We start from the raw sequence: 67,721 nt of genomic DNA on the forward strand, positions 1-67,721 counted from the left end.
ATGTGCATTTGTGAGTTTGTTTACATACAAGTGGTCCAGGGAGACTGCCATTGACAGATAAATTTATCTGGACCAGTAGCTCAAAAGGATAAATACCAAATGGTCTAGGGAACTTTCTATTTGGCCAAATTGAGAGCCCTGCACTCAAGTGTTAAAAACCGGCAAAACACAAAAAGAGAATTGTTTTATTATTAATGATTTTCCCAGGCATAACCTGGAAGAGGAATATTTTTTCTGATTATATGTATTGTAAAACTTCTTCTAATATAGGGAGGAGAAAAAGATTCATTCAGTGCAAGGAAGAGGGTGTCTCCCAGACTCCTGGGTCTCTCAGGAACTGTGTGCCCACTGGCTAAGCATCCCTAAATGGGCAGTTCTGCCCTGGGGGGCCCTCGCCCCCTCCCCCAGAAGAGGGCTTCACTCTAGGGCAGTGAGCAGCAGGGGTGGGACCCAGATCTTTCACATCCTTTCTTTTCCAATCTCCCTTAAGGAAGATCCCAGGTACCTGTGGGAGTTTCTCTGAAACATCACATCGCACTTTCCTGTGGCCCTGCCTCCGTTTCCCTATAAAACAGAGTTAATTAAATCCAAATGCTTTGATATGAAGAGAGAGCTCCTCTGAGAATCTCCATGTGTGGTACACTGGGCCCAGTCTCCAGGATGCCCTGGTGCTCACGGGGCATAGCTATTTCCCAAAGTCTATGCCCATGGTCTCTTTGTCCATCAAATAAAAGAGGTGGGCTAGAAAGCAGGGCATCTGGCAACACCTCTACCTTGGAAGTACCATCCAGTCCTAGAAGTCGGTGGCTGTCATTTCCAGTGAGGGGATGGCATTCCTGGCCCCGGGCTGTGGTGCTTGGTTTCATATAAAAAGCTTTAACAGGCATTTGAGTATCAGACAGGTCTTGGCAAGTTGGAGTGACACACAGGTGTGAAAATAAAGACCAGGTTGGATTGGACAGGATGTTCTGGGGAAAAGGAGCTAGTGAAAGTTTTCCCAAAGGTCCTGGGCCCTGAAGCTGGCCTGCAACCCCTGTGTGATGTCCCTCACTGAGCCGAATGTTCAGAGGATAAGGACATTCCAAGTTCAGTAGTCCCCTATTTTTAAAAAGGGGACTATATGCCCAGGAAAGAGTTTTAGCCTTTCAAAAACACAAAGAATATGTCTCCTAAGGGAAATGGGAATACTTACTAGCTTAAATAATAAACCTGGGGTGGTTGGAGAGCTTAGAAGACCTGCTGGGCTGATCTTGGCATCAAAACACTTGGCTTCAATTCCCACCTGTTGACTGTGTGTCTGTGAACACATTTTTCCTGGGTCTCAAACTCCTAATCTATAAAATAAGGGAGGCTGGGCCAGATCATCTGGAAGGCTCCTTGTGGTTCTCACTTTCCAGGACAGAAATATGCTGTATCTGTGTAGTCCTATTTGGTAACACTTAGCCAGTCACAGTGGCTAGTGTGACTAAGGAACTGAACTTTTTTATTTTGCTTAATTAAAAATCAAATAGCCATATGTGGTTCATGGCTAGCATACTGGACAGAACAGGTCTAGGATTCTAGAACAAAAGATTTGATCTGTTCAGTCTGTTTGTCAAGATGAACTCATTCTAGAAAAGTTTTATACACAGATAGAAATAAAGAAAGATTGCTGGTTTGCACAGTTCTGAGAAAATCCAATTAGCCAGAAGCCCTTCTCCCTTGGCATTTTAGCTCACTGAAATTTTACCAGCTACCAGCCAGGAGCCACAGCTTGTCGAGCTATCTGTTTATATCACTGCTGTCAGCCTGCCGACCTTGTCTGCCAGGCATGCATGTGGGGTCCTGTGTAACAGGTCCTCCAGGCAGCTTCAGAATCTGATCCACTTTTCATCATTTCTTGGCAATGCCAGAGGGCAGATACTTAATAGAAACATCATCGCAGCTCATTAAGGAAGAACTATGTGCTCGGAGGGTGAGGTTCAGAAAGGTGTTCAAGGTTCCTGTTTCCATCTTCCTCCTCTTTACCTGCCATGGTCAATCCATTGCCAAGTCGAATCCTTCACCATATTCCCCAGATAGATCCTGTATTTTTCCATGCCCCCTGATGTTGTCTTAGCTGAGACCTGGGAGCTTCTTCCAAAGCTTTCTCTCTTCTCAGCCATCCTGTCTATGGTCTGAGGTGAAATGTTCTAAAATACCGCTCCAGTCATGTCATCCTTGGGCTCAAATCCTGCAACAGCCCTCCATACACACACCCTGCCTTCAGGACAGAGAGCAGGCTCTTTATGGGGTACTCAAGACCCCCACAGTCTGATGCCTTCCTGTCCTTTGAGATTTATTCCCACCAGCCTCTCACAAGCAATGAGGCAGGTTCCTTGAGGCCTGCCACCCATGACCCCTGCTCTCCTGCAGACCCACCTGCCTGTCCCATGCTCCATAGATGCCCATTTTAACCTTCAAGACCTGTCTCAAATGCCACCAACTGCAAGAAGCCTTTGCAGTTTCCCTCAAGCTAAGATTTTTCCCGATCTGTGTTAGCATATATGCTTTCTGGGTAGGATTTGACAGTGTCACAGAATGGTTAAAATAACACTACTGTGCAGCTAGACTCAGCTTCAAATCTTTATCCTTTCATGTAACTTTGGACAACCGACTTAACCACTCACTCTGTGCCTCAGTTTCCCACATCTAAGGTGACTACCTTACAAGGTGGTCATGAAAACTGTGTAAGTTAATTTACATAACATGCTCGACACAAAACTCGGTGCATTTTAAGTGCTAAATAAGTGGCAGCAATTGCCATTGTTATTATTACTATGTTACTTTTATATGGTCCTTATTGAGGAAGGAGTGGGGCCTCACTGGTCTTAGCCCTCCCTCTAATTAGCAATGTCTGGTTGGTGATGATCACTTGCATTTTTTGGTATCCTTTGCACTCAGCTACAGTTTGTGGACAGTGAGGACTCTGAATATGAATTTGTTGAGTGACTCTAGAGCCTGAAGCATTGATTTGAGCATTGGGTCCACCATTTATTAGCTGTGTGACTTTGGGCAATTTTCTTAACCTCTCTGGACCTTGGTTTCCTCATTTGCAAAGTGGATAAAACAATGGCATCTTTTTCGTAGATCGTTGCAAGGTGTCAGGGTACTATCACCTGAGTTAACCAACTTCTAATTGTAAATCTTGCACGTAATAGGTGAGCAGTGAAGATTTTCTGAATGAATGAAAGGTCCCATTGTACCAGCCGTAATGAGATTTAGGAGTGAGTTTATTACAGTCTAATTCTCAATTACAGTAGTTTGGCCTTGGTTTCTGGCATAATTAGCTCCCTTCTCTCTTTATTCTTTTATTACTTGGCTCTGGACCCAGTGCCTGGTTTTACCTGGTTTTTTGGCTTCTGGGCCTTTTTACTGAACACCTCTCAAGCATCCATGGAAGCAGAAGAGGCATAAAAATAAACACAGGATTTGGCCACATCCTTCCTGAGCCCAAGTGAGTAGAATTGGCTTACAGCATAAGTGACAGGGACAGATGTGTTTGTGGAGCCATTGAATGAGGTTTTATTTGCCAGTTACCTCAGAACACATGCTCTCCAAGGCAGCACAGCCAGCCAGAAACATCAGCAAAGAGAAGTTTGCCCATGGAACAGGCAGAGGCATTTTGAAGCAACACTAGAAGGCAACAAGTTGCCCCTGTAGTGTCAGAACTTGTTGTGGATGGGCCACCTCCTCAGGATCTTCCTCGCTGACCCAGGGCTGGCCCTGCTATTTTGGTGGCCAACAAACTGCAGTCATGCTCAGCCCAAGGAGGCCGCCCAGCTCTGATCCCTCCAGGATCCACCAGTGCTGAGGGACTTCAGTAGCGCCCTTGCGGACAGGGCAAACAAGGAATGCAGACGGTGTGGGGCACACAGACGGTGGGTGGCACACAGGAGGAGGGAGCACAAGGGGGACAGGACGAAGTGGTGCAGGGGTTCTCAGGCAGCCTGCAGGAGAAATCCCGGTGGGGCAGGATTAGTAGAAGAAGCCACCTCGGCCAAGGTCCTGCCAATCCCACCCCTTGGACACCTCTCAAACCCTTGGCCCTGCTTCTTCTCTAGCAGCCTCCTGGTCCCAAGCTCTGCCAACTTTGCATGTATTACCTCGGGGCCTTCTAACTGCTCTCCTCAGACCTGCTCGGGCCCCTCAATATCCCCTGAGTGCCCAGAGTGATCTTCTGCAGACACAAATCTAACCATGTCTCTCCCCTGCTGAAAATCTTCAGTGGCTCTCAATTTTCTGCGGACAAGAACGGCTTCCTTGATAAGACCTGCACCCGCCTCTTGCCCCAGCTTCGCCTCCTAGCCCCATTACTCTCTGACCCCCAGATACTCTGACCTTCTTCCAGCTTCTCCACAGGCCATGCTGCTCCAACCACAGGGCTGGTGCCATATTTCCTACTTCTAGAAGAATCTTCTCCCTCCTAATCAATTTCTTCTCTTCCTTAAGAGCTCAACTCAGTTGTCACATCCTCCTGAAGCCTCTCCTGATTTCTCTGTGGCATCTCCCTACGGTACCCTGTGCCTCTTTCCGTGGTGATTCATAATTATTCTACGACAGTCAGCCCCCCCTGCTAGGCGGTGACATCAGCAGCCGTGTATGTGTGCCCACCCGGCATAGCTGGCACAAGGTAGAATTGGCACCCACTAAGAATGTGTTGAATAAGATGAAATAATGAAGGAGTGTAGGATGAGTACATGGTGAAAGGAAACAGAATGATCTCAGAGACTGACAGACACGGGCTCAAAACCAGAAACAACACGCTGGACCTTGGGTGGAGACCAAATAGCCCGAGGCCCACATCCAGTTGAAATGTGTTTCAGTTGGCTGGCACTGTGATTTCCTTAATTCCTTGGTAATAATTTAAAATCAGAAGCATTGAATAGTTTTGTAAAAATCCCAATTCTCAGCTTCCCTTGACCTCTTAGAAACTCCAGGGATACTGACCCTGCACCTCACACAGTGGCAATGGCCCCAAAGGCATGGCACTTCCTCCCTTAGATATGGCACAAGCTCCCTAGTGTTCCACAGTTTCTGCGCGACCTTGTCCCTCTTGCATGTCAATGGACTGGGTTCTGCAAATGTTTGACTTTGCAATACTTGCCCTGAAGAGTAAGATTCTGAATGGCAGAGAAGCAAAGCTCAACTTAGAACAAGGAACCACTACAACCAGGCTTCCACAGCCCACAGGTAGCATCCCGCATCTGATGGCTGCGTCCTGCTGATTCTACCTATCCTGACTCAGGCCCTCCCCCTGCTCACCTAGGCCAGGGCCAGGCATTCTGGGCAGTCTCCCTTCCTGCTCCCCCTCCCAGTATTCAGTTCCTCCCACTGCCATCAGCATGATTTTCCCAAAGAGCAGCTTTGAGAGTTCATTGATTTGGCCAAGAAACATTTGCTGAGAATCTGCTGTGTGCCAAGTGCAAGGAATAAAAATGTATTATATTGTCTGTGCATTGTAGATATTTACATCTAATGGGAAAGGGGGGCAGGTAAGTAAACGCTATCATTTCCTCCTCAAAAATAGTAAGGCTTCCAAACTGCTAATATACAATAAATCCTGCCCTCACTAGCGTGACTTCTGGGATCCTCCATGGATGGGCCCCAGCTGACCATTCCTGTCCTGCCCCTCCCACAGCTTAGTCACACAGTGCTAACCACTGTCCTCCAACATGCCAAACCTCCCCTCACATCGCAGTCTCCAGTCACCTGTCTCCCGAAACAGAAGAAAACAATGTGAGAGAAGATGTTTGTCGTCATCTACCTAGGCGTCCTTTATAGCACCTGGCCCATGGCAGGCTCTTGGAGGAATCTGTCACCTCGGAATGGGACAGAATGGTCTCTGACAGGCCAGACTCAAGAGGGCAGCATGGATACCACACCCTGAATTTCTCCAGACTCAAGAGGGCAGCATGGACACCAGCTTCCTACTGACTCCTACTCCCTAAGATGGGATTCCAAGCCGCTAGGCCCTCAGGGTTAGATCCAGCTTCTTTCTATAACCTCTCCAAGCCTCACCCACATCTCTCTGTGGACCCTCCACTGGGCCTGCTCACTTGCAGTCCTGGCTCTCCAGCAGCCCCCGGTACGTGTTGATCTCGCCTTCCAGCCGGGCCCGCACGTCCAGCAGCACCTGGTACTCCTGGTTCTGCCGCTCCAGGTCATAGCGGATCTCCGCCAGCTGGGCCTCCACGTTAGTAATCATGGACTGCATCTGGGCCAGCTGGGCACTATAGCGGCCCTCTGTCTCCGCCAGCGTGTTTTCTAGAGAGTCCCTCTAAGACAAAGGAGAGACACACCATGAAGAGGAAGCTGTCTTCCATGGCATAGTTCAAGGAGAACCAAGAAGAGCTAACTCTCTCTTTGATGTTGGGAATGAACTTGAGAGGGTTCTGAAGCCTCGAAAGGTCAACTGACTTGTTCAAAGTTGAACAGCTGATGACTGATGGAACCATGGTTTGAACCCAAGTCCAAAATCTAATCTTAAATCTCTTCCTCCTTTTTCAAACTTTGTCTGGGTTTAAGCTTTGGATCTGAACTTCCCCAAGTACCTTCTCTGTGTCTTCATTTAGAACAGTGGTTTTCAACCCCAGCTGCACATTAGAGTCACATGGAGCCCTTAAACAAAAACTCAATGACCAGGCTCCACCTCCAGAGGCTCTGTTCAATTGCTCAGAGAAGAACCCAGGCATCAGGACTTTTAAAATCTCTATGGGTGACATTGAGACCCACAGGTTTGGTAGGGCAGGGGATGCAGAGAACATGCCTTCTTGGGAGGTCATGTTGACAGAGTCTACCTAACCCACGTCTGGTTTGAAACATGCCCCTTTTCTCTCTGAGCTGCATCTTGGCAGAAACCTCCCTTCTGGGAAGGTCAGCCGGGTGATCATCCACAGTGGCTGGAGTCCGGGCCTCCTCTTCCTCCTGCCTGGATGCCTGCACCTGTGTTTGCCGCTGCCTCGAATCCAGAGGGTGAGGTGCCCGCCCACCAGCACTCACCAGGCTGTGCTGGGCCTGCAGCTCAATCTCCAGCGTGTTGACCGTCCGTCTCAGATCAATTATGTCTGACTGGTAGCTCTGAAGCTGCTCAGAGCTTGTGGCCACCTGCTGGTTCAGCTCCTCCATCTACAGTGGGGGAAAAGAGAAGGCTGGGACTCCCTGCCCGGGGACACTGAGGAGGCAGGCCCACCGCAAGAGCCCACCTGCATGTTGAACCAATCCTCCACGTCCCTGCGGTTGGTCTCCACCATGGCCTCGTACTGACATCGCATTTCCTCCAGCACCCTGGTCAGGTCCACAGGAGGTGCGGCGTCCACCTCGATGTTAAGGCGGTCCCCAAGCTGGCATCGGAGGGCACTGACTTCCTAAAAAGGCACAAGAGTCCCAAGCAAGTGTGAAAATCAGAGTATCCCAGCTCATTTCCCCAGGGAGACTTGAAAAGATCACAACTTTAGGGGGGCCTCTAAGGACTTCAGTTCACCCAGTGGCATCTCAACAGTCTTCCAGCTCCCCCTGGACACCCTATGATGGGAGGCTCCAACATCACACCCCCTGTCACTTTGACAGCAGCCAAGAGCAATATCAGGCATTGTTTGATCCATTGGGGCTAAAATGGGAAACTCACACCCTCAGTATTCCTAATCACCCTCCTGGGCTGTGTTCATCCCAGAAGGAGGGCACAGGAGGCTGGCTTGACTAGTTTAAGGCCCAAGTTGGAGTGGGCAGCTCTGAGGGCTGGTTGCCAAAGACAGAAAGTTGTCACTGAGGCTGCTGGGGTGTACGATAACTCCTCATTAGTGGCTCTTTGGTACAGTTCCCAGTTCTCTGATTTAAGTGGGGTGAGTCAGGCGCCGTAGGGTGCTCAGTGAGTACATGGTGACTGATTATTACTTTGCACTTAAGCCCAAGGAAAGTCAGCCAGGATTCAGAGGCACTTGTTCATTCAAATCCCAAGTCAAGAGGTTGACAATCAACCAGGGAAGGAAGGGAAAACCCCCAAGGCTCGGGTGGGCTTTGCAGCACACAGGTGCCCAGGATGGAGGTCTTTCCTTCCAAAGACCTGCAGGACATGAGGACAAATAGAGGAGGGATCTACTACTAAAGAAGTAGAGGCTTTGCCTGGGGCTTCACCTTAAGTATATTATATGCAAGCAGAAGAGAGGAAGGAGGGTGAGGACAGAAAGAGAAGCAACCTCTGCAGCTCAATGCACCCTCAAGACAGGACTACCTCTAGCAGTCTGTCCATTCTGGCACAGACAGACAGGCCATTCGACCTGAGTTCTGGAATATAACCCACCGGCTCCTGCTCTGCTGCCCTGCTCTACCTCTGGTATGTGGCTCTCATTAGAAAGCAAATGCAGGGACCACGAAGGAGCCGTTGGCCATCACACTAATCCAGGAAGGGCAGAAGGGAAGGGAGCTACACTTCTGAGCACCCACCAAGTGGCAGGTGTTTCTTATCCACACCCTGGATCAGCTCCGTGATCCACATCACATCCATCAAATTCTCACAATAACCCTGCATGGTAGCATTTCCCTGTTTTACAGAGAAGGAGGCTCAGACAGCTTCCACAAATGGGGTGAAGTGGGAGGCTTGGGAATTTCACCCACATCTATCCAAACCGCAAATACCACGTCCTTCTCCCTCTGCTGCCCAGGGCCACCACGGCATGACTTCCCTACTCACCTGCTCATGGTTCTTCTTGAGACAAAGCAGCCCTTCCTTCAGGGACTCCACCTGGGCCTCCAAGTCAGCTTTGCACAAGGTCAGGTCATCCAGAATCCTGCGCAGACCGCTGATGTCGGCCTCCACCAGCTGCCGTATGGCCAGCTCTGCCTCATACCTGCACGAGGACAGGGCCAGCAACCGAGGAGAGAAGTGAACTCAGAACTCAGGGAAGGCCTTGGACTGCTGGCTCCTTCCAACCCTCTGTGCAACTGATGGAAAGCAGCCCCAAGAGTGCACAGGGACAGAGTCCTCCCCTCCCGGTCCCCTGGCCAAGCTCACTTGGTCCTGAAGTCGTCGGCAGCCAGCTTGGCATTATCAATGTGCACAACCATCCTGGCATTCTCTGCCTTGGTGCACAGAACCTGTGGGCCAAGACACGCAGAGGGGGTTAGTCCAGGATAAGAAGGAAAAAGAACCCAAGTGAGGAGGAGAGAGCGGCAAAGGAGGAGCTCAGCACACCACCCTTGCAGAAGCCCCTTTCCCTGGGAACTCTGGGGGATATTAAGTGAACCACTTGTCCTTGGAGAACTTGAAATTAATTTTAAGCACCTGTGACTTCATAAATCCAAATTTTGCATTTTGTAAATACTGAGCAATGTGGAAGAAAAGAATGTCACTATATCTAAAGTCATTGATGTCACAATTAGAAGGGTCCTTGGCATTTACTGAAAACTTATCAGGTACCAGGACTTTACAAACACTTTGCCTACACCTCATTGAATCCTCTGGACAATCCCATTAGATAAGGACCATTATTATCCCCCCTTTACAGATGAGGAAATTGAGGCCCGGGAAAGGAAAGGGACCTCCCAAAGTCATGCAATCAGGCAATGGTAAACCTGAGACTCTTTCCACTTTAAGAGCTCTGGCCAAGTGCTCAAATTACAAGATAAGCCACTGCCCTAAGAAGATCTGTTTTCCCTGCATATAGATTAATAAGCTAATGAGATTCAACTGCCAGCTAGTCCAGATGCCTTTCCAGGGAGTCTGTTCACCCCACCGCTCACCCTTACCTTCTGCTGAAGCTCCTCGATGGTCCTGAAATAAGACTGGTAGTCAGGACCCAGGGTGAGCACCTGGGTCTGGGAGGCCTCTTGGATCCTGCCCTCCAGCTCCTCATTCTCCCGCTCCAGCTGCCGCACCTTCTCCAAGTAGCTGGCCAGGCGGTCGTTCAGAAACTGCATGGTCTCCTTCTCACTGCCACTGAAGGCCCCTTCACCGTACCAGCCACTGGGGCCCATGAAGCTTGGGAGGATGCCACTGGCTGGCCAGCGGCTGCTGGACCGGCAGGAACTGGATAGGAAGGTCTTAGAGACACAGCTGGCCGGCTGAATGGTGTTGGGCACACAGACGGAGGGCAGGCGTGCCACAGGCTGGCAGACATAGCCCAGGCACGGCTCAGGCCGGCAGCTCACACTGCCCAAGCAGACGGAGGAAGGCCGGGGATAGCTCTTGACTGAGGTTTGCAAGCTATTGGTGGCACAGCAGGTGGAAGTCATATTGAGATGCCCTTCTCCTCAGCTGCAGCTACCTGGATGTCTACAGACCCTTTCCTACCTGGACCTTTTTATACCCTTGGAGCGAGGGGGCTCACACTAGAAAGTCATCGTGGGCTGGTGTTGACGTTACACTCAGCCGTAGAGGAAGCTGCTAATTAATTTGTAATTTGGTTTCCAATAAGGAGTTACTCTCCTCATAAAAGACACCAAACTTGTCATTTGACTAAAGCAGGACTCTGGGCTCCTGTCATTGATCACCAGGGGAGAGCTTCCAGAGACATCTTCAAAGCGTCAGCCCCATGCTGGGGCCCTCATTATCAGGGTGGGGCTGCAGATGACTGTGGCCTGGCCCCAACAGCCATTCCCAGTGCCCACTGCCCCCTGCCCCCTGCGTCTTGAGAGCAGTGCTGTTATAATGAAAGCATTCCCCATGGGAAGAGGCCTGACCCCTTAACAAGGAAATGTGTGGGTGACAGAAGCTGCTCCAATACGGCCAGCATCATAAATCCAGGGAGAAAGGAAAAGGAACCTTGGAGGCTTCCTCGCAGGCACCACCTTCCTGCCAAGGAAAAGAAAATTTTCAGGGAGGAGAGAAGGAACTCAAGACACAGATCACTTTTCGGCCTTTTGGCTAAGATCAAGTATAGTACCTGTTCTTACCGGTTTAGTATTGGATACGTCCTCTCTCCAAGGACAATATATTAAATGGATTTTTGGAGCGGGGAGTTGGCCTAGGAGCTTGCTCCGTCCACGCCATGCATCGACCTGGTATTGTACCTCCAGGATAGTGCACCCCTCCAAAAGAAAAACTAAAAGAAGACAGAAAAACTAAGAATCACAATATCCTTCCAGCTGGACCCTCCGCTTGGAAAGGTAGATCAATATCACAAACATTTCTGGCAGTCAGATGCTCTATCTTGACCATCTCTGGATCCTCACATGATTATCACTGCGCCATGTACAGAGTTGTTGAGTGATTGTTGTTTGAACAGACTGAAATAGAACGGGTTGGAACAGGCTCTACTTTTGCTCTCTGTGGTGGCAGAGAGGGAGGACTCACTTCAGGACCTCACAGCATGGAAGCAGTGTGAATCTGCTCCCTTAAGAAGGGACGGTCTATATAGCCCTGGGATGGAATTGAGCCAGCAGAAAGGAAGCAGGTGTCCCCAGTTATAGAAGGCTTGGCCATCCACCTAAGAAAGCAAGACGCAAGACCAGTGGTTTCAGTCCTGGCTGCAAAAACTTTGAGCTCACACCCTTCAGGAGCACGATGTGTTTCATGACCACTGTTTATTCACTGATCTTCTCAATGTGATGTTGGCACATAAGTACTTGTTTTGTATTTCCCATATTCCCAGAAAGGTTTTATAAATGGGTAAGAAATGAAAAGCACCAACCAGCCCTTTCACTGCTTAAGAAAAGTCAGGTTTTAGATGCTGCCTATAAATGCCATGTGGCCTTGGGAAAGTCACTTTTCCTCTTTGGGCCTCATTTCCTCATGTAGATTGAAAGGGTTGGATTAAAAAAAATCTCACAATTTGATCCTCTGCAACAACTCTAAATTCTTATACCTTGTCTGGATCTACCTGCTTACTGAAGACAGTAGCGTCGGACGGAAGGAAGGGTGACGGCAATACCAGCTGCACGGAGCGGGACTCTCCGGGCTACCCTCAAAATATAGCCAGCACGTATTGAATGTATGGAAGTACCAGGCACAATGCTGGGTGCATTAATTTGCCTATTTAATTCGCTCCCCAAAAAAACCATAAGATAATTGCTTTGTAATACGGTGTACTGGTGGTTTTCACAGTGTTGTCCCCAGATGAGCAACATCAGCATCACTCAGGAACATGTTAGAAATGAACTTTTTCAGCTCATCCCAGACCAGTTTGATCAGAAACTGAGGGTGGAGCTCAGCCATCTGTGTGTAGCAAGTCCTCCACATCATTTCGAGAACCGCTGAGGTAGAGGAGACAGGTATACCACAACAATATGTCAGGTTCAATTCCAGACCACCCTAATAAAGTGAATGTTACGATAAAGCAAGTCACGGAGCTTTTGGTTTCCCAGTGCATTTAAAAGTTATATTTATTCTATAGTGTAGTCTGTTAAGTGTGTAATAGCATTATGTCTTTAAAAATGTGGTACCTTAATTTTAAAATTGCTTATTTCTAAAAAATGCTCACAATCGTTTGAGTCCTCAACAAGCTGTAATCTCTTTGCTGGTGGAGGGCTTGACTCAGTGATGATGGCTGCTGACTGGTCAGAAGGGTGGTTGTTAAAAGTTGAGGTGACCATAGCAATTTCTTAAAATAAGAAAGCATTGGTTTGCCACTTCGATCGACTCTTCCTTTCACAAAAGATCTCTCCCTAGCATGTAAAGCTGTTTAATAGCCTTTTACTCTCAGTAGGACTTGTTTCAAAATTGAACTCAATCCTCCCAAACCCTGTGACTGCTTTATCAATTAAGTTTATATAATATTACATCCTTTGTTGTCATTTCAACAATGTTTGCAACGTCTTCACCAAAAGCAGCTTCCAACTCAAGAAACCACTTTCTTTCTCATCCATTCCAGTTTTATCAGGAGATGCGTCAGGGCCCAGGACTGGCCAGGTCTAGGCCCAGCTTAACTAGGTTCCAGACGCAGACCGCTAAGTTACCTTGCTCAGGTCTCTTAGGTTGCCTGAGGGCTGTCTACTTCCACAGGAGAGAGAGTCTTAGAGTAAAGCAGTCTTAGAATAAATAGATCTTAGTCTTTAGTAGAGCTTGGTAATCTTCAGCAGAGAGACGCCATGCTGGCGTTCTGCAGGCAGGAGAGGAGACAGGGTCAAAGTGAGCGGGTCCATGATAGAAGGCGCACGCCCCCAACTTGCCTTCTCCTCCAGCCTCATGTAAGACTGATCTCATGCCTCACAGCACCACAGGTGTAGAGACTGCCAATTCACCACTGCTCTCACCTCGCGAGCTCTCATGCTTGTTAGAAGAGCTAAATCCCTCTCCATGCCCTTTCCACCAAGGTATTCCATTATTGAGCTATACAGGTATTTCTTCTAATTCTCACTCCTCCTAGCCATAGGCTATACGGGCTGCTACAAGATGATTGCAATTCAGTCACATCTTCAGGCTCCACTTCTAATTCTAGTTCTCACATTATTTCTACCATATCTGAGGTTACTTCCTCCATTGGAGTCTTTTTTTTTTTTTTAAATCATGGCTGTGTACATCAATGCGATTGTGGGGCACCATATACTGGTTTCATAAACCGTTTGACACATTTTCATCACATTGGTTAACACAGCCCTCCTGGCACTTTCCTAGTTATTGTGTTAAGACATTTATATTCTACATTTACTAAGTTTCACATGTACCCTTGTAAGATGCACCGCAGGTGTAATCCCACCAATCACCCTCCCTCCACCCATCCTCCCCCCTCCCCTTCCCCCTATTCTTAGGTTATAACTGGGTTATAGCTTTCATATGAAAGCCATATATTAGTTTCATAGGAGGGCTGAGTACATTGGATACTTTTTCTTCCATTCTTGAGATACTTTCCAACATTGGAGTCTTAAACCCCTCAAAGTCATTCATGAAGGTTGGAATCAACTTCTTCTAGATTCCTGTTAATGTTGATATTTTGACCTCCTCCCATGAATCATGAATATTCTTAATGATATCTATTAATAGAATGGTGAGTCCTTTCTAAAAGGTTTTTACCTTGCTTTGCCCAGATCCATCAGAGGAATCACTGTCTGTGTCTGCTATGGTCTTACAAAATTTATTTTTTAAATAACAAGACTCAAAATTTGAAATTACTTCTTGATCCATGGACTGCAGAATGGATGTTATGGTAGCAGGCATGAAAACAACATTAATCGCCTTGTACATCTCCATCAGAGGACCAAGGTAACAGGTGCACTGTCATCAATGAGCAATTTTGAAAGGAGTCTTTTTTCAGAGCAGTAGTTCTCAACAGTAGGCTTAAAATATTCAGTAAACCATGCTACAAGCAAGTGTGCTATCATCCAGGCTTTTTTATCCCATCATAGAGGACAAAGTAGAATTAGCATAATTCTAAATGGCCCTAGGACTTTCATAATGGCAAATGAGCATTGGCTTCAGCTTTAGGTCACTAGCTCCATAAGCCTCTAAAAAGAGATTTAGCCTGTCCTCTGAAGCGTTGAGGCCAGGCATTGGCTTGACTTTTTTCTAGCTGTCAAAATCCTAGATGGCATCTTTTTCTAATATAAGGCTGTTTCATCTACATTGAAAATCTGTTGTTTAGCGTAGCCACTTTCATCAATGATCCTAGCTAGATCTTCTTGATAACTTGCTATAGCTTCCAAATCACCACTTGCTGCTTCACCTTGTACTTTTATGTCAAGGAGATGGCTTCTTTTCTTAAACCTCATGAACCAAGTCTGCTAGCTTCAGACTTTTTTTTCTGCAACTTTTTCACCTCTCTCAGCCTTCAGAGAATTAAAGAGACTAAGGCCTTGCTCTGAGTTCAGCTTTTGCTTAAGGGAATGTTGTTGCTGGTTTGATCTTCTATCCAGACCACTCAAACTTTCTCCATATCAGTAATAACATCGTGTACTGCTTTCTTATCATTCATATCTTCACTGAAGTAGCATTTTCAATTTCCCTCAAAACTTTTCCTTTGCATTAACAACTTGGCTACCTGTTTGGTACAAGATGCCTCACTTTTGGCCTATCCTTGCTTTCAACACACTTTCCTCATTAAGCTTAATCATATCCAGCTTTTGCTTTTAAGGGAGAGATGTGCAGCTCTTCTTTTCACTTAAATACTTAGAGGCCATTGTAGGCTTATTAACTGTCCCAGTTTAATATTGCTGTGTCTCAGCAAACAGGGAAACTTGAGTAGAGGGAGAGAGATGGAGGAATGGCTGGTCAGTGGAAGAGTCAGAACACCCATGACATTTATTGATTAATTTGCCATCTATTTTTTTTTTTTTTTTTTGAGACAGAGCTTCAAGCTGTCGCCCTGGGTAGAGTGCTGTGGCATCACAGCTCACAGCAACCTCCAACTCCTGGACTCAAGCGATTCTCCTGCCTCAGCATCCCAAGTAGCTAGGACTACAGGCGCCTGCCACAACACCCGGCTATTTTTTGGTTGCAGCCGGCATTGTTGTTTGGCGGGCCCAGGCTGGATTTGAACCCTCCAGCTCAGGTGTATTTGGCTGGCGCCTTAGCCACTTGAGCCACAGGCTCCAAGCCTCGCCATCTTTTTTGTTGTTGTTGTTGTTGTTGTTGAGTCAGTCTCACTATGTTGCCCTTGGTAGAGTGTCATGGCATCACGGCTCACAGCAACCTCCAACTCTTGGGCTCAAGTGATTCTCTTGCCTCAGCCTCCCAAGTAGCTGGAACTACAGGCTCCCGCCACAGTGCCCAGCTATTTTTTGGTTGCAGTTGTCATCGTTGTTTAGCTAGCCCGGGATGGGTTCAAACCCCCCCACTCTCGGTGTATGTGGCTGGCTAATTCACCATCTTTATGGGTACTATTCATGGCACGCCAAAACAATTATAACAGCAACATCAAAGATCACTGATCAGAGGTCCCCGTAACAGATATAACAAGAATGAAAAAGTTTGAAATATTGTGAGAATTACCAAAACATGAGCACATGCTATTGGAAAAATGGTGCTGATAGACTGGCTTGACACAGGGTTGTCACAAACCTTTAATTTATAAAACATGTGATATCTGTGAAGTGCAAAAAAACATAGGTGTGAATATATTTTAACAGCTGCCTCCAGAATGATTCTTGTAGGAAAAACTGTCTTTATTTTGGCCAGTCAATGGCTCATTCCTACAATCCTAACACTCTGGGAGGTCGAGGCGGGTGGATTGCTTGAGCTCAGAAGTTTGAGACCAGCCTAAATGAGAGCAAGACCCTGGCTCTACTAAAAAAAAAAAAAGGAAAGAAAAAAACTATCTGGGCATCATGGCAGACACCTGTAGTCCTAGCCACTCAGGAGGCTGAGGCAGGAGGATCTCTTAAGCCCAGGAATTTGAGGTTGCTGTGAGATGTGACACCACTGCCCTCTACCCAAGGTGACAAAGTGAGACTTTGTCTTAAAAAAAAAACAAAACTGTCTTTACTTTTAAAACTACATTAATAAGTTCTTAGGATAAAAGATGAGACCCCAGTGCCTTGATTTGTCTGATAAGATATCAAAAGGAGAAAAGGGAGAAAAATTTGAAATCCACAGGATAATCATGGAAAGAAGAGATGAGAAGAGAGGGAGGCAAGAGCTAAGAGCAGAGGCACCAGGAAGGTGGTGGGAAGTTCTTACCGTGTCCCAGATGCTTGGCATGAGCAGGGTGTTACACTGTGAAGGAAGGACCAGGTTTCACATGAGAGGGGGTTGAGAAAAGGGAGCAGCAGTGTCCAAAGCCACAGAAGACCATGGTTCCAGCCAATGTACCAGATCAGGAGTGGCCGCGCCAGTGAGGAAGAGGGGGCTGGGAAATGTAGCCACAGGACAAGTGTGGCACAGTGGTCAGACCCAGTTCGGATTTGTCTTCTCCTCAGGCTTTCTACTGGGCTCAGCTTCTCTGGGGCCGGAGCACACTGTTGGGCGGGTAAGTATAGAGAGAAGGGAAAGTGGTGCAAAATATATGTGTTTGTTAAAGCTAAATAAGTGAAAGAAAACAAGGAAGAAATGCCATGGAGAATTTAGGGCTAAATAGGTGCAGGATGATGGTCTATTTGACAAGGGCAGGTAGGATACTTGTCAGAGCCTGGCCCGTGACCACCTTCCCCCCTGCACTCCCCCACAGAAATATCAGAGCCTCCTTCTTTAAAAAAAAAAAAAACAGAAAAATATCAGATAAAAGACATGAAAACCGAAACTCCTTAGCAAGTGCTTATGGCTTTTTATGAGGATCACATGGCCTTCTGGGGAGAGCCTGCCTTCCTTTCTAGCTTAGAAAGTTTGGCCTTCACCTTTCTCACTTGCTATTTGTCTGGTCCATTCGGGAGCGTTTGGGCCAAGATGCTGGGAGCACCCATACTCATCAGAGGAGGCCTCTTGGAACACCTCATGAGAGGCCAAGAGCACAGAAGAACCTTGTGGTTATAGGTAGAAGTCCAAGGACAGACTCAGTCTCCATATCCTGCTTGTGATGGGATGTGGATTGTAAAGAACATTGCTGAACTGGCGGGGGGGGCTGCAATGGAGGAAGCTGATACAAATGCACCCCTAAAAGTACCCTGGGAGTATTGCTGCTCTTTTAAGGACCACAGACGTATACTAATAAAGTGACCTAAAATGCTTTCCATTATACGAATGTCAGTTTATCCATCCCACTCTGAGATCCCAGGGTGACCACGTATGCCAAGAGAGATATCAGGGGAGCTCTGAGAACACCTGGTACCATTTTGGAATCTTGTGAAAAGTCTTCATCAGGGAAACCAATCAAAAAAAATCTCACTGCAGGCTTCTACCCACCCCAAGTGAGGGCACGGTGATTCTGTCATCCCGAGGGTCACACTTGGCCAAGCATCCCCCATTCATCTGGCCCAGAGTCACCCTCTGAACTCAGCAGAGACACAAACCAACAACACCAGAACAGTATAAATGAGGTGTCAGGAGCCAAAGCAAGTACATTTTATTGTTCCACCCACAGGAGTCCTCTTTTGCATTTCAGAACCCACTGGAACAGCGCTCAGAAGGAACAACAGGCCCAGGAGGCAGCCTGAAGGCAGAGCCCTGGCACCCACTGAAATGATGAGGCGTGGAGGCCTTTGGGGCAGCAAGCCTCAGTGACGGGCTCTGAGAAGCGTCGGGTATGTATGTGCTGTGAGTGCTCTCAGGGCCAGACTCGGGACCAGGGCTCTGTGCCAAGACCGGGGCCCGGGCCGTCAGGGTTAGGGGTTGAGTGGAGGCCAGGTCAGCATCCTGGAGACAATGGCGGTGGCCTTCTGTGTCAGCCAGTCTCAGAACCGGCCCCCTGGGCAGGGCACACAAATAGGGCGGGGGCTGCAGGTTGCGCGGACTGCACTGGGACCACAGGAGGCCACAGGAAGACAGGGGAGGCACGACTTGGAGGGCGAGCTCTCAGGGGCACATGGGTTGCAGGGAAGCCTGAGAGAAAGAAAAGGCCAAATTACTGTAAGTTTCCAGTTGCTATTTTTAACAACTCAGAGCAAGTCCAGAATATGCAAATTGAGATTTTTAAGGCGCCTTAAAAATCACTTAATTCTGCCCCTTGTTTTACCGAAGGGGACAACAGAGGCCTAGAGAGGAAAAGGTGCTTGCTAGAGTCACATGATGAGAAGACCAGAGCTAAAACCCAGGGCTCCTGGCTCCAAATGCCTTCTCTACTCCTTCTCCCCAGAACTTTGCAGACCGCATTTGGAAAAAGAGAGAATACTCAGTGGTACTCACTTGCAGTCCTCGGTCTCCAGCAGGCCCCGGTACGTCTCGATCTCGCCCTCCAGCCGGGCCCGCACGTCCAGCAGCACCTGGTACTCCTGGTTCTGCCGCTCCAGCTCACAGCGGATCTCCGCCAGCTGGGCCTCCACGTTGGTCACCATGCACTGCACCTGGGCCAGCTGGGCACTGTAGCGGGCCTCTGTCTCCACCAGGGTGGATTCCAAAGCATCTCTCTGTGAGGACATGGGTTAGTAAGGAGCAAGAAGGTTAGAGGTCAGAGAAGGAGCAAGGAAGATCCACCTGGGTCTCCATGAGGACTCAGAATCCAGGAAAGGAGGCTCAGAGAAAAACCCTTTGAGCTAGGATAAGCCACAAGCAAACATCTATTTCAGATGAGCCAACTAGCGCCTGTAGCTTCCGTGAGCTAGAGAGTATCTCCCTACTAATGTCCTCTCTGGGTAATGGATAATTAAGCAGAAGACGTAACTGCTCACACATATATAGGAACTATTGCCAAGACATGTCAGTTTACTGCAGGCTTCTTGTCTTCCATCACTGGACCATTTGCATTGGGGGCTGGGCCCTCATTCCCTCTTCTCTGCACAGAGAAGGCCTGATGCTCAATAACTTCAACCCTGGAGCCTGCCTGTGCAGTCACAGCACAGAATCTGGAGGCTTGTGTGCTTCTCAGCAGCAGCTCCCCCACCTCGAGGCTCACCATGCTATGCTGAGCCTGCAGCTCGATCTCCAGGGCGCTGACCGTGCGTCTCAGCTCATTGATCTCTGCCTGGCAATTCTGTAGCTGCTCCGAGCTGGACACCACCTGCTGGTTCAGCTCCTCCGTCTGAAACACAGACACTCTGAGGACCTGCTCAGGAGCACTAGGGACTCAGCCTCAGAGATCTACAGAGGCCAGTTAGAACCAGAAGTACCTTCCAGACCGCCCCATCCAACCCATTCACTTCATGCTGGAGGATAATGTTGCTTAACAGCAACGTCGAAACAGTACTGGGACTCAGACTCGGGTTTCTTGATTCAGAGTCCTGGGGTCACTTCCATGGGACCCACTGTGTGCCTCTGCTGCCCTGACTGTTTCCAGGTACCTACCTGGGTGTCAAACCAGTCTTCAGCATCCCGGCGGTTGTTCTCCACCAGGGTCTCATACTGACACCTCATCTCATCCAGGACCCTGTTCAGGTCAACAGGTGGGGCAGCATCCACCTCCACATTGAGCCGGTCACCAAGCTGGCTGCGCAGTGAGTTCACTTCCTGGGGCACAGACCAGGTCGGCACTGACTCTCCCAGCTGCTGCCTCCCCTGCTTGCTTCTTTCCCATGCTCACCTCCTCCTGATGCTCACCTCCCCTCCAAGTTCACCTCCGGCCTGTGCTCACTCCTCCCCCAGACTCACCTTCTCCCCTAGACTCACCTCCCCCTGCAAGGCTTACCTCCTCCCCCAGACTCACTTCCTCCCTGAGACTCACCTCCTGTCCCAGACTCACCTCCCCCCACAATGCTCACCTCCCCTCCCAGACTCACCTCTCCTCCCAGACTCACCTCCTCATGGTTTTTCTTGAGGCACATCAGCTCCTCCTTCAGGGACTCCACCTGGGCCTCCAGGTCAGACTTGCACAAGGTCAGGTCATCCAGGATCCTGCGCAGACCGTTGATGTCCGACTCCACCAGCTGCCGCAGGGACAGCTCCATCTCATACCTGCACACACAGAACAGGGCACCTACATCTGCATCCCCCTGTTGTATCTAAGTCGCCTCTGTCCCCAGACTGGCCAAGTGCTGTGAGTCCTGCCTTTGTGCCTCAGTCACAGAGTACAGTCAAAACCCAGAGTCCTGGCATCACCATTGACCAGTTCTACCAGCCCCCACCCACGGGACAACCAGGACAGCTCACTTGGTCCTGAAGTCATCTGCGGCCAGCTTGGCATTGTCGATCTGCACCACAAGCCTGGCATTCTCTGCCTTGCTGCACAGGGTCTGGCGACATAAAGAAGTGATGTCAGCATAAGACAGGATATCCTGCCAACTGGGGCTCCCCAAAGCTGGCAGGGGCTGCCTCTGGATGGAGGAAGTCACCCATCATGGAACTGTGAGCTCCTGGAAGGCTGTGGGCGTGCTGTAGGGACCAGCTATGGGGCCTCTCGGGTCCGCTAGGGTTACAGAAGAGGATGTGAACAAGCTGCAGGAAAGGCCCAACGTGGCAGAATGAAACTTCTTCCTGCCTTCCTGTCTCCCTGTCTCAGGAAGGCTGTACTAGGGACTCAGGGAGGGTCATTGCCAACAGTGTTCTCTGTGATTCTCTGGTCATAAATGGGCCCTCTCCAAAGCCAGCTGTGACTTTCAGGGGATGTGGTTTGAGCAAGGAAGGAACTTCTCTGACAGACGTTTTCTTCCCCTAAGTTACTTATGGGAAATCTGATCTGTACCAAATACATTAAATCCAAATCCTCTCACCTTAGGTAAATGAGAAAACGTCAGAGAGGTGGGCAGTGGTACCAAACATCACACAATCAGCTAGTTCACAGAGCCTGTGCTCAAGCTCTGGCTCCACTGCCTGCTGTCTGGGCCACATAACCAGCCTGAGCCTCAGTGTTCTCATCTGTATAATGGGCTAATGATAACTCCCTCATAAGGTTATTGGGAGGAACAAATGAGGCCACAGACATGAACATGTTTTGTGACCTCCAATGTGACCCATGGAGCAGAACTACCAATGCTGGTGACACTAAGTTTCTGGGCAACCAAAGCCACTCCAAACCTCTTACCTTCTTCTGGAGCTCCTCAATGGTCTGAAAGTAGGACTGGTAGTTGGGGCACATGTAGGGCACCTGCCGTTCACACCACTCCCGGATGCGGCCCTCCAGCTCCGCGTTCTCCCGCTCCAGCTGCCGCACCTTCTCCAGGTAGCTGGCCAGGCGGTCGTTCAGGAACTGCATGGTCTCCTTCTCGCTGCCGGAAAGGATGCCTTCCCCAAACCAGCCCCCGCCCCCACTGTAGCCGGCAACAAAAGCCCCTGTGGCAGGGAGGCAGCTGGCCGCCCGGTAGCTGCTTCTGCCCACCCCAGCCGAGCTCGCAGAGAAACTCCGGGACCCCCGAGAGAGACTCGGGAGCTTGCAAGAGCTGCTGGAGTACACGGTGGGCACGCGAGTGGAAGCTCCACCCGCACCCAGGCCCTTGAGAGACCCAGAAGAGAAGCCGGCCTTGAGGCATTTGGAAGCCATGACCTCAGCAGCCCAGATGCAAGGAATGGGTCTCGTGGCCAGGCAGACACCCCCGGACATGGACAAGCAGCTCCACGCTCTGGATTTATACCTCTGCCCCAGTGGGCGTTGGTCGGCCTTTACAAAGCGTTTTCTCCTCATTAAAGTTAATACCACTTTCTATCAAAACCCCTCATTAGCCTATTATTTAGCTCCCCCTGAACACTTCCCGGCCTTGTAAAATAGGAGCCCCATTGGACTAGCAGCTCTGTGGAGACACATTTCCAGCACCCATGTCGCCAGGAAGACCAAGTTTCCCTCAGTTCTTCAAAGGGGCCTGTCATCTGAGCCCAGACCTCAGCCTGCTCGTTAAACAGGTGTGAGAGTCCTATCTTGACTTTCTCCAACTTTCTCTCCCATTATGGGCTGATGGAGTAGGGGAGGCCTCTGGGTTGACTCCCAGGAGGTGAACGAGTGAGCCTGTTGTGACAGGAAGGCGGGGGCCTTTTCTAGTTTTAGTTCTTGAAGTTCTATGGCCAGGGACTCTCGGTCCTGGGCAAAATTAAACAAATGATCTCCCCAGGTGGAGCGGAGCCTCAGTGAACACATCCCTACCCCCTCCCTTGCCAGGAAATCTGTTTAGATTGTGTGGCCTCCACACCAGCCACCATGACGAGAGGTCAGTTAATTGAACACCTGCCCGTGGTGACACCTGGAGCCGTGTCCAGGAGGGCATGTCCGCCCCAGCCCTACTCATGGAAAACCTCTTCCTTGAATGGTAGGAGAGGCATCTTGATTCATAGGCCTTCTCTGGAGGCACAAAGAGCCTGACCGTCACAGTTTTGTCTTTGCTACAGGAGTTGGCTGAGCTGATGCCTGGATGGCCTGACGAGGCATCTAATGAGCCCCTCTGCCAAACAAGCGAGACCGAGAAGAGGGGCTGGGAGCTGGGTGAGAGGAAAGGGTAGGATGGGCCCATAGCCAGATCAGGTAGAACCTTGTGCAACTTGCCCTCTAACCTGCCCTCTGGTTTGGGGTCCTGCTCAAGCTTTCAGTGACACCCATTATCTTCCTATAAAGAGAACAACCACGAACTGAGCCTCCAGCAGGGAACCAGTCACGGTGCCAGGCATGTTCCCGTGTGCGGTCTCAATAATGCACAGTATTGCCCTCTAAGCCTGAGCTAATTATCCCCATCTTGAAGCTGGAGAAATCTAGACTCAGGGATGATAAGAGCTTGCCAAAATGCCCACGGCCAGTGAGGCAGAGCCAGGTTTTGGCCCTCATCTGAGCCTGTCCAACACCCCCACCTGTACCCCTGCTCCAGAGCCCTGACCAGGGTCCATGGGAAATGGAAGGACAACCAGGGTGGGCTCTGCGAGGGCATGGCCATCACCCTCTTGGAGCCCAGGAGGAGCAGCACAGCATTGTGCTTACACGTGAATTTGTGGGGTCGAATCCCATCCTCACCAGCAGCCAACTGTATATCTTAACTTCTCTGGATGCCTCTCTGCTTCCTCTTCTATAAAATGAAAAAAGTAATAATAGTAAAAGCACCTACTCCCTTGGGTTGCTATAAGGATTAAATAAGCTTGAAGATTCTAGAACAGCACCTGCTTATGGTAAGTGTTGAATAACAGCAGCTGCTGTGAATGTCAGTCCCCAGACAAGTGGAATCTTGTACTGAGACTGAGGGTGCTAAGCAGCTATCACTAGGTAGTGTGGCTCTGGGCACACAGGCCACCATCCCACGGGTCAGGTACATATGCGTGGGCCTCAGATATAGAGTTCCTGTGAGTCACCATGCCCTTCCCACACCCAGGGGCCTGGTGTGACTGGCACCTGCCCACACAATTCCAGGGTCCCATTGGCTACCTTGGCCTCTCCTCCCTGGAAATCCATGCCCCAGTGCAAAGGATGCAACTGAGCCGAGAGCTGGGTGAGCCTACTGTGGTGTTTGTATGACTTCCCAACCACGTAGGGGCAGGGCTCTGTTCAGCCCTTTGGAGCTGCAGCCTCCTGGAGACACCTCTGGTGGTCAAGGACCACCCTGGAATCATAGGCCCAGAGCAACCCCAGGGGGACGCCTGGGAAGCCCCAGCTGTTTGCACAGCCCCAGGGGCCCACGGGTTCCCAGAATAGCTCCATACCTGTCCCATCCTGCCTAGAAGGAGAGTGAGGGGTTCAGCTTTGCTCTCTCCTCACAGCCCTATTAATGACAAGGCTGACGGTACCAGCTGCCATTATCTGAGCACTTGACCCCACCCAGAGCTCTCTCCATGGGTCCTCTCATTTGGTCCTCACACAACCCCATGACACTGCCCTCACTGACAGCCTCATTTAATAGGTGAGTAAACTTAGGCTTGGAACATTTCAGGAGCCTTCCTGAGGTCACAGCAGAGCTAGCATTTGTACGATGGGTCAAAATGCACTGTTTTCATTAAGCCCCACACACATCCTGCAAAACAGATGAATCCCTCAATCCCCTTCTAGACAGAATCCCCTTCAAAACAGATAACACGTGTACGTGACAGAGTCTCACTCTACTGCCCTTGGTAGAGTGCCATGGCGTCACACAGCTCACAGCAACCTCCAGCTCTTGGGCTTCCACGATTCTCTTGCCTCAGCCTCCTGAGCAGCTGGGACTACAGGCGCCCGCCACAACGCCCAGCTATTTTTTTGTTTTTGTTGCAGTTTGGCCAGGGCTGGGTTCAAACCCGCCACCCTCGGCATATGGGGCCGGCGCCCTACTCACTGAGCCACAGGTGCCGCCCTGATGCTCTGGACAATTTAATTAAAAGCCAGGCAAAGATGGCTAAATAAAGCAGCCACAACCACACAGGGCTATTTCTGTGCATGAGATGAAGCTGTGGAGTGTCCTCTGCAGACTACAGAGTAATCATAAAAAGGGAACACTCTGTGTGGTGGGCAGTGTCACCGTGACTATCTGTCAGGTCACAGCCCTGGGTAACCTCTAACACAGTCACAAGGCTGCTTCCCCATCAGAAGGCTCAGTCCCTTCCAGAGTCCTGGCTATTTCCACTGGTGGTGCAATGCTCTCTGCCTACCCAACCACCCAGCTCTCAACTCCTGGGCCTCAGACCAGAGCCACGGTCAGGTCCTAGAGCAAAAGTAGAGTAGGTAGGGGGACAGGGCAGGGCAGGGTAAGAGCCCTCCTACCCAAATCTGAGGGGGTCCTCTGAGGCTGAGGCCTCAGGTTCACTGTTAAGCTCCAACAACGCTTCTGGGAACACAGCCCACCCACACCCACCCCAGCATTCCACCAGGGCCAAAGCAAAGAGCTTGGCCTACCCAGTAGGGGTTACTATTCCCCATTCTGAGTCCAGGGCCTCTTCACTTTTATTGACACAAACACTGATAGCTACCACTTTGGGGATGCTGTGAACACATTGTCCTTTTGGAACCTCCTGGCAGCCCCATTTCACTGATGAATCTGCTGAGACCAGAGAGGTCTTGTGACCCGGACAGGGCACACATTGCAAGGAGCAGTGCAGCTGAGCTCCAAGGGGAAAACTCTGATTCGGCCTATATATCTTCTCCTGGGATCTGAGATGTGTGTTGCACCTCCGGCTGGTCCAGCTGCTGCTTGAAGGGATTCGTGTTTACCACCAAACACTTGGTGACACGGGTCAGGGCGGGTCTTTTTCATGGAGATCTTGGCCTCAAGTAAGAGCCAAAGCAGGGAATAGGTGGGGACTGTGTGCTGGGCAGGATCAGGGTCAGAGTAGTTGAGTAATGGCCAAGGCTCTGCCACTCACCACTCTGTGGCTGGGCCAAGTCATGGCCCTCTCTGGGCCTGTGTTCTCAACTGATGACTGAGGCAGGGCCCTTCTCACAGGCTTCTCTGATCAGACAGTGGCTGTGGCTGGGCCAAGTCATGGCCCTCTCTGGGCCTGTGTTCTCAACTGGTAACTGAGGCAGGGCCCTTCTCACAGGCTTCTCTGATCAGAGGGTGGCTGTGGCTGGCACAGTCAGCCCACCTGCCAGACCTGCATGGCTCAGCCAGTGGAATTGGGGGCACTCTGGACTCTGCTTCACAATGTCTGAAGCCTGGCACCATTCACTTCCACCCTATGTCCCTGTTGGGACCATGGGTTCACTGGCCCTCCACTTTCATCCCAGCTCTCCCTGGTTCCCATCCCTGCTATGGTTGGCTCAGGATGGAATTTGGCCCCATCCCCTGAACTGTCCCCAATATCAGGCAGCAGTATGACAGGGGCTGGACAAGGGAGGAGAAGCTGGAAGGAAAAGAAAGGCAACCACCCAATCAACCAGACAGGCTCACCAGGGAGGACTGGCTTGGGAGCCTTTGCCTGTTCTCAAGCCACCCTAAGGTGGGCACCCACCAGCAAGGCTGAGCTGGGAGCCATGGCCACCACCCACCTGGATTGGAACGGTGCCTGTCCTCATTGGCCAGGCCCTGAGTCACCCCGTGATAGCATTCAGACCCAGAGAAGACAGACATAAAAGCAAAACCCACAACTTTACCACACAACCACCCGGATCAAACACCTGTACTGATCAAACACATGAGAATCAGAAGCATCCAGGGCCGATTTTGCTATGCCAAGAGGACACACTTTATTGGATAAATTTTCAGGAAATCTTGTTTTTTGCAGCACAAAAGCATAGTTAAGTTCAGAAACACAATACAAGAAGTATTTGGGTAGGAAAACCTGCTAAGCGGGACAGTGGGGTCAGGCCCTCTAGGGAAGGGGCATTTATCAGCCAGGAGCCACAGGGGTGTCCTCCTTCCTGTGGTCCCAGGCTCTGCCCTGGTGGGCTGGCAGGCTGCTCACTGCAGCCGGGACTGAACATGCTCCCTGGAGATGACTTTCCCATCCCGGATCTCCTCAGTGACGGTGCGGATCTGAGCATTGACCTGCGGAGCCGAGGAGCAGGGAATGGCCGGGGCGCAGGGAACAGAGGGGACATAAGGAACTCTAACAGCAGGCTTGCACTCCATGGCACAAGGGTGGGCAGGAAGCCTGTGGAAATAAAACCATGTAGGATGAACTTGGCATTGGGCTGCTGGACTGAGATTTGTGATAAACAGACTTCAGTGAGCAAAAGATACGAGTGGCCTCAGACCAAGTCAGTGCCTTTGAACTCCCCAAAGGTGAGAAGATCCGGCTACAGGAATTAAGACTAAAAATTACCAATCCAAAAAGGTGCTTGGAGAAGTGCAGTGTGTTGTGTTGACTTGTACCCCTGAGCACTACCACAACTTGGGGCTAGAAGGGTCTCCGGGGCCTTTGGTTAATCCCTGTTATCCATGCAATACTGACTTTTTGGGACCAGCACCCCCTCCATGGCACTGAAGCCTCACCAGCCTGGCTCTCAGGGCCCAGGGCCACTCACTTGCAGTCCTCACTCTCCAGCAGTCGGCGGTAGGTGGTGATCTCGCCCTCCAGCCGAGCCTTGACGTCCAGCAGCACCTGGTACTCCTGGTTCTGCCGCTCCAGGTCACAGCGGATCTCCGCCAGCTGGGCCTCCACGTTGCTGATCAGGCACTGCATCTGGGCCAGCTGGGAGCCATAGCGGGCCTCCGTCTCCGCCAGGGTAGACTCCAGGGAATTCCGCTGCAATAGGAAAGAGGAAAAGCTGCCAAAGGGAAGGAATCCCACCCCAGGAATGACAGCCCTTAGTGCCTATGCATGGCCCGTAATCACATCCTGAGGCCAGTGGGTGCCTGCCTGAAGCCATGGCCAGTCACCAAAGGAGAGGCCACTCACCATGCTGTGCTGGGCCTGCAGCTCAATCTCCAGGGCATTGACTGTGCGTCTTAGCTCAATGATCTCTGTCTGGCAGCATTGCAGCTGCTCTGAGCTGGACACCACCTGCTGGTTCAGCTCCTCGATCTAAAACATAAGAGGGCACAGAGCACAGTCAGACCAGGGCAGCTACTGAAGGGGCAACCCCGTGCAGGAGCTTGTGACGCCGGGCCTCCCGGCCTCACCTGGGTGTTGAACCAGGCCTCCACATCTCGGCGGTTATTCTCCACCAGGGTCTCGTACTGGCATCTCATTTCATCCAGGACCTTGTTGAGATCCACAGGTGGGGCAGCGTCCACCTCCACATTCAGTCGGTCCCCTAGTTGGCAACGGAGTGCACTGACTTCCTGCAGAGAAGAAGCAGGATGGAGAAGGTGAGGAAAGGATGCTGGACTGAGGGCTCGACTGACCAGGTTGCTAACTGTCCTCCGCCCATTGCCAGTTGTGTAACATTAGACAGGACACTTAACTTCTCTGAGCCTTGGTCTCCTCATCGACAAATGTAATACCTACCTCCTCCTGGGGATTTGGGAGAGTCCAGTGAAATGATACAAGCACTGGGCAAGTAGAATTGCTGCCATCAGCAGTTCTCTGGGTGAAGATTTATAACACTGGCAGGAGGGTGGATCTGTGTGACCTTAGGTAAGTGACAACCTCTTTGTGTAAAATGGAGTCAGTAATAGTTTCTACCCCCTGGGATTCTTGTAAGGACAAAATGAAATGAAAATGAAATGCATAAGGCTCCATATAGCTCTTGGTCGGCAGCAGTTCCCTGAGCTGGATGGGGGTCCTGGATGGGAGCTGTGGACGGTCATGTGCACCATCCTCACCTGCTCATGGTTCTTCTTGAGGCAGAGCAGCTCCTCCCTCAGGGATTCCACTTGGGCCTCCAGGTCAGCCTTGCACAGAGTCAGCTCATCCAGGATTCTACGCAGACCACTGATGTCGGCCTCCACCAGCTGCCGCAGGGACAGTTCAGTCTCGTACCTGCACACACAGAGCCCTGCCAAGTCTGCAGCAAAGGAAGCTGCCCACAGTAGGGCCCCTGACTGTCGTCCAAGAGCATGGGCTGACTTGGTGTCAAAGTATGGCCCCTTTCCCTTGACCCAGAAGGGACCCAGGATCTGTACCACATTTTCCCATTTACAGTTCTGGCTGGCCTCATTCCCACCTCACCAGGTCCCAGAGGCAGAGCACAGAGGCAAAGGAGCGGCACAGCAAAACTTCCCCAACCAGGCCTACTCACTTGGTCCGGAAGTCATCAGCTGCCAGCTTGGCGTTGTCAATTTGCAGGACCAGCCTGGCATTCTCAGACTTGGTCAGCAGAATCTGGGGAGCAAGAGGCTTCCTGTGAGCTGAGGAAGGCTAGGCAGTGTGGGTGCTGATGGGGGGATAGCCCAGGTCACAGAGGCCATGCTCCCAGGTACCACCAGAACCTTCAGCCCAGACCCCAGGTATGGAGGGAGAATAGACCCCAGGAGGGTCATCACAAGGATGTCAGTGGCCATCATCCGGCATGTATAACCCCAGAGAGGCACAGCAAGATGGGCCTGGATGGTTGGCACAGACCTGGATTCAGGGTCTGCATTTAACACTCAGCCTGCATGATCTCAGGCAAGTTGCTGATCCTCTCAAAACTCAACTTCCACATCTGTTAAAAGGGTCCAGTGATCAGTGTAACCTGGCTTATTGTACCCTCAATGAATCCCCAACAATAAAAAAAAAAGGGGTCCAGTGATACCATTCTCTCCAAGATGAGGAATAAGTAAGCCAGTGGATTGGAAAGTACCAGGCACAGTGTTGTTATATCCAGAAGGAGCTTGGGACATGTCTTTCTGTCCCTATAGCTGAGACAGTAAGAGGAAGGGAGGAATGGATGGCAGCAAGGGTACAGGTCTACGTCCACAGAGAAACCAGAGCCCTGCAGAGAAGAGCTCGCCCTGCCATTCCCATGTGAAAAGGCTTTAGAATGAGACAGACCCCTCCCAGGAGTCGGTGGAGAGGAGCCAAATCACCACTACCTTCTGCTGGAAGTCCTCAATGGTCTTGAAGTAGGACTGGTAGTCCGGGCAGGTATATGGGACCTGAGACTCACACCACTCCCGGATGCGGCTCTCCAGCTCCGCGTTCTCCCGCTCCAGCTGCCGCACCTTCTCCAGGTAGCTGGCCAGGCGGTCGTTCAGGAACCGCATGGTCTCCTTCTCGCTGCCATTGAAGGAGCCCTCGCAGAACCAGCCCCCACTCCCAACAAAGCTGGAGGGTTGGCACCCAGAGGACAGGTGGGAGGCAGGCCAGCAGCTCCCGAGGCCAGAGAGGCCCAGCCTAACAGAAGAGGTGGACCCCACAGCACCCCCAAAACTGGGGGCCCTGCAAGAGCCCACTGAGCGGACAGAGGACACCCGTGAGATGCCGCCTGCCGTGCCACAGAGGCCCTTGACAGACCCAGTGGAGAAGGTCGGGGTGCAGATCTGGGTGGTCATGATGCTCACAGAGGACGGTGGCAGCTTAGTGAGGAGCCTGGCTTTTGGCTCCCAAGGCCTCTCTGGAGCCTTTATATACACTCTCCATGGGTGTTGGCATGTCACACATCTTTTACTCTTGGGAAAGCCCATTCCTATCCCAGAAAACTGAGCTCATTAGAATGTGTTTTTTGCTACCCATCCAGAATTCCTTGCCTTGTAAAAAAGGAAAAAAATTGTTGAATTGGATTTGCTAAGTCAGGACTCTCAACTATTGTCATCTCCTAGCAGAAAATGAATTTTATTGCCTCTTGAAAGAGTCTTTTCTCCAAATCCCATGAATTGGGAGTGGCCTCTCAAATGACTTTTGATTCCTGCCTTCCCTGCCTATCTGTCCCCTAGGAGCCCAATCTGTCCACTGCTACCCCACCCCACCCCTCCCCAAGCCCTCACTTCTGCTCATCTGTGTCTTGACCTCCATGACAGAAAGAGACAGAAGGGAACTAAAATTCATGGAGCATCATTATACACAGCATTCATATTTGTAGTTGTTTCATTACACCTTTAACCATCCTGGGAGGTGGCCAATACTATCTTCATTTTACCAATGTGGGATCTGGGGCTTAGAAGGGTTAAACAGCTTGTTCAGGGTGAACAAGAAGTGAGTAGCAGAGCTTGGATCTGAGACCAGGCCTCCCAGACACCAAATCCTATGTCCTTGTCCCACTGCTTCCTCACACAACTGACGTTAAGTCTGGGTACCCGGAATTTAGGGACGAGAGACCTCAGTTCAAGTCCTGGCCCTGCTGATACTTTGCCCTGTGGTGCCAAGTAGGTCACTTCCTCCCTGGGATCCTCAGTGTCCTCCTCGGGACAGTAGAGATTGTCACCCCACTCTGCCTGCTTCCCATAGATGTGAGGAGGACCAAACAGGAGCAGAACTGAGAGAATTCTGAAAGCCATTGTGTACAGCAGCAGTGCTGGTTAGTTTCAGAGGACAGTCTCAGATGACGGTCTATGGATCACGGGGCTGCTGAGGATAGATCTGCCTGGCCACCCTGAGTAGGCAGTAACTACATCATCCTGGAGCATCTCCTGCCACTGTGGAATTGCATGCTTGGCCCTGTGGGTGGGGGCCAAGGTGCAGTTCCCTTTGAGGCCCTCAGCTTTTTGAACCTGTGAGAGTAGAATCAGGACCCCAGGGTAGCCCACGCTGACCTTACTGATCCCTAAACAGGTCACAGAGATGGCCAATGGCAGACGCTTTCAAACAAGAAGGAATAAAAAGAACAAAGCCAGTTAAGCAATGAGAAAGGAGCAGCAGAGGATTCAGGACCAAAAGTAAACCTGGTCCTTCTGCCTCAAAATGTGGGTCCTCCCAGGGCTTGGGCAGCCTGTTCACGCTCCTCCCACACAGACTTAGTTTGCAAGGCTGGCATTTATGGGAGCGTTTATATGCTTCTAAAGTTGTAATTTGCCAGCCTCTTAAAATGCTTTATAAGCTTCTCTCTGAAATTATGCAAGGAGGATTGGCGGTGGTGAACACGCCCCACCCAGCACAGTGGACACCTCTGTGAGATGTCTGAGTGCGGCTAATGATGGTCTCCCTGGACACCCGTTCTGTGCAGCCCCTCCTGGGAGTGAAAACAGGGCATTAACCCTCCAGAACAGCAGCTGCCCTAGCAACAGTTTCCTCCCCACCTCCCCTGCTCTCACAGATCCTGGGGTTGGACTGTCACAGGGTCTCCCAACCTCAGCACTGTTGACATCATGGGCCGGGTCATCCTTTGTTCTTTGGGGGCTGTCCTGGGATTGTAAATGCTTGGCAATATCCCTGGACTCTACCACCCTAGGCCAGTGGCAAACCCTTGCTCCCTAAAATTTCTACAGATATTGCCAACTGTCTCCAGGGGTAGCAGGAACCAGCCCCTGTTGAGAGCACTGGCCTGTCAGGACAGAGATGGGTCTATTGCCAGGTCTCCCACAAGCACCCCCACTTTGTTTTCTAGGACAGTGTAATGGAGTCTGGCTGGCTCTGCTGGGCCCACTCAGGCATGTCCTCAGTACACCCATGCCTCAACTTACCTCATTTGTGACACGAGGACTTACTCTGCACCTCAGACCCTGAGGAGGCTCCTAGCACGCCCTGGCACAACTCTTCTCCATTGGGGTCTCTGGCTGGTGTTCTTGTGAAGTTAATATTCTCATTTTCTACCTTTTTAAAGCTCTGCACTGTGTGACCTGTATCTGAAGCTGGCTCTAAGTTTCTCTCAGGGCAAGAGAGTGAGCAGGGGCCTGCCGCTCCTGATGATCCCGTCACTCTCACCGGAGCATCGGGAGGTTGCCGTGGGCCAGAAAGGTGTCTTCAGGGGGAGGGCTGTTCCTCCCCGGATCAGGTGACAAGCTACTCAAAAGGAAAGGTCTTCCAGCCACCCTCAGTGCCCTGCCTTTGTCACATTGTACACTGCCGGGCCTACAAGAGGCTTCCAGGAAGCTGAAGCACATGACCGGACTGCAGCCTCTTTTCTTTCCAAACAACTGTGGGCCTCAGGGTCTCTCTTGCATCCACACATCACAAGAATTACCTTCCCAACCACAGGCCAAATGGTAGCACTAACCCACCTCCAAAGGCTGCTCCCAGAAGGGCCCATTCAGAGGGGCAGTGTCAGTAGGACACCAGATGGGCATCCCAGCACGTCCAGGCCAAAATGACATCACTGACCAACAGAGCCAGGGACTTTGCTTTGCAGCAGAGGAAGCAGACTAGACAGTAGCCCTACAAATGGTCACCAGATCAAATGGGCATAAGATCATTCCAGAAGTCCAATGGCTCTTTCTTAGAGCACCCTGCTGGGTTAGGCCCCATCTTTCTGATTTTCTCCTACTTAATGCCTGTTCCATCCTTGAGGTCCCTACGCACAGGGCCCAGGGAATTTCCCACCATAAGAGGCACCTAGGAAATGCTGATCCCATGTCTTAACCTCGCCAGACTCCACCCAATATCCACCCACAACACCGGGAGACCCACAACTGGTCCTCATTCCCTCCACACAGCTGCTTTTTCCCTGTACCAAAACATTTATTCAAGTGAAAAAGTGCTTGGGGCCCTAGCCCCTCTGCTGAGAAGCTCATTTCTTTCTGTATGTTCTGTGTCAAATAACCACATCCATAGCTCGTGACGAATCCGTTGCCAGTGTAGGTCGGATCCTATTATAGTACGGACATGCAGTAACAGGTACACAACGCTGAAGAAAGCATTATAGAAGGTAAAAGAACTTACAATTAAGACATTTCTAACCACCAAAGAATCCATGAAAGGTCTTGCTTATTCATTTTTGATGGTGGAAGACTCAGGGCCATTCACAAACCTGGTAAGGATAGGGATTGCCAGATTTAACAAATAAATATATTAAATACACACAGTATTTGGAACATACTTGTACTAAAAAAAAAATTACGTGTTGTTTCTCTCTGATTCTGGTTCAACTGGGCATCCTGGCAACCCGTGGTAAGGAAGCATTGCTGGATAAGAGCCGTGGCCAGATAAGACACACCATTCCTCTCCTCCTCGCCCGGCAGCCTGTCACCATGGCTGGCTGTTCTTAGAGACAACCATAATCTGGTTTCCCTTGGAACGTCATGCCTTTCTGTCGCCTGACATTCTGCTTTTAGTGGCTGCCATTTTTGTCTTCCTAGGCCCAGTCAGCAGGACTTGGAGGTGTGGGGGCTAAGTCATCCTGCCTCCCCTCCTGACCACCTCAGTGACATTACACCCTGATCGCGCTGCCTTCAGTAGAGTGACTCAGACCTTCCTGGACAAGATTTGGCAAGTCTTTCTCTGCTCCATTTCCCACCTCAATTTCCCACCCCAGCCCCAGCCCCAGCCTATGCCCCAAGCCTCTACCCACCCACTGCTGTCACTCAGCCTCACCAGGCCACAGCACAATCTGAACACACACACAGGGACCGAGGAGGTCTTGCCCCATTCCCTGGCTGCCCCTCCTCAGTAAGGGCCCTGGCACTGATAAGTTGGCTCCTCCAAGGCTTGAGGGCCCCATGAGGCTCACAGGTCCAGATCTCCAACATTCTGCTCCTGGGCTGGACCTGAATGCCCATTAGGCCTCAGCCTTACCCTGATCAAGCCTCAAAACCCCCACTTTACCAGGCCCAAAGTTTCTCTAGTAATCTCATTTCAAAACACAAAAGTATTTACTCTACTCCTAGCTCATGGTTTTGGCAATCGCCAAGGGCTTTGAGATTCTGCTCCAAGTTACTCTCTTGCCACAGTGGAGACCCAGGGACACTGACTCCAGTCTTAAGCCATACCTGGGAAGATATTCTGAAAGGTCCAAGTTCTGCCATCCACCTCTCAGGGCCATTGCCTTCTCACCCCCGGGCCAGCTCTGCCTTCACAGCTGCCCTGATCACCAGCTCCCATCTAGAAGAGTCCACAGCCTCTTGTTCAGATCCACTGAGGTCCTCCCTGACCCCCACCTCCAGCCTTTATGGCCTGGAGTATTCCAGAGTGTCATTTTGCTTCCTTGGTGTGCTTGGAGAAGCTGTGGTTTGTGGAGATGCATGGCCAAGCCCACGGAGAGAAGAGGGCTGGTACCTCAGCCTCATGTCCCCTGATTCAAGTATCATTTAACTGAACCATAAAGTGAATTTCCCAAGCAGCCTGTTTGATTGGATCCAATAGCCTGCATTTACAGGGGCAGGGGTGCCATCAACCTGACTCTCTTCCTACTGACAAAAAAGCCTGTCTGCAAACCAGAGTGTGGGCTCCAGGTTATAATTAGCCATGCTGGACACTGTGGATTTTACTTTCAAATTGATCTGAGATCCTGGGATAAAAGAAGCCACAGGATCATTGTGACTATTAATAAAACTGGGTCAAAAGAGTGAATACCAGCTCTGTGCCAACTTCACCAAATACTGACCCCCAGCAGGTACCTGCACCCGCCTATCCACCTGTTCCCTTCCAAACTCTGTGGAAGGTGAGAGAGCGTGAAGTGCACCCAATTCTTTCAGAGCCCCCCAGAGAAGCTGCTTGAAAGGACACAACCCACATACCCTGCTCCACTCCAGCCACCAGCAGCCCAGGAACAACATCCAAGAGTGGGCCAGGCAGCCCCTGAGATGCACTGACCCAGTCAGGGAGGAGGGAAGGGCCCCAGAAGCTGGAAGGGTCCATGATCATACCCCAGAGACACACGGCCCTGCTGGGACTCTGTTTCCTAGTCTTCCCCCGGCCTTCCATCGGCCAGGACAATGGGAGTCCCCTTGCTAAGAAGGCCTGGGCACTCTCATCTCATACGCTGGGTCTTCTGTGAATCCTAAAAAGAGGACCAGAACAGAGGGGCAACAGGCACCAAAGGGGCCTCCAGCCAGGAACTCTGCCCCCAGCCACACCCTGCTGGCCAAATGCCCAGCTGCCCAGTTCAATACTGGGAACTGGACAGGGCCTGATGCTGGAACCATGTCTGGGCAAGACTGGGTCTGGGACCCAGCTGCCCCCACCCAGTGTCCCAGCAGGTGGCCAAAGAGGCACAGACACGCTTTCTGGAGTGAGACTGCCCCCTGCAGGGCCCAGGCAGGACAGACACCCTATTAAGGAAGGCAGAAGGGCACCAGCCCATTCACTGGGCAGGACCTGGCAGAGAGGGAGGAGACTGCTACTCAGGGCCAGAAGCAGGTGGCAGAAGCAGCCAGGACTTCAGCAGCAATGCATCTCTCACCACCTTCATAGGGCACCTGCTGTGTGCCAGGCTCCTCCCTCCAGAATCCAAACTGCCTCTGAGGCACGACTGGGCAGGAACATCTCATGGTTGAGCCCTTTATCCCCTGGGCACTGAGGTATGGGAAGGAGCCTCATTTCTTCCCTCAGATCCTGGAGCTGAACCCTCATCCTTGACAGAGGACCAGTCTCTGTCTTGGAAATTGTGTTAGAGCCACAGATCCCAGCTTTCATCAGAGGTGGGTCATTTAACCAGTCTGAGCTTCAGTCTTTCCACATGTAAAATGGGCACAACAGTACCAACTCATGGGATTGTAAAGGATGAAAGGAGCTTTGTAGAGCAGGAAGTGCTGGGTGCATTACTATGTTCTCCTTTCCCATTGTCCCCTTCATTCCGGTCTCTCTGGCACTAACACGCACTCATTTACAAATAATCTTTGGCACGGAGGTGAGCAGATGCCCTGGGACAAGGCTGTTCCCTCATCGCTGCAGCACTTGGAACCAGCAAGCAAGCCTGGGTGGGTGTGGCACCTAGATCAACCCCATGGTGGAGTGGCATTTATAAATCTGCTCTCCCTCCAGTGGCTGTCCCATGCAGATGATTTAGAAAGTAAAGCTGGCCAGACAAGGTGACTCATGCCTGTAATCCTAGCACTCTGGGAGGCCAAGGCAGGAGGATCGTTTAAGCCCAGGAGTCTGAGATTGCTGTGAGCTAGGCTGACTCCATAGCACTCTAGCCTGAGCAACAGAGTGAGGCTCAGAAGAAGGAGGAGGAGGAGATAAGACTGAGTCCTGGACAGCAAAAGGGAACCCCACCCCCTGCCTGTCCCATCCCCCAGGCCACAGAGCTGGGCCAATCACCTTCCTCTCCCAGCTCAGGGAGACTCCTAGGTTGACGGTGGCAGGAAGGCCTGCTCTTGACCTAGTCTCCCGCTTCCCCAGGCTTCCTGATGGGGCCAGAGGTCCTCAGCTGCTCCATGCCCTCCTTGGGGTCCCAGGCCAGAGTCCCCAGTGGGCCACAGGTGCTGTTCCTTTCACTGCTCTGTGTGAGCAACCACCCTCATCTCCCACTGAGCTCCCAGAGATACAGACCAGGACTATTTAAGGGCAGTGCCCTTCCTTCTGTGAGCTGGTATTAGGGAGCAAGTCCTGGGATCTGGACCCCAGGGTGCCAGGACCAGCCAGGGCAGCTCAGTGTTGGGGACTCAGGCCCCTCTCTCAGTCTGGGGCAGGGCTCCTTTCCTCACACTCTCCACACCATTTGCTTTCTTACCTAATTCATTCCCATAGCCTAGGCCTATCCCCCACCCCACCCATTCTTCCATCCAGCACAGTGGCTGGGCTCCTATAACATCCTAGGAATGAGGGTGAGGATGACTAAGAAACCACCCTTGCTCTGAAGGCCTCATGGGTCATGACCAGAGGTTTCCTTCTCCAAGCACGTACTGCATGCCAGTGACTGTTGTGAGCACTTGACTTTAATCAACCCACAAGGGAAGCAGCACTTAGCAGATGAGGAAGAGAAGCCCAGGAAGGAAGTAACTTGCCCAGGGTTATGAACGCAGTAAGTTCACAAACCAGGTCACAGTGGCTCCAGAGCCTGCACTCTTTGCACCTGGCCTTCCAGTAATCACCAGGATGAATGTCAGCACAGAGGCCTGGCTGGGAGCAGAGGACAGACCAGAGAAGACCTGAGCTGAACTTTGAAATTATAACAAGTACCATGGTGGGCGTCTTCTCCCACCTCCCTGTTAGCTGTGGACTTCCTGCAGACACAGGCTGCCTTTGATTGGTCTCCTTTTCTCCAGGTTTCCATACAGTGCCTGGTGCACAGGGACACCCAATAGATAGTTGCTGAACAAATAGGTTCACAAAACAGGCTGAGAGGCGTCGGGAGCAGGAGCGTGTCCTGTTTCTCTGTGATGCCTTAGTTCCCAGTACCCTTCCGGGCATGTGAACTTAAACTGAGCCCCACCTCATTTGGTAGTGGGAGTGGGCAGGGCCTGGGGTGATATCTAGAAGGAGTGGAGGTTAGACACCTTCCTTCTGACTTAGCGAGCCGGGCTGGGCATGTCTGGGTGACCCTGTGTGAATAAGCCATCCACACGTAGCCCATAGATGAGCTTGGGGCAGGACAGAGAGGGAAGACAGTAAAGGGGCTGGGGCTGGGAAAGCGAGAGAAGACAGGGAAGGAGGAAAGTAAACCACACAGGGGGCTGCAGGGGACGGAGTGGAAATGAGGACGGGGCCACGAAGGAAACAGAGGGCCAGGGTGCCCAAGCTCCACCTACCCTCTGGCCTCAAAACCCACAACGAATATCAAATGGCACCTGAGAGGGATTTGCCCAGTTTGTTCATTCATCTTGGCCTTTACTCCCCTGTGCTCCAGCTGGAGGCCAGGTCTGACCTGAGAGGAGGAAGACACAGCCCTGCCCCCTTAGACCACATGGTCAATGCTGGGGTGGACGGGCACCATGTGTGAGCACCTAAGTGTGCCCCATGCCAGCCATGTGCTGCAGAGGAGAGGGTATTCATCCTGCTCTGAATTTTGAATAAAAGCCTTGTGGTCTCCAACACAACAAACAGGGGGATGCAGAAAGGGGAGGAGGAAGGTCAGATTGGACTAAGATCACTCATTGAACATGGGCCCCAAGCTGCCCAGTCATGTAGCTGCCTTTGTAAGAGCAGTTTGGGATGGCAGGACCTTAAGGAAGTCAGCAGGATGCCTCTAGCCAAAGTGGAGTCATCGGCTGAAAGGCAGCACTCTCTGCAGGAAGCAGGGAGGCAGCAGGCTGGAGCTGAGCCTCCTTCCCCTCAAATTGCCCCTTAACTGGGCCCTTGCAGCCTCTGCACCTTTTCCCACATTCCCATCATGTGGTTCACCTCTAACCCCACCGCTGCCTTTGTTACTGGACGTCCTGTAGAACTATAGGACTGCAGAGCTGGCCCATGTTTCTTTGCACCGCCACTGTGAGTTCCATTCGCCCATGTTCGCTGAGTACCATCATCTGAGAGCTACCTGTGTCCTCTGTGTTTGTCATCATTGCACCTGTGTGCTCAGATGGCCCATGTGCTTTGTGTCCTTCTTAGATAAGCAGCTCCCCAGGCCTGTCCTTGTCTGAGTTAGTGGCTCAACCCAGCTATACCCACCTCACCCCTAACCCTAAATCTGGGCTTCAGCCAGGGCTACCCTCAGAAACCAAGCCAGAGCCAAAAATATGTTTGCAAACAGATAGGAAAATTTATTGAATTATCTTTTCTTTTTAGTAGAGAAGTTGAGAAAACCAAAGAGTGGCCAGGTCTGGGAGGAGAAGCACCTCATGGGAAGAGAAGGGACACGGAGGGTCCACCCAGGGGGAGTGTCAGGACGGTCCTGGAGCAGAGAGGCTGAGCCTCCCATCCTTTAGCCCCTCCATCTCTTCTGCAGGGAACATCAGCTCTCTCCTGCTCTGGGTGATGCAGACAGAGGGAGGGAATGCCGAGCAGATCTAAGGCCTACGGACATCGGAAGTGCGGCGAGTGGAGACGTTAATGGAGGTGCCACCTTGGCTGTCAGAAGTGCTGCGAGCAGAACCACTAACAGTGCTGCCTTGGTTTCCTGGGAAACAGAGGAGAGGAGAGATGTTCAGGCTGGAGAAGACCCACCAAGGCCCAGGTGAGGGTCCCCCATGAGGGCTCATGAACTCCTAATTAGTCAGGTGTTGTATTGGGGACTCTATTGTCCCCAAAGATGGCTTTTTCCAAGACAGCCCAGTGGCTCTATGGGGCACAAAAATAGATGAGTAAATGACCACCTCCACCCCAGCTCCCTCCCTCCTGGCCCCCTCAGCCCCTACCAGAGGGGTAGTGAGCCTAGCTCCACCTCACCATGGGGCTATTTTCTTACCTCCTGTGGAAATGAAGCCAGTCATCCTGGGAGAGAGGAGAGAGGCAACCATGAGCAGGGGGTAACCAAGGACAGGAGCCCTGAGTTGCACTCTCACTTAGCTGTGCCCCCAGTTCACAGGCAACACCATCAATTACCTGCCAGACCTGTCTGTCTGTCTGCCTGTCTGTCCCTCTATCTGAGAGCCCTCAAAAGGAGAGATCATTGGCACATTGCCAGGAGTTTAGTCCTCCCTCTGGTTCACTGAGCCCTAGGCCCCCAACCTTCCCACCAGGAGGCCTGGGCTGATCTCTGCAAATGGCCTAGGGTAGTTAGATTAGCATATTAATAGCTTTGTTTGGCTGAGCTGAATCCAAGCTCATTTATTTTCCAAGATTAGATATTCCTTTCATGGTTCCTATTCCTACCAGTCCAATTCAGAGGCCTGAAACAGAAAGATGAAAATGTGCCCACAGCCTGATCCAGGAAAAAGAGGCATTGTGTTCCAAACTTTCTTTAGACTGTTTAAGCTCAAAGGTCCTCTCTCTAGGGCCTCGTGGCCACAGTCCCTGGAGGGAGACTGGTGAGAACCTACTTGGCGTCCTGGCCCTCCAGCAGGCTGCGGTAGGTGGCGATCTCCTGCTCCAGACGTGTCTTGATGTCCAGCAGCATCTTGTACTCCTGGTTCTGACACTCCATCTCACTGCGGAGCTCGCTCAGCTGGGCCTCTATGCTGCTGATGAGCCCCTGGATCTGCTGTAGCTGCAGGGCGTAGCGGCACTCTGTCTCTGCCAGTGAGCTCTCCAGCCCAGCTTTCTGGTGGGGCAACAAGGAAGAAGTTATGGGGCAAGCCGTGCCAGAGGGAGACTAGAGGAGGTGGGCCCCACCAGGCAGGGCCGCAGGTGTACCATGCTCAGCTGAGACTGCAGCTCGATCTCCAGGCCCTGGAGTGTGCGCCTAAGCTCTGTGATCTCTGTCTTGCTGGTCTGAATGATGGCGGCGCTGGTTGTGACCTCCTTGGTCAGCTCTGCGCTCTGAAATTCAAGTAAGAAGAAGGTGATGGAAGAACTCAGCTAGAAGGCACTAGCTGTGTCTGCCTGGCTGCAGGAGTGAGAGGGTAAGCACCTTGCTGTGGAACCACTCTTCTGCGTCCCGGCGGTTCTTCTCTGCCAGGGCCTCGTACTGCTCCCTCATCTCTGCCAACACGCGGGTCAGGTCAATGCCTGGGGTGGCATCCATCTCGACATTGACCTGGCCTACTACCTGGTTTCTGAATTCCTTCATCTCCTGTGGGGATGAGAAAGGAAGTGTGAAGCTCCTTGTCCTCCCTCTCCTTGGCTCTGAGAGCTGGTGGAGTGGTTCTGGAAAGCACTTCCAGGTCCCATAGGGGACAGCTAAGCCCAGCGACAGTAGAGAGCTCTCCCCTCTCCCTGGAGGTGCCTTGGCCTATGGCAAGGCTGCGGTCCCCTCTTACCTCCTCATGGTTCTTCTTCATGTAGGCCAGCTCCTCGTTCAGGCTCTCAATCTGCATCTCCAGGTCAGTCTTAGACATGGTCAGCTCGTCCAGCACCCGGCGCAGGCCGTTGATGTCAGCCTCCACACTCTGGCGCAGGGTCAACTCATTCTCATACCTGAAATAGTTAAAAAAAAAAAAAAAAGATAATAGACCCTCCCACTACCTCTGCACCGGGCTCTGCTACTTTTCCAAGGCCTTCATTCTTGGGATGCTCCAATTTCATTGACCATATGAGCATGTGTCTAAACTGAGACACTGCTAGGAAAGGGGAATGAAGGAAACAAACCCACTTGAGCCTGAAGTCATCTGCAGCCAGCCTGGCGTTATCAATCTCCAGGATGACTTGGTTATTGTCAATGGTGGCAGCCAGGATCTACAAAATACAGAAGAAGGTGACCTCTGGGGTGGGATCCACACACCTGGAAGGAGGACCGGTTCTCATGGGACCTTGCCTCTTCCCTGTCCTATAAGCCAGGACAAGACCCTTCCCTATGCAGTTGGAGTGGGGCTGTTCAGCCTGTCCCATCACTCCAGCATTCTGTGTGTGGCCACATTGGAGAAGATCCAGGGCATGCATCTCAGAGGAATGATGACTGAGAACATCCTGGGTTAGTCATGTCTTGACAGTCTCAGACCAGCAACCTTGGGGGGCCCCAGTCTTGAGAGCCTTCCTCTGGATGTCAGGACCCAGCTTGGCTCCACATTCCATGGTAACATCACTGGAGGGGGGATTCCTCCCAGCTGACCATAGGGGAAATCCAACAAATATCCTCTCCATCTGTGTCTCTTGTCCCAAATTTTGTATCCCAAAGCACTTAAAACCCACACTACAGAGCTGGCCTCAGCCTGGGCTGGTATCTAGTATGGAAGGAATCCAGGCTCCGGGCTGCTCGAGCTTCTGCCTCCCTTCCTCTGCCACTGCCAGTTGGGAATAACAATTTCAATGAGTCCCCTACACAATAAAGAGTTATTCCCAGAGCAATGAATGAACACGTCTCCCTTTCTCTGTTGATTTTAGCCATTCTTCAAGGCTTTAAAAACTGTCATGTTTCCAAATAACTAGGTGGGTTAGGATTACAGAGATGGAGTCACTACTAACATAACTGTTTGGGAAGCAATAAAAGCTTTTGACATGAGTGATGACAACAATAAAAGTGAATAATGAGAGAATGTACCTGGGGGCACTGTGGTGTGAGAAAGCCCAGTGATCAGAGGCGCTGGTGGTGAAAAATTAGAATTTCCCCCCTAGAAGAAGGGTGTGACTTCCATCTGCACCCACTCCCTGCGATGCTGTGCTTCCTGGCCTCTGTGGCTCTGCCCGGTACTGAGGACCCTTAGCTCACCTTGGCCCGGAGCTCTTCTATGGTCTTGAAGTAGGGGCTGTAGTCACGCTCGGGGCTGGTGGGGGCCTGCTTCTGGTACCAGTCACGGATCTTCACCTCCAGCTCGGCGTTGGCCTCCTCTAAGGCACGCACCTTGTCCAAGTAGGAGGCCAGGCGGTCATTGAGGTTCTGCATGGTGATTTTCTCATTGCCAGACAGGAGGCCACCATTGCCACCACCAAAGTCACCAAAGCCACCGCCAAAGCCACCACCAAAGCCACCTCCGAAGCCACCCCCAAAGCCACTACCAGCCCCTCCACCAAAGCCACAGCTCATGCCACCCCCATATCCCCCAGCAGAGCCCCCAGAAACAAACCGGGTTGAACAGGTAGAGACACCACGGCCTCCCCCCAGCTGGCAAGAGCCACCCCCAAAACCACCTCCATAGCTGGTGGAGGAACTCTGCAGGCGAACACTCATGGTGAGAGCAGGTTTGAGAGCAGAGAGCAGGTGCACAGAGAAGCTTGGCTTGGCCCGGGCTGAGGACTGTGGCTCTTGCCCAGAGTGGGTGCCTTTTATACACCCTCCTCTGGGGCTGGACATCTTCTCTCCTCCCTTCCCCACCTTCTGACTTGGTGCCAACTGCACTTCTGATTCCCACAAGCCCAGTTACCTCTGCTCTCCAGGGTGGGTTGTGCCTTTTGGGGGTGGCATTTTTTTAATCCTTAACAAAAGAGATGATTCAGAGGGACAGTGTTCTGCCTGAGACTACCCTTTTGACAACTGCATTCTGTTTCACCTCTGTGCTTAAGGAGCTCACTCCGCAGGCTTTCAGCCCCACCCAGCATTAGGACGGGGACTGAACTGCAAAGGTCTGCCAGGGAGCTTCCATGAAGGACAGGGTGACTGCAAAGTGGCCCTATATTTGCAAAATCACCGCAGCCCGCGACCTCCCTTTCTTTTCTCTCTAAAACTTCTGACCACGTTCTGGATTCTTCTTAGCGCCTCATCTATTCCAGCACTCCCAACAACTCTGGTGACACACTGTTTGGTCTTATAGAACAAATTTCTTTGAAAGTGTTTAGACCAAGAAAGAAATGGCTCCAAGACCATCAGAAAAAAATACAGGGACAGGGACCTTCTGGGGTCTTCAGGACCACCAGGCACAGCTGGGGAAACAGGCCCAGAAAAAAAAGAAGCAGCCTTGCACGTTATAATACCTAATATTCTCAGGGCCCTGACCATAGGCAGACCCTGGGCTGAGTACCCGACACTCACTATTTCTTCTCTGCAACAGCCCCCTGAATAGGTCCTGCTACGGTCTTTGTTTCACGCATGAGGAAAATGAGTCTTCAGGGTTTTAGGGCTGAAACCCAAATCCAGTTCTGTCTGACACTAAGGCTCATTTTCAAGTATATTCTTCATACTGTAAAATATGTAAATCATGCATACGGCTTGGTAGAACCAACACCCAGGACATTCCCAGCACTCCCTAAAGCTCCTGTACCTTTTGCGGTCAGTTACCTACTAACTTCCAACTTCTGTCACCCTAGACCTATTCAGGGGTTCTCAGTCAGGGGCTACTATGCTTCCGAAGGGACATTTGACAATGTCTGAAGACATTTTGGGGCGTCCGGTGACGCTGCTGAACATCCTACAATGCACAGGACAGCCCCCTCAGCAAAAAATTATCAGCCCCAAATGTCAATAGCATCAAGGTTGAGATGCCCTAGATCAGTGTGACCCGTGGTTTAATCACTCATGGTACTAACCTCCTCAGCCACACAGCCGTGTTCCAAGGGAAGGTCTTGTGCTAACCTGCGCAGGGCCCTTCCTACTGCCCCAGTCACATAAGGTCTGTCTCAGCGTGTGGGTATTAGCTAAGAGGCCCCATGGAAGGATGAGGACACTGGGATGTGCTGAGAAAGGACTGTGTAGTGAGGAGGCCTCACCACTCAGGCTGGAAGAAAAGGCCTTGAGGTGGCCTCTCAAAGCCTAATGTAAAAAGAGAAAATTCCGGGGCTGAAAATGGAGGTCTGGCCTGGGCCTCCCAGGCCCCACTCACCGAGGGGGTCAGGGCTACTGTGGATGGCCCCCTTAGAGCCATGAGCATCTGATGGCACCAGGCCAGGGGTTGGGGTGGCACAGACATGAGGTTATCCTAGAAACCCCTTCGCTGATTCAGTAAGACCAGCAAAGAAAGATCTGAGTCAGGGCTTTCTTGCCCTTTGTCTTCTGGGGGAGGGAAGCAGGCCTGTGTCTCACCCAGCAGGCACCTGCACCAGGGAGAGAGCCAGGCATACTGTTGGTGCTCAAACCCCCCAGCAGGGCCAGGGATTCAGGTTGACCTCTGACCCTGCCCAGCCCTCCTGGCTGAGCTGATGGCTCAGCTCTCTCTCTGAAAAGAGGGTGATTCAGCCCAAAGCAGGATCAAAACTAACAACAAGGTGATTAATGGAACCTGCCAGGCCTGGGGTAACAATGCCCCAGTCCTCCCGGGGCTGAAGAGCAGGTTCCAGCCAACGCCTCTTACAGTAACAATGCCGCAGATCCTCCAAAGCCCCAATAGAACAAAAGGGGTGGCCGTGCGTGGCATGTTTCCCTTGTAGGGTCATGGCATGGCCCCTCCCCTCTGCATAGGGACTCATGGTACCTTGACATAAGAAAACCTTCCTCCAACATGTGGCAAACTCCAGAGCCCATGAGGCTGGGGACACATGCGAAGACCTCCTCGAAGAAGTGGGACAGAGACCCAGGGACACAGTTCCCCTCTCCCCACCCAGGTCCCGGTGGAGGCAGCACAGGGCGGGAGCCACAGCACTGGTAGCTTCGTTTAGGCTTTCTGGTTTGCTTTTTGGCAAAATAACACCAAAAGACTTCAATCCCCCCCGCAGTAGCATTTCAAGGGAGGCAAAGGAAAGCTTGCAAACCAGGCAACGCTAACACATTGTCACTGAGTCTCACAACAGAAGGGTGTTTTTATTAGCCACATTTTATAGATGAGGCAGCTAAGGTTCAGAAAGGGCAAGTCACCTGCCCAAGGACACCGTGGAGTCAAGATTTAAATGTGGCCTCTGGCTGTCTCTGGGCCAAAGGTGTCTTGGCAGTCTTGCCCTGAACTCAGATGCATGATCTCTGAATGTTCCTAAAACCTTGGAAGTTCCTAAGTGATTAGGATACTAGGAACATCTTTTATTCTAACATTCATTCTTTGAGCTCAGTTTCTGACACAGAACTTCTAATCTCTTGGAATCTCCTGGTGACCAGAGCATCTTCTGTTCTAATGACATAATGCCTGGTGGGGTCCTGGATGGGGGCTGATCACCAGGAATGCATTCAGCCTCACATTCTCCTCCAAGAAGGGGAGAGGAGCTGGACATTGAGTTAATAATTGCTTAACATGCCTATGAGATAAAGCCTCTATACACGTCCCAGAAATAAGGGTTTCAGAGAGCCTTGTGTTGGTGAACAAGAACGCATCCACGTGTCGTGGGGGGTGTACCCTAACTCTGTGGGGACAAAAGCCCCTATACTCAGGACACTTCTGAACCTTGCCCTGTGTCTCTTCATCTGGCCGCTCATTTGTGCCCTTTAAGATACGCTTTGTAATAAATTGATAACAAGAAGTACACTGCTTCCCCGGGTTCTGTGAGCTGCTCTACCAAATTAGCAAACCCAAGAAGGAGGTCATGGGAGCCTGTGATTCACAGCCAAGTCAGAGAGCAGCTCTGGGCAACCTGGGGACCTGACACTTGTGATTGGCATCTCAGATGAGGAGCAGTCTTATGAGACTGAGCCTCTTCCTAATGTATGGGGTCTTTGCTAACTCCAGGTAGTGTCAGAAGTGAATTGGCTTATAGGACACACAGTTGGTCAGAGAACTGCTTGGTGTAGGGTCATGGAAGTATGATAGGGAAGAAGGAAAAGCAGTTTGTTTCCCCTATATCCACATCCTATATGAGCTAAAAGATAATAAAAATAACACCAGCTGACATTTGTCAAAGACTATGTAAACATTCTCCGTGCATGATCTCATCTGGTCCTCCAACTATTTTCATCATGCCCGCTTTTCAGGTGAGGAAACTGAGGCCTAGAGAGATTAAATACATTGCCCAAACTGGAAAGCATGGCTGTGTTAATGGCAAACCTTTCAGGCCAGGACTAATACCATTCTCCTACAAGCAAAGACATCCGCTGCGGCTGTTCCCTTTCACAAGCCAACCTGGGCCACTGGATGGTCCTTGCCACCATGGCTAGCTAGGCCCATGCAGCTAATGGCCTGACAGGTCAGCTTGTCTGTCCTGGGTCTGAGCTCCAAAGCTCAGGGGTCTGTGGAAGTCCTTACTCAGCACAGAATTGAAGGAATTTCTCATCCAACCCCCTCATGTCACATGTGTGGAAACTGAGGCCCAGAACACTGAAGCCCAGGATGGTGAAAACAAGAAAAAAAAAATGACTCCCAGCTCTACAAGTTCACTGCTGCCCTTACCGTGAAATGATTTCTAAGTTTCCTTCAGCTGGCTGCCTTTCTGAATCTCTGGTTCACAAAGATTTGTCCACAGTCATTAGATTGTTCATCGGCAGAGCTGAGGCCTAAACCCAGATCCTCACCTAGAATTCCTTGCTGGAATCAGACACCTCCCCTCTCTCCCTCTTTTTCAGGGCACCAAGGGGCCAGAGTCCAGGATGGCTGATTCACCTCCCAGCTGGTCTTAAGGCTCCCCCACAGGGAGCAGCAGCCTGTCCCCAAACAGTCACCCAGGCCCCCTGGGAAGCTCCCCGCTCCTCAGAGATGCCTGCCTGGCAACACCCAGAAGTCCTTCCAGACTTGCCTCAGTGCCTCAGGCCTGTGCATTTCTGTAGCATCCAGCTTCTAAAATCCCTTTCTATCACCCAGACTGTCCAGAAACTCAGCCAAGTCAGCAGAGGCTTTGGACAAGACAGATCAGTCCTCCATGTGCAACCACCTAGATTAGTGACCTCAGGAAAGTCACTCAACTTCTCAGTGCCTCTGTGTCCACCATTGGAGAATAAGCTTCAGTGAGTATTTGAGGCTTCTCAAATACCTGAGATGTGGGAGGCGCTGGGCAGGTGGAAGGTTGCCATGGCCTCCCATTTATACATGAGGAAATGCAAGCTCACCCTTGGTGAGTGACCTGTCCAAGAATTCTTCCGAGCCTCCACCCGGCACTGACACATTTCTTTGCTCCCAGCAACTGGACAAATGACAGTTGGTGGCCTTCCTATTTTCTTTCTCCTACTCCATCTTAGGTTCTCTGAGATAGGATCTTTGTCAGACATATCTCCACATTCTGCATAGGAAAGCCCTTGATAAATGCCTGAGAAGCTGTTTCGGGGACATCTGACATTCTGTCTGCCGCCTTTAGGTGGGAAGGAATGGTAAACAGGAGTGGTGTCCCCCAGATGCAAATCTCAGAAGAAAAGCTGTCAGCTCCTTATTTTCTCTTGCACTGTCATGGAGGAACACGTGACCGACCACCAGGGGGGCACGTTCCCAAGACACTAGTGAATATTCAGAGCCATGTCTAAGCAGGAAAAAGCAAAGGAGAAGAAAGCCCATGCATTAATTTTACAAATACATAGTCAGAACCCATGCTGAGATCCCAAATACAGACCATCTCACAGAGACCTTAGCGATCAACTTGTCCAACCAGACTCCCAATTTACAGATGGAAAAACTGAGACCCAGAGAGAGGAGGGATCAGCCACAGTCCTCAGGGAGATAGTGGCAGGAATGTTCCTTGCCTGCTCTGGGAAGCCCAACCTGAGCACAGAACATACCCAAGGCCCTAATCTCTAGTCTCAAAGCCACCCTCTCTCTGTGGGGAGAAGGGAGGGAACACCACCTGCTGCCTGCTTCCCAGATTGGCTGCAAACCAAGCTTGAGCTCAGCCCAGGGCAGTCACAAATGTACCACCCCTGTCCGTAGTCTACTTAAGGGCTCAACAGGGCATAAGATATCCCTGGGAGCCGGTGTCTCACTCCAGGGTCAGGCCTGGCACAGGGCTTGGCAAGTTTCAAGGATTTCTGTGACAGCCCCTCCTGGGATCACAGGAGAGCAGAAATAGAGACCCCAGGGAGACACAAGCAGATTGCCCTCCTACCCACAACTTGGGCTCTGGCCCTGAGAGAAAGCACGGGAGATGTGGCCCACAGGGAAGCTGAGCTTCACTTTACCTCTCCACTCCGCCTCTCCACTCCATTTACAGAGGTTGGGGGCTGCTTGGCAGGACTGAGACCTCTCAACAGAGGCCCAAAGGCCAATGAAGCAGATGCAGCAGCCCAGCTCCAAGCTTCCTGCACAAACTTGGGCTTAAGAGTGAGCCTGGCATATTCCCAGGGCCACAAGGCAGCTGATGGTTTGAGCTTCAGTGTGAGCTTAAAGCTCAGCATGAGAGACTAAGGTTAGATTGAGGACATTCTTTTTTTTTTTTTTTTTGAGACAGAGTCTCACTTCGTCACCCTAGGTAGAGTGCCCGTCACATGATAGCTCACAGCAACCTCAAGCTCTTGGGTTTAAGCAAATCTCTTGCTTCAGTCTCCTGAGTAGCTGGGACTACAGGTACCTGCTACAATGCCCAGCTAGTTTTTCTATTTTCAGAAGAAATGGGGGTCTTACTCTTACTCAAGCTAGTCTCGAACTCCTGAGCTCAAGTGATCCTCCTGCCTCGGCCTCCCAGAGTGGTAGGATGACAGGCATGCGCCACCACACCCAGCCAGGACTATCTTTTTGACACCATTGGCTATATGGCCCATGGAGGGTACAAAATGAGTTTCAGATTAGCATACCCTCTTAAGAAAAATGTCACAGCTTCTATCACCTCATGAAGTCAAGGGAAAAGCAAGGGCCTCAGATCAGAGCCAGACCTCCAGACCCAGCTTTACCATTTCCTAGCTTGTCACCTCCTTCAAGTTACTTTACTTCTCTGGGTCTACAGTTTTCTCCTCTGAAACTGATGCCAAAGGCTGCTGCTGACTTCACAGAGCTGTCAGGAGTTAACAAGATGCGGTCACAGAATGCCCTGCCCAGGGCCTGGCATATTGTAGACACCCAATAAATTCCATGTCCTTCCTGCAGCCCCAGGGAAGCCCAGCCTCCGTGTGCTGTCAGGAGACGATTCTTGATTAAATCTCCCCCAGAAAGAGCAGCATCACCTTCTCTCCAACCAAGTTAGTGGGTAAGAGGCTTTGCCAGCAAGACACATGAGGACCCTCTCAGAGGGCTTGGCTCTTCTCTCAAAAGACCAGATTGTCTGAAGAACAGTGACACCTCCAACCTGCCCTTCCCAGTGGGACTAAGGAACCGGTTCTCACTCCCCACTCCAATCCTCACCCCAGGGCTGGAGTGAGCCCAGCCTCCACACTGGAGTTCTCTGCTTCCTCTTCCTCCTTTCTGCCTTCTGTCCTGGGCTTTAAATCCCAGAGCTCAGAGGATTCAGCCCCAGATCAGAGGCAACAAACCAGGTGTGCACAGATGTGGCTGCTCTAATAGGTCCAGGCTGGGGACGGGGAACAGGGTGGGATTTGGATCAAGGCTGGCCAGAGCGGGTTGTGTTGCTTTGGACTTAAGCTTGAGGAAATCAGAGTGGGTGGCTTCAGGGGGCTGGGTATCAGCTTTGCAAGGTTTAGTGATGGCGGTCAGGAGTGCCTGGCCAGAAAGGAGGGGAAATTCGAGAAGGTATTAGCAATGGGTTGTGAAGGGGCTTGGGGCCCGGGTGTTAAAGAGTCCGTAGGCTCATTCTTGCTTCTTGTCATCCATCTATGAGGCCCGGGCAAGTCGCCCCTCTCTCTGACTTCAGTGTCCTCATCTGTAAGATGGGAGTAATAAATCCTGACCACCTACGGTGGGGGGAATTAAACGAGATGAGTGTGCCTAACATCGTGCCAGCCACCCAGTGGCAAACTCATACAATCAGTGCCATCAATCACTATGTAAATGATTAGCAGATACATTGAGATAGTTCTGTGCTGGATGCATGTACTGCTCTGGGGGAACCCCCTACTCCCACTTCACCCTGTGGGAGCAGACAGAAGAGCAAGTCACCTGAGCAAAATGAGTTTCCGGCACCAGCCCCGTGGGTGCCCCAAACAATGAATTCTGACCATGCAGAGAAGAGTCCAACCTGGACCCCGTCAAGAAAAACTAGACAAGAGATGTTTGCAAAAGGAAAGGCAATTCTTTATTGCATGAACAGACTCCGCACAGCACAAAGGAACTTGTTATATAATGTAGCTGCTTCTCAGCAGGTGGGGAAGGAGAGAGGAAAAAGAGGGGCGTGCAAAGCCAGGAACTAGGAGGTGGAGGGACCCTCTTCAGCTGGTCGCTCTCTGTAGGCAGGAACAGGAACCTCCTTGTCCAGCCTCTCTGGCCCATCCTGCACTCAGCCTGGGGAGGGTGGGGGTGGCAAGCGACATTTCTCCTGCACTGGGCACTTAGGTTTCTCTCTGGCGGGAAGAAAGCTTCTTTCCATCCACAGACTCCTCTATTTTGATGTGCAAATTGCTGCTGCTGCTGCCACCTCCACTTCCCAAAGCAGCTGCTACAAAGGAAAGGGGCAAGCTGTAGAGTGGGAGGACCTCCCCTCTCTCTCCCAAGGTACCAAGACCTTGGCTAGGCTCTGGGAAAACAGGATAGCACCCCTGGGAATGGACACTGGTCAATCCTTCAAGAGCTTCCAGGAGGTTTGGTGTTGAATGACTCATCAAAGAGGTGGGCAGTGGGCATGGCAGGTATCTCAGGCAGGGAGAACAGCGTCAGGGTTTGGCCTGGGCTTCTCACAGGAAGTGTATAAAGATGGGCCCGGAGGAGAGAAAAGCCCTGCACACAGCCTTCTCAGCCTGGGGAAGGGGTATCCACTGGAATGGGAGTGTGCCCGCCCCACAGGGAAGTTTAGTCTCTTTCTCCTCCCCCATCCAAGGGGAGTGGTGGCTTCAACAGCTACCCCTACCCCCACCCCACACCAGAAGAGTGAAGCCATCCTACCTCCTGGGAAGCCAATGCCAACCATCCTGAAAGAAAAGGAGAAGCAGATGTTAGCAAAGGGCAAAAGCTCAGCTCTCCCTCGAGGAACCTCACGTGGACAGTGACACAGCTGTCTCCAGCCCACCCCTGCCACCCCCACATCCAGCTCCTCTAGAGGCTACGCACCCTGATAGCCTGTCCAGGCCTGCTCCCACCCAAGCGGACAGATCCTGATCTACAAGAACACACCATCTACTTCATGCAGAGAACAGAACAAGCATTAGCTCTTAGAGACCACTAGCCCAGCCTCAGCTGTTTACGGAAGAAACACAGGGCCAGAGAGGAGAAATGACCCACCCAGGCAACAGCTAAAGACCAAGGCAGAGAGAATATAAATGTTTTGGCACAGTAACTGAGATAACGCCGGAAAGGCTATGTTAACCACTGTGATAAAAATGTGTCAAATGGTTTATGAAGTGAGTGTATGATGCCCCATAATCATATCATTGTATACAGTTATGATTTAATAAAAAAAATTAAAAAAAAAAAAAAAAGACCAAGGCAGAGTTCAGACCCTCACTCCTTGCTCGGTTCTCTTCGTGGTCCCTTGCAGATGCTTGGGGAAACCCTGAAATCCCCTTAGGGGGAGCCTGTGCCGCAGCCACACCCAGACCCTCTCAACCCTCTCCCTGTGCCCATGAGCCTACTTGGCGTCCTGGCCCTCGAGCAGGCTGCGGTAGGTGGCGATCTCCTGCTCCAGCCGCGTCTTGATGTCCAGCAGCATCTTGTACTCCTGGTTCTGAGCCTCCATCTCGCACCGGAGCTCACTCAGCTGGGCCTCGATGCTGCTGATGAGCCCCTGGATCTGCTGCAGCTGCGTGGCATAGCGGCATTCTGTCTCTGCCAGCGAGTTCTCCAGCCCGGCTTTCTGGTGGGGCGACAGATCCACAGACACGTCATACTGGGGAGGAACCCACTGAAGCCATGGGGATGGGGAGGGTTTGAATGGAGTTCAAGGAACCACCTTTGAGGAAGCTTGAGAACTCCAAGGCTTAACCAGCCACAGAGGGTGGGATCATCTGTCGCGTGCAAGGCTGGTATGGGGTGCAGGGGGCATACCATGCTGAGCTGGGACTGCAGCTCAATCTCCAGCCCCTGCAGGGTACGTCTCAGTTCTGTGATCTCCGTCTTGCTGGTCTGGATCATTTCCGTGTTGGAGGCCACCTCTTTGTTCAGCTCTTCGGTCTGTGGGTCACATGCAAGAGAACTGAGCTTTGGCCTCCTCAGAGACTCAGGAGTGGGGCAGGCAGGAGGTCAGGCCAACCTTGCTGAAGAACCAGGCCTCGGCGTCCCGGCGGTTCTTCTCTGCCAAGGCCTCGTACTGCTCCCTCATCTCCGCCAGCTCACGGGTCAGGTCCACGCCTGGTGCTGCGTCCATTTCCACATTGACCTGGCCTGCCAGCTGGCTGCTGAACTCCTTCATCTCCTGCAGGGTGGAAGGAACAGAAGAGAGACAGAGGGCAGAAGAGAGAGCCGTGAGTGGCAGGCTCCATGCCTAACTCTCGCTGTGACCTTGGCACACCAGGCAGCCACCCTCTGTTCCCCACTGCACATGGAAAGGTCTGATCACATGGATCCTTCAGGTCCCAGACCTCATATCTGCTCCAGGTCCTACAAAGAGAGGACCCAAGATAGCAGGACCCTGGTGTGAGTTCACAAAGCTAACCAGGAAAATAATTCACACTGGCCAGCTGGCCTGGCTGCAGGTCTGGGCCTCCAGAAGACAGTGCCCTTTCCTCTCCCCAGGGACCCCTGTTTTTGGTGGGGGTGCATTTCTCAACCACAAGCCCCCTTGCCAACCATGAGGAGGCACCAGCAGCCCCATTGCCTCCCTCTAGCCCCAGCGTCTGCCTGCCCCCACCTCCTCGTGGTTCTTCTTCAGGTAGGCCAGTTCCTCATTTAGGTTCTCAATCTGCATCTCCAGGTCAGTCCTAGCCAGGGTCAGCTCATCCAGAACCCGACGCAGGCCATTGATGTCGGCCTCCACGCTTTGGTGCAGGGTCAGCTCATGCTCGTACCTGGGAAGTGTAAGGGGCCAAGGCTACTTCAGCCCTGAAAGAGGACAGACAGGGGAGGAAACAACACAGGAAGGGGAGAGGGAGGCTGGCACGCACTTGAGCCTGAAGTCATCTGCAGCTAGCCTGGCGTTGTCGATCTCCAGGATGACACGGGAGTTGTCAATGGTGGCAGCCAGGATCTGCAGGAGACCAGAGTTGGTGCCTGGAGAACACATCCCACTTCCTCCTGCCTCTTTTGGCTCTGCACCCAAGGCTGGGCCCTCACCATCAGTCTCCCCTCTGACACCAGCAATGGACCCATAGGGCCCCGAGGACGGGCAGAGTGCAGCCTCACTTGGAATGCCCATTACTTGATCTGCCCCCTGCCACATTCCTGGGACACCTTCAGGGCATGAAAAGCCAGAGAATCAGTATGGGCAGGGGATCCTGTATGGAAACTGGCTGCCCTGGACTGTAGCAGGGTGGGGTGCATTCAACTCTGACAATATCCCCTTCATGGATACTCCACCAGCCCCGCTGTGAACTACCGCCCATGACCACTGCTTCCTGCACACCTTGGACACAGCTGTGGATCTATAAAACATTCCAGCCAGTGGGAACCTGGAGGGCAGCTAAACAAGGCATTTTACAGACTAGACCCCCAGTCCCAGGGAGGGAAAAGATGAGTGAATGTGAAGCAGAACATGTAACAAGTGCTCAGGTCTCTGAAGTCCTAATGATACTTTTGACACTAAAGACACCCTCATAGGGAAGGGCAAGAGGTCCTGGCATTTAGGGCTCTTCCGGAGAGGTAAAAGAGGAATTTATGCAGAATCCTGCAGGGTACATGGGGTGAGGAGGGCAAGTTGCTCTTTACATGGCCCCGACCTGTGCCTTTATTGGTTCTAAGATTCCCAACATCCCTCTCTTCCCTGGCACTGCCAGGTTGAGCAGATGGAGCTACAGCTGCATCCATAAAGAAGGTGGATTCCAAGTTTGCCGAGGTTACACACCAGACAGTCACTGCCTGAGTCAGCTTTAACACTGGTACGTTAGAGATGCATGCAGGGCACCAGCCACCTGCTCCCCCGTCTTTGACATTGGAGGACTTACCTTGTCCCGGAGCTCTTCCATGGTCTTGAAGTAGGGGCTGTGGTCACGCTCGGGGCTGGTGGGGGCCTGCTTCTGGTACCAGTCACGGATCTTCACCTCCAGCTCAGTGTTAGCCTCCTCTAGGGCCCGCACCTTGTCCAGGTAGGAGGCCAGGCGGTCATTAAGGTTCTGCATGGTGGCCTTCTCATTGCCAGAGAGGAGACCGCCATCGCCACCACCAAAACCCCCACCAAAGCCACCTCCAAAGCCGCTCCCACCTCCAAAGCCGCTCCCCGCCCCTCCACCAAAGCCACAGCTCATCATGCTCCCATACCCGCCTCCTGACCCTGCAGAGACAAACCTGGCAGAAGAAGCTGAGATACTGCGGCTTCCACCTCCCCCATAGAGGCTCCCGCCACCAAAGCCGCCTCCCCCAGCCCTGAGGGAACCCCCTCGGGTAGAGCTCCCGCCAAAGGAGGAAGAAGTTTGCAGAAATGTGGTGGTCATGGCCAGGCAGCCGGCGTCTGCCTTCTCAGTAGGCACAAGAGACTTTGGCAGACAGCGCCAGGCTGGGCTCCAGCAGAGTGCAGCGCCTGTCACCCCCTGGCTGGGGCTCCTTATATTCCCCTCAGAGGGGACTGTGGGGCCTTGTCTCCTCCCCCCAAAGTGAAGCCAACTCCTCTGCCTTCCTGACAAACACAGCTGCCTGAACACCTCAATGTGGCTCGTGCAAAGTTTTTCTTTTCTTTTTTTTTTTTCAATGCAACAAAGGAGATGATTCATAATTAATGGTGTTTTGCCCTGGGCCATGGTTTTAACACTTGGATTACAGGTTCATCTCTCCACTCCGGGAGAAAAGAAAAAGCAAAAGGGAGCAAATTCTATTCACAGCATAGTCACCAAAGCTTCAGCCTGCATAGTTAGAATAGCCCAGGGCCAGCTGCATCCTGCAGCTGGACTTCCCCACTGCCCCTAGTCCAGGAGCCTGGCCCCAATTGCCCCCCACAGCTGCTTCATGCTCTTCAGCTCAAAGGCCCTGTGTGTGAGCTGCTGGTCTTGGAATGCAGGTCCCACGGGACAGGCTGAGGACAGTAGAAGGGGTCTTGAGTCAAGTTCCAGCTAAGGTGACCAGAGGCACTGGCATCTGTCCCTTCCCTGGTGCCACAAAGGGACTCTCCTCCTCTCACCTCTGCTCCCCCCACCACTAGAACTCCCCTCCTGCTTCTGCAGCACCGGGTCTGGGCACACTCACAAAAGCCCAGAGGGCTCAGAGCTGACAAGGGGCTGATTGATGATTCTGCCCCCTGCCAACTGCACATGTCGCTGAACCCTTGCTTGCTTCTGGGACAAGTTGGGACAAACCTCTGCTGATAAGGCTGGGGCAAGTTCCAGGAAGCCCCTGCCTTCTCCAAGGAGAGGCAAGTCACTGCTTAGCAGGGCCAGATTAACCCCCTATTTGTCCTATCAAGTGCTGCACAGCTGGGGAGGGGCCGATCCAGAAGGTTCTCATGTTTGAGTGTTATGGAAAAAGAGGAGACAGGAAGCCTGGCAGCCAGGCTGAAAGACACCAAAGATGGTGAAGGCCAAGGCACCACTTCACAGAGAAGGGCCCTGACACCAGAGAGGGGAGTTAGACACTCAGGAGAGCACTTGACTCTGCCCATCAGCTCAGGACCCTACCTCCCAGGGACACCTGATACCTGTGGGCAGTAACACTTAGAGGCATGGCTAGCCCTCCGGCTCCAGGGCTTACAGAAAACCCAAGGGTGGAGAGTCAGGAGGAAGATTCCTGGTTGCAGTACAGTGAAGTGGACAGGGCACTGGGCTTCCTCAGGCCTGAGTTCAAATCCTGGCTTTAGGGTGGCACCTGTAGCTCAGAGGGTAAGGCACCAGCCACATACACCAAGGCTGGTGGGTTCAAATCCGGCCCAGGCCAACTAAAATCAACAATGACAATTGCAACAAAAAAATATAGCCGGGCATTGTGGAGGGTGCCTATAGTCCCAGCTACTAGGGAGGCTGAGGCAAGAAAATCACTTAAGCCCAAGAATTTGAGGTTCCTCTGAGCTGTGATGCCACGGCACTCTACCAAGGGCAACACAGTGAGACTCTGTCTCAAAAAAATAATAATTAAAAAAAAAAATCCTGGCTTTGACAATTATGCACATTTTACTTTTTCAGTCTCAGTTTCCTTAAGGCAAGGAGCAATCTCATCTCTCAGTTCCAGGGAAGCCCCAAGGCTCAAGAGCCCCCATCCTCTGAGGGGCCAGATGGTGGGCCTCACATCCAACACCAGGGCCTTCTGAGTGCCCTAACCAGGAAGGACTTTGTCCTTAGGCATCGGAACACTCCCTGTGAGCCTGAGCACGCTTAGATGAGCATGCTGAGATGGCTTAGCAGCATTGCTCTTCCATAACCAGCTCCTATGGGGCAAAGCAACCTGTTCTTACTTTTGCTGTGATAACATAACCTTTCCTTCCACTGTCCACCTTATAACGTACAAAGCACTCTTGCATCCACTGCCCTCTCTGATCTTCACAATACAGAGGGTGACAATCCCCCCACTGAGTTTCAGAAGGAATAACCTGGGGACTCAGAGAGGTGAAGCAATTTGTGCAAGGTGGCACAGCTAGTAAGGGGCATCATCAGGACTCAGCCAGGTCCTTGGTCCACCCCACCACCCCCCAACCAAATAGGAGACAGGAAAAGAGGGTCCCACCCTCAGCCTCAAATCCCTGCATCTGAGCTGGGGTGGTAAGGAAGGGAACCACAGGCCTCGGTGAGGCTTCCCAGAAAGCTGGGCCTCCAAGCGCTGGGCCCACACAGTTGCAGTATTGTCTCATGGATGGGAGGATATTCTCTTTTCCTCAGAAAGAAAAATAATCAAACGCAGATCAGCCAGAGCTCATTAAAGTCTCTGCAGACTTTGTGGCCCCAGCAATTAACAAGGAACAATTACTTGCCCTTCCCCCAGGTGAGGTCAGCAGGGCCCCAAGCCAGCCCCCTTCCTGCACCCTGACCTATCTCCAAGCAGCCCTTCTAGGTAGCATAGCCCCCTCACAGGCCCAGCTGCCCCCCTTGCTATCCCAATTGCAACTCCCTGGTTTCTTTTTTTTTTTTTTTTTATTAAATCATAGCTGTGTACATCAATATGATCATGGGGCACCATGCACTTGTTTCATAGAATATTTGACACATTTTCATCTCATTAGTTGGCAAACGTGGAATGTAAATGTCTTGACATAGTAACTAGGATAATGCCAGGAGGGCTATGTCAACTCCCTGGTTTCAATCCAAACAGCTAGCATGAGCTCAGGTCCTGGCGGTCAGGGGCCTGGCTCATTAACACCAGGTGGGACGACCTTGGAGGATAGAGCTCAGCCCCAACTGCAGCCCCAGGCCCTGCCCCAGGCAGCCCGCCCAGGACGCTGTGCCAGATTCTGACCTTCACCCATTGCAGCCAGACAGACTGTCTCTGGAGCTTCCCTTCTTGGAATGGGGCAGCGCAGCCCAGTGGAAAGAACCTGGGCTGGATTCCACTTCAGGTGTGACTCAACCCCTCCAAGCCTGGTTCCTGGTTTTAAGTTGGGTCATTAACAGGGACCCTGTCCATAGGGCCTAGGTGAACACTAAGGGCACGTGGGGAGGGAAGGGGCCATCAGGCTGAGGGCCCTCCCACACCTGGCTGTTTCCCAGGCAGATGCCAGGACAGAATGCACCACCTGAGCCTAGAGATGCCCCCTCTGAATCCCTCCTTTCCCACTCGCTAGATGTGTGGCTTTGGGAAACAGTGCTTCTTCTCTCTCAGCCTCAGTCTACCAGTAAGGAAAAATGGAGACGAGTCCAGTCAAGCCTGACTCACAGAGACGGAGCAAGATGACTGACAGGAAATGCTTTACAGACTGAAGTGGCCCTGATGACCAGCAGTGACAGAAAGACCTCACTCCCTCTATCCTATCCCAGGTCTCCTGGGACACAGCTCCCATGCAAAGACAGAGAGTGCCCTGCCCTGGCCCCTCCTCCACCCCCCCTCACCATGCACACACAAAGGCTGGCTTCATTCCTGATACCTAGGCCAAGACCCAGTGACCAGCCCCACCTGTGGGCTCAGACCCACCCCACCCACATTCCAGGGGCCCCTCAGGCAGGGAGACGGTTTCAGCTGTGACAAGGGAGGCTTTCTTGTGAAGGGACAGGTATCTCTGGGCAGCCCCAGCCTGGGTGTGCGGCCAGTCCTCTGCTTCTGGCTCCCACTCAAAGGCTCCCTAAGAATTTGGAGGGAAGCAGGGGGAAGGGGTGCTGGAGAGCAGGGCAGAACAGCACGGCTGGGAGCAGAAGGAGGTCCCAGCCAGGGCTGCCCAAGAGAGAGGAAAGAACTGGGAGCTGGAGTCACATTTATAACCTGCCGGCAAGCTAACCCACCTCTGTGAGACCCATGGAGAATGGAGGAAATAGCACCTCCTTCAGGATTCCTGTGGCTATAGCAGAGTCTGGGCATGCATGCCGTCCCTCACTTGCCCCTGGCCTCACAGGGCAGGCAGACCTGCTGTCACAGAGGGCTAGGGCATATTCAGCCTGAACCTCTCAGCTACAGAGAAGTGGGGCTTCTTTACAGAGCTGGTATTTACCTTGAATTGGCCTCAGTTCTTGGCAGCTGAACAGTAAACCACAGGAGCAGGGCCCTACCCACCCAAGGGCAGAATTGTACCAGGAAGCTGGGATTTTGTTCCTCTGCTGGCCCAGGGCAGGCCCCAGGCAAGCCAAGTTGGGGGCTTGTGGAAAGTCTGGGTCACAGCTGGGTCTCTGGCCCAGGTATGGGCTGGTGGGTGTACCGAGCTTACACAGGGCTATCCTCAAACAGATAAATGTGTTAGTGTACACACAATCCACACACCATCCCAAAGGGCACACCCTCTCTAGTCTTGCTCCAAGTGGAATGCCTAACACCAAAACCCCAGTTTGAGTTACGTGGAAAAATGTGCTGCCCCTGGGAGTTCCAGTCTTGAGCCATAATATGGAGGGCAGCTAGAATACCAGCAAAATGTGCACAAGTGGTATCAACTCTAGGAAACCTGGATGAGCAACTTGGATTCTAGTCTTAGCTCTGCCATGTAGTTGCTATGTGGCACTGGACAAGTTACTTAACTTCTCTGAGTCTGTTCCCTAACCTATAAGATGCAGCTCATACTATCTCTTAGAATTGTTTTGATTCAATGGCATCTTATAAGTGTTCAGTATAAATTTTAACAGATACTCCAACCCCCATGGGAGTAAAGTAGAAAGAAAACAAATCTGGAAACAAAAACCACAGTTTCAAATCTCACCTTTGCCATGTGTTAGAGCAGTTACATGTACAGCAAACCACTTTACCTCTCTGAGTGTTAGTTTAACACTCTGTAAAATGGAAGCAATGCTTATTTCATAAGGCTGTCGTAACAGGAACAGATTAAATAAATGATTTCTACAAACAGGAATTACCATTCCAGTCAAAGAACATTGAGAGCCCTCCATTCCCGTTTCTAGGACATGATGAACTTTGGTTCAAATAAAACCTAAACAGAGCCAAAGCCTGACACATTTCTCCATAGGCTAAAGTAACAAATGAAACATCCTTCTTTGCCTGGGCCATAAATTTTATTGGCAGTTCAGGAGAAGAGCAAGGGGTAAGCATCCCTCCCTTCCCATGCTCCCAACCCAGGGAAATCCCTCCACAGGAGCCTGCTTAGACGACCTTGGACGTGGGCAGGTTGTTGTAGTGGGCCTCCTGGCCCTCAAGCAGGCTGCGGTAGGTGGCGATCTCCTGCTCCAACCGCGACTTGATGTCCATGAGCCGCTGGTAGTCCTGGTTCTGCCGCTCACTGTCAGCACGCACATCACCCAGCTGGGCTTCAAGACTGCTGATCAGCGCCTGGATCTGCGCCAGCTGGGCTCCATAGCGGGCCTCCGTTTCCGCCAGTGTGCCTTCCAGGGCAGCTTTCTGAGGGTAGGAAGAGGGGAGGTGACTCAGCAGAGCCTGCTTCTTAAAGAGACCATGGGTACAGCTACTGGCCAGGCTGTCCAAGGCTGCAAGGGCACAAGGGTGCATCCCATGGAGATGGGGAGTGGGAGAAGGGAAACGTACCATGCTGAGCTGCGACTGCAGCTCAATCTCAAGACCCTGCAGGGTACGCCGCAGGTCATTGACCTCGGACTTGCTAATCTGGAGCTGCTCCTTATGGCTGGTGACCTCTTGGTTCAATGTGTCCATCTGGATGAAAGAGAAGGCCAAGGGAATAAGCACTGAGGCAGACCTTTGAGTGGGGAAGATGCAGCCCTCTCTCTACGGTGTCTGCTTCCCCCTGTATACCTGGGTGGTGAACAAGGTTTCCACATCCTTCCGGTTCTTCTCAGCCATGACCTCATATTGGCTTCGCATGTCACTCAGGACCTTGGCAAGATCGATGCCCGGAGCAGAATCCACCTCCACATTGACCTGGCCACCCACCTGGCCCCTCAGGACATTGATTTCCTGGAAGGACACAGCAGAAATGGACATGTCAGGACCCAAAGTCTGCTGGGCCTAGGCCAGGTCACTCCCACACCCCTGAGACCAAAGGGGGTTGGATTTTAGGTGCAGACCTAGAAGCTAGCACTGAGCAATGGACTGGGTCATCCCAACCCTGCTGGAACTCTAAGAGCCATGATCCACGCCCAGGGCCATGCTGAAGATGCAACAAATGTGACCATGGTCCAAGGATATAGAATAAAAGAGTGTCTTCAGCCTTGGAATACTGGGGAAGGACAGAAGAAAGGCCCAGCTTGAAACTCACCTCCTCATGGTTCTTCTTCAGGTAGGCCAGCTCCTCCTTCAGGCCTTCAATCTGCATCTCCAGGTCGGCTCTGGCCAGGGTCAGCTCATCCAGCACCCGGCGCAGGCCATTGATGTCGGCCTCCACACTCATACGCAGGGCCTGCTCCGTCTCAAACCTTTCAAAGGAAAATAGATGTGATCAGGCCAGAGTTTCCTCTGCATCCCTGAAGATTTCCCCTTTTCCCTGGAGCTCTGGCATCAATGGGGGTGTGGGTTACTTCAGGCCAGCTGAGGTAGGTGAGGACAGAGTCCAGTCCACCTCCTGCACTGAGCATGGTAAAAGTCCAGGACTATCTCCCGACCCTCCGTCTACCCTGGCTTCCGCAGCCCCCAGGGCAGATACTCACTTAGTTCGGAAGTCATCTGCTGCCAGACGAGCATTGTCGATCTGCAGGACAATCTTGGAGTTCTCAATGGTGGCACCAAGAATCTGGAGGCAGGAGTTTGGCACCAGTTCAGCACATGGGCATTACCCACCCACTTTCTTCCCAGAGGAGGGAGGGGGTTCCCTAGAGACCAACGCCCCAGCCACCCATCTGCTGCCCATTGGCCTGCTCTCTGGGAGGCCCTGGCATCAGTCCATGTCTAGGAGGAAACACTGGAACCAGGGGAGCAGGGACACAGGTTAGGGAGGGCAGGAAGCTGGGGAGGAAATCTGACACCTGTGCCCAGTGAAACTCTAAATGGCCTAAGGGGATCTGTAAACCAGATGCAGGGAAATATGGGAGAAGCATGAGAAAAGTTTGCCCTTTAATATGTTAACATCCCCCCCACCTCAAAGCACAGTCTGCCTTCAGGGAACAGAAACCCATTTATTGAGTATCTACTATGTGCCAGAGGTACTTTGTATTTAATTCTTTTGTAGTCTCTGGAACCTCACTGCCAGACCAACCTCAATGTAATCCTCTTTTACAGCAGTGGGAAAACCTATAATAAAGTTCAGGATGCCTCAACCAAGCCCACCCCAACCTGGGGATCTGAGTTCTCTCTGACCTAAGGGGTATATTCACATCATCCAGCTTACAAATTGATGAAGGGACTTGAGTTCAGTGTTTTTCAAAGAGCAAGTTGTAACTCATTAGTCAATGCACCAAGACGGTGATTTGAAACAGAACAGAACATAAAATATCAGAGGGGACCACCACAGCAGGGCAAGGACTGTTTCGAGAAACTTTTGCCGCTATTTCAAGTGCATGTGCACACACTGGGGAGAAAGCAGAGAGAGAGAGAATATGTGAGGATGTGCAGGAAAATGTATTTCTTACTGTAGGTCACAGTTTAAAAAGTGTGAAAAGTTGGTTGTTTGACATCTCTAACACTGCCTCCTTGTCTGTGGGGCCAGGTCTATGCCCCCAGCACCCAGCACTATGTCGGGCACATGTGGACTCTGGAAAATATTTTGGGGGTTATTGAGAGACCCAGTGTGCAGGGCTGTTAAATATCCGACTGGTTTCTGAGACATTTCTTCAGCACCAAGCTCTTCCCTGTGGACCCTGAGCCTCCCTAAGAGCAAGTGGCTTTGACCGCTGGGGTCTCCAGTCCATAGAGAGCTGCCACTATACAAGGTCCACCCAACGGAGGTCTACGCAGGCGTCGCTCCTCGACCCAGCCCAGGCGTCACAGCCGGCCTCTCTCGTTTTTACTAGAACTCCTCCTAAGTCCTCAGTGGCCTCCTGAGCGGCCCCCTGAGCAGGAGAGAAGTAGGAAGCCGAAGCCTGAGCCTGATGGAAACCAGACCTGCCTGGCCAAAGAAAAGGAACGCAGGGGGGGCCACACTGATCTCTGGAGCCGGGGCAGGCCCGGGGTAGACCAGTCCTCCCAGGCCAAACTCCTGCATCTTCCTGGCCCCTCCAGGCCCCAACTTCTTCCATCCCTCTTCTCCCCAGCCACTGCAGGCGGGCGCCCCTCCTTCTGCCCTCCCCTCCAGTCCCACCCCGGAGCCTCTGGACTCCCCGCCCACTTACCTGCCCCACCCAGTTGCCAGTCCCGCCCCACGGTCCTGCCCCTGTCTCTGCCCCTCCCTGCAGACCCTCCCACGTCCTAACTGGCTCTCCTTTGACCCCCGCCCCCTCCAGGCGGAGGCCCAGGCGCCGCCACCCCCGCCCAGGACCTCGCCTGGGCCGCCGGCTAGGCTTCCGCGGCCACCGCCCGCCTGTCCCGGCAGGTGCACTTCCTGGAGCCAGGCAGCCGCCCACCTGGTCCCGAAGGTCCTCGATGGTCTTGAAGTAGTGGCTGTATTCGCGGGACGGCCCGGGCCCCTGCTTCTGGTACCAGTCTCGGATCTTCACCTCCAGCTCGCCATTGGCCGCCTCCAGGGCGCGCACCTTGTCCAAGTAGGAGGCCAGGCGGTCGTTGAGGTTCTGCATCGTGGCCTTCTCGTTGCCCACCAGCAGCCCGTCGGACCCCGCCAGAGCACTGGCAAAGCCCCCGGTGTAGCCTCCGCCATAGCCCCCGGAGGACGAGGACACCAAGCGGGCGGAGGACACAGACACGCCGCGGCCACCGGAGCCCCCGTGGATACTGGGCGCACGGTAGGCGCCCCCCGCCCCAAAGCGCACGGAGCCGCCTCCCAGCCCGCCGAAGGACGAGGAGGACGACGACTGGCGATAGCTGTAGGAAGTCATGGCGAGGCAGAGGACTGAGCGACACTGGCCACCGGAGCCGTGATCAGCAGGAGAGTGACGAGGCCCTCACCTGGCGCCTTTTATGCCCTGGGGCGGGAGGGGAAAGGGGAAGAACGGTGTCAGGGGCGGTATCTGAGCCCCGAGGAATTCGCTGGCTCCCGAGTGCAAATACGGGCACTGTCCCCATTGGTCAATCCCTGGAGGCTCTGCCCCCAACTCTCCCCTTTCAGAGACCAGAGGCCCCTGCCAGCCCCAAATCTCCCCTCCACAATCCACTCAGATCCTCAGACCTCACAGTCGTCCCCTGGGCTCACTCTCTGGACCTTCACCCCATCAAACACATTCTTAGACACCCCCATCCAGGGAAGTCACCTTTCGATCCTCACCCCTTAAAATAACCCAGAGTGTGTCTGTCTGTCAGTCTCTCTCACACACACACACACACACAGAGAATTGCAGTCCTGCACACCCCCACCAAGTGATTGCTCAAAGCACCTTCTCTGGAATCATGTTCTGAGTCCCTTTTCTTGTGACCCTACCAGCACCACCCCCTTTCACCAGATTCCTACCATTCGCTGCAAATTACAGCCCCCTGAACCCACTACCTTGGAGGAATCACCCACAGCCTAACTACCCTTTGTCCCTGCTGACAAAGCCACGGTTTCTGGATCAGGGTGCTCCTCCCAGAGACAAAGCTGCCCCACCCTGCTGTGGCCATACAATGTCCCAGGTGACAATAGGCTCCAGGGAACAGCTATAGGGAGCAGTTCTGGCAGCTGGACTGGCACCTTCAAAACCCCCAGCTCAAGCCTGCCCCCCACTCTGGATTTCTCAAAGCCCACTCCCTCATCAGGATAATCTACCAAACCAAAAGCAAGCATTTATTGGGCAGTGTTAATGTTCCCATGGTGAGGAAGCTGAACTTGGGGGAGGCAAGTAACTTGCCATGAGGCATTTATCATCTCCTACCCAAAAGTAAAAATAAGATGAGATCCCTGCCCTCCTGAACATTTTGAAGGTGGGTGTCAGGATGCCAAAAAATGCCAACAGAGTCCTCATACTACATGGGGACACTGAATAGGCAAGCTAGGGACAGCAACATGAAAGTGCCTATTCACAAAGTTTTGCTATGACAATAGAGGCGGGACCGTCCCCTCCAAGTGCAGCCCTGTCCTTACTCTTCCTCTAGTTCAACAATTGCACCCACTTTTTTTGACCTCTTTGGAAAGCCAAGCCCCCCGTGAGATACTGCAGGGCACTGCAACAACCTCACCCCAATTCCCGTCCCTAGTGACCCCACCTGTCCCCAGAATTGTCCACATGGTTCCTCCTTATGGCACAGCAGTCACCCAGGCTCATGACAGAGGCCCTGAGCCCTTCTGAGAGGGTGTTACAGGGATGGGCCAGTCACTCCTCATTTCTAGGCCTCAGTTTCTCCCTGTGAAATGAGAGGAGTCCCAGCTCAGCACCCTCTCCACATATCATCACCTAGGTCACTTGTGACTAATGAAGATTTTTTCATAGCCTCTGAAACTTAAATCTGAGCAGACAGTCCTCCAGCCACCAACTTCTTCTAAAAGAGAGAGAGGAACCCTCCGTGCCACACACACATACACAGGCCTGACCCACCAGGAACAGCCCTCAGCCACTCAGGAAGGCCAGCCTGAGAATCAGTTAACTGCTGGATCAGTTGCAGGAAGGTCTTTGGGGAGCCCTTAAGGGAAAGGGGATGCCTAAGGCCAGCTATAAAAACAAGGTGTGGCTGGACTTCACAAAGGTTATAGCCACCAGGCCCAGTCAGAAGTGAGTCACTCTCCTTATCTGGCCCTGAGAAGCCTGCTCTTACTAGGGGGAGGGGAGACTGGTCAGATAGTTACTATTCACACCAAGCCCCAGCCGGCATCTGTTTTTCTGGCCTGATAGGAGGATCTGGAGAGAGACTTTGTAATAGCAAACAGAGAATAGGACCAACAGTTCTAACCTAAGATTAAGGAGTTCTGAGCTCCCTAAACTTCAGAGGAGTTTAGAGTCCCAGCCGCCTACCCCAGTGCAAGGTGGCACAGTAAAGATCCCCTTGGATCCTCACAGCAAGCCCAGTGGAAAGGGTGTTCTTACCCCCACATCATACAGGAGGAAGCAGAGCTCTCATTTCGGGAGGTCCACAGCCAGGAATATCAGATTCCAGCTTCCAGCATCTCTCCCTCAGCCCTATGGCCTGGAACCCTGAGTGTGACAGAGGCTCTGCTGTGCCTTTCAAGGACAGCTCAGCACCAAAACAAATCCTTTGGGTCCCTTATCCAAAAAAACATTATCATGCCAATTCAAGAGCAGTCAACTCCAGACTGAACTGTAGGCTGGGAAAATCCCCTACTCCAGACTGACTGTAGTAGGAAAATCCCCTACTCCCTCTCTCTGGCCATGAGTTGTTTGGCTTTTGGTACTTCTCTGATACATCATGAATTCAGGAGAACAGCCTGAACATGCTGCCCTCCCTGGAGATGGAATTGATGGGTCAAGCTGTTGCTCCTACTCAGGAAACCGACTGCCATGACCAGGAGTGTCCCATTGGCCCCTGGCTTCCAGAGGGCAGCCCCTGACCGGAGAAGCTCCCATCAGAGCCCTGGTCTCCATCCAGCCTGAGGTCTGGGATCTGCAGAAGAGGAGCACACAGGTCAGAAGTGATAAGAAGAGACAGTTAGAGCTCAAAGGAGCCCAGCCTTCCCCTGCTCGATTTTACAGAACTCGCACCCATGTGATCTGCACTCTCTGATTCCCTTTTGGAGTTTCAGACTACAGAGTACCAGGAGCCCTGAAAGTCTCAGTCGCCCGTTTGTAAAATGGAGATGATGACGATGATACCTATTCCATAGGGCTGTTTCAAGGAAGAAAGGTGATGGAGCTTGTAAAAAGGTTTATCACAGTGCCTGGCAAATAGTGAGCACTCAAACAACATTTTTATTATTTTATTATATAATGTTATTGTTATACACTGTTATTGTAATTATGATTACACGTTTTATTATTTTAGCTTTGTTTAACCAGCATTTCCCAAATCTACTGGACCAGGGAATCTTTATTCTGGTAATACCTAACAAGAGCCACAAATTACAGAAAAAGCCGATCTGGTCCAAGGATGCCCAGAGAGCTAAAGTGACTTGCCTGAGGTCACATGAGTGGTTCAACAGCCTTAAGTAAGGCAGAGCTGAGATTAGGTTCCAAGTCCTGACTCTGAGGCTGGGTATACGCTAGAAGCTTCTTACACTTAAGCAGATGCAGATGGTTCCCAGATGGAAGAAGTTAAAGTTTAGGGAGTTTTCATTATCCCCGAGGAGAGGGGATAGTGGGTTGAGACCACTAGAAAGAAGGTGAGGGTAAGAGTCCCAGTCCTTGGGTAGAATAGAACAGTGACAAGAATGATATGACAAAGGTGGTAATAATACAGCAGGTGACCATAAGCCAACATCTACTGTGACAGCCACTATGGTAAACACTTTATGTATGTATATATATTCATATATATACGCATACACACATATATATATAAAATCTCAATGAATC

General features: G+C 51.8%; 6 protein-coding genes and 1 non-coding gene across 8 annotated transcripts; 1 reads left to right on the forward strand and 6 right to left on the reverse strand.

The window, feature by feature from the left end:
• Window positions 1-3,709: 3,709 nt before the first annotated feature.
• On the reverse strand, window positions 3,710-10,248 carry KRT32 (keratin 32). Its single transcript, XM_053569739.1, has 7 exons — window positions 9,763-10,248; window positions 9,029-9,111; window positions 8,708-8,864; window positions 7,224-7,385; window positions 7,021-7,146; window positions 6,078-6,298; window positions 3,710-3,968 (listed from the first exon to the last, which is right to left on the reverse strand). Exons 1-7 carry the CDS (start codon window positions 10,246-10,248, stop codon window positions 3,839-3,841), a joined length of 1,365 nt encoding a protein of 454 aa, XP_053425714.1. The 3' UTR covers window positions 3,710-3,838.
• Window positions 10,249-10,859: 611 nt separating this feature from the next.
• Window positions 10,860-11,046, forward strand: LOC128571521 (U2 spliceosomal RNA). Its single transcript, XR_008375920.1, has one exon. It is a non-coding gene; the product is annotated as a U2 spliceosomal RNA (small nuclear RNA).
• Window positions 11,047-18,210: 7,164 nt separating this feature from the next.
• Window positions 18,211-21,884, reverse strand: KRT35 (keratin 35). The gene is made up of 7 exons (XM_053569740.1): window positions 21,429-21,884; window positions 20,558-20,640; window positions 20,206-20,362; window positions 19,757-19,918; window positions 19,368-19,493; window positions 18,662-18,882; window positions 18,211-18,358 (listed from the first exon to the last, which is right to left on the reverse strand). The coding sequence occupies exons 1-7, from the start codon at window positions 21,882-21,884 to the stop codon at window positions 18,211-18,213; spliced, it is 1,353 nt and encodes a 450-aa protein (XP_053425715.1).
• Window positions 21,885-26,436: 4,552 nt separating this feature from the next.
• Window positions 26,437-30,187, reverse strand: KRT36 (keratin 36). Its single transcript, XM_053569741.1, has 7 exons — window positions 29,680-30,187; window positions 28,905-28,987; window positions 28,489-28,645; window positions 27,844-28,005; window positions 27,620-27,745; window positions 27,246-27,466; window positions 26,437-26,872 (listed from the first exon to the last, which is right to left on the reverse strand). The coding sequence occupies exons 1-7, from the start codon at window positions 30,136-30,138 to the stop codon at window positions 26,680-26,682; spliced, it is 1,401 nt and encodes a 466-aa protein (XP_053425716.1). The 5' UTR covers window positions 30,139-30,187; the 3' UTR covers window positions 26,437-26,679.
• Window positions 30,188-39,071: 8,884 nt separating this feature from the next.
• On the reverse strand, window positions 39,072-43,230 carry KRT13 (keratin 13). The gene is made up of 7 exons (XM_053569742.1): window positions 42,579-43,230; window positions 41,526-41,608; window positions 41,194-41,350; window positions 40,845-41,006; window positions 40,628-40,753; window positions 40,315-40,535; window positions 39,072-39,766 (listed from the first exon to the last, which is right to left on the reverse strand). The coding sequence occupies exons 1-7, from the start codon at window positions 43,158-43,160 to the stop codon at window positions 39,718-39,720; spliced, it is 1,380 nt and encodes a 459-aa protein (XP_053425717.1). The 5' UTR covers window positions 43,161-43,230; the 3' UTR covers window positions 39,072-39,717.
• Window positions 43,231-50,735: 7,505 nt separating this feature from the next.
• Window positions 50,736-55,289, reverse strand: KRT15 (keratin 15). Of its 2 annotated transcripts, none has more exons than XM_053569744.1 (8): window positions 54,711-55,289; window positions 53,715-53,797; window positions 53,462-53,618; window positions 52,865-53,026; window positions 52,660-52,785; window positions 52,248-52,468; window positions 51,562-51,587; window positions 50,736-51,115 (listed from the first exon to the last, which is right to left on the reverse strand). In XM_053569744.1, the coding sequence occupies exons 1-8, from the start codon at window positions 55,194-55,196 to the stop codon at window positions 51,012-51,014; spliced, it is 1,365 nt and encodes a 454-aa protein (XP_053425719.1). In that variant the 5' UTR covers window positions 55,197-55,289; the 3' UTR covers window positions 50,736-51,011. The 2 variants fall into 2 exon arrangements, with proteins under 2 accessions (XP_053425719.1, XP_053425718.1); XM_053569743.1 differs by having other exon boundaries at window positions 50,736-51,118.
• A 5,021-nt stretch (window positions 55,290-60,310) lies between these two features.
• On the reverse strand, window positions 60,311-64,250 carry KRT19 (keratin 19). The gene is made up of 6 exons (XM_053569745.1): window positions 63,735-64,250; window positions 61,887-61,969; window positions 61,499-61,655; window positions 61,036-61,197; window positions 60,811-60,936; window positions 60,311-60,666 (listed from the first exon to the last, which is right to left on the reverse strand). Exons 1-6 carry the CDS (start codon window positions 64,161-64,163, stop codon window positions 60,412-60,414), a joined length of 1,212 nt encoding a protein of 403 aa, XP_053425720.1. The 5' UTR covers window positions 64,164-64,250; the 3' UTR covers window positions 60,311-60,411.
• Window positions 64,251-67,721: the final 3,471 nt, after the last annotated feature.

This window comes from Nycticebus coucang, chromosome 18 (assembly GCF_027406575.1).
Source record: "Nycticebus coucang isolate mNycCou1 chromosome 18, mNycCou1.pri, whole genome shotgun sequence".
NCBI classification, from domain to species: domain Eukaryota; kingdom Metazoa; phylum Chordata; class Mammalia; order Primates; family Lorisidae; genus Nycticebus; species Nycticebus coucang.

Coding starts and splice junctions, on each gene's coding strand:
- KRT32 (XM_053569739.1), bottom strand. CDS start 10,248: ATGACTTCCACCTGCTGTGCCACCAATAGCTTGCAAACCTCAGTCAAG. Junction 9,112..9,762: donor TCGAGGAGCTTCAGCAGAAG/GTAAGGGTGAGC, acceptor CTTGGCCCACAG/GTTCTGTGCACCAAGGCAGA. Junction 8,865..9,028: donor GCCGACGACTTCAGGACCAA/GTGAGCTTGGCC, acceptor GTCCTCGTGCAG/GTATGAGGCAGAGCTGGCCA.
- KRT35 (XM_053569740.1), bottom strand. CDS start 21,884: ATGGCTTCCAAATGCCTCAAGGCCGGCTTCTCTTCTGGGTCTCTCAAG. Junction 20,641..21,428: donor TTGAGGAGCTCCAGAAGAAG/GTAAGAGGTTTG, acceptor TTATGTCGCCAG/ACCCTGTGCAGCAAGGCAGA. Junction 20,363..20,557: donor GCAGATGACTTCAGGACCAA/GTGAGCTGTCCT, acceptor CTGTGTGTGCAG/GTATGAGATGGAGCTGTCCC.
- KRT36 (XM_053569741.1), bottom strand. CDS start 30,138: ATGACCACCCAGATCTGCACCCCGACCTTCTCCACTGGGTCTGTCAAG. Junction 28,006..28,488: donor TCAAGAAGAACCATGAGCAG/GTGAGGATGGTG, acceptor TCTTCTCTGCAG/GAAGTCAGTGCACTCCGTTG. Junction 27,746..27,843: donor AGGCCTGGTTCAACACCCAG/GTGAGGCCGGGA, acceptor CTTATGTTTTAG/ATCGAGGAGCTGAACCAGCA.
- KRT13 (XM_053569742.1), bottom strand. CDS start 43,160: ATGTCCAGCCCCAGAGGAGGGTGTATAAAAGGCACCCACTCTGGGCAA. Junction 41,351..41,525: donor GCAGATGACTTCAGGCTCAA/GTGGGTTTGTTT, acceptor TAACTATTTCAG/GTATGAGAATGAGTTGACCC. Junction 40,754..40,844: donor AAGAGTGGTTCCACAGCAAG/GTGCTTACCCTC, acceptor CTTGAATTTCAG/AGCGCAGAGCTGACCAAGGA.
- KRT15 (XM_053569743.1), bottom strand. CDS start 55,196: ATGACCACCACATTTCTGCAAACTTCTTCCTCCTTTGGCGGGAGCTCT. Junction 53,027..53,461: donor TGAAGAAGAACCACGAGGAG/GTGGGGGCAGGC, acceptor TCCACCCTGCAG/GAGATGAAGGAGTTCAGCAG. Junction 52,786..52,864: donor AGGCCTGGTTCTTCAGCAAG/GTTGGCCTGACC, acceptor TGTGACCCACAG/ACCGAAGAGCTGAACAAAGA.
- KRT19 (XM_053569745.1), bottom strand. CDS start 64,163: ATGACTTCCTACAGCTATCGCCAGTCGTCGTCCTCCTCGTCCTTCGGC. Junction 61,198..61,498: donor TGAAGAAGAACCATGAGGAG/GTGAGTTTCAAG, acceptor GTGTCCTTCCAG/GAAATCAATGTCCTGAGGGG. Junction 60,667..60,810: donor TGCAGTCGCAGCTCAGCATG/GTACGTTTCCCT, acceptor TCCTACCCTCAG/AAAGCTGCCCTGGAAGGCAC.